Below are 69,074 nucleotides of genomic sequence, written 5' to 3' on the forward strand. Positions count from 1 at the left end.
AATGGATTAAGAGCTGGGGACACTTGCTGTGATGCAGGGAGGAGACAGCCCGTGATCCTGCTGACCTCTGCCCTTCTGTGCAGTCTGTTAGAGCACATTCCAACATGTTTGCTTGATGATGGTTTATATATGACTTTCTGTTCTGGGCTCCCCAGTTTAAAAGGGACGTTGAGATGCTTGAGCATGTCCAGAGAAGGGCAACGAGGCTGGGGAGAGGCCTTGAGCACAGCCCTACGAGGAGAGGCTGAGGGAGCTGGAATTGTTTAGCCTGGAGAAGAGGAGGCTCAGGGGTGACCTTATTGCTGTCTACAACTACCTGAGGGGTGGTTGTGGCCAGGGGGAGGTTGCTGTCTTCTCTCAGGTGGCCAGCGCCAGAACAAGAGGACACAGCCTCAGGCTGCGCCAGGGGAGATTTAGGCTGGAGGTGAGGAGAAAGTTCTTCACTGAGAGAGTCATTGGACACTGGAATGGGCTGCCCGGGGAGGTGGTGGAGTCGCCGTCCCTGGGGCTGTTCAAGGCAGGATTGGACGTGGCACTTGGTGCCATGGTCTAGCCTTGAGCTCTGTGGTAAAGGGTTGGACTCGATGATCTGTGAGGTCTCTTCCAACCCTGATGATACTGTGATACTGTGATATGATACTAATGCTGTATGCTCAGTCACTATGCGTGCTCCATCCCTCTGGTTTTGGAAATATACGGACCTGATCAAACAAGCCAGGTAGATCCCTGAGGAATTTTATATCAGCTCACCTGTCCTTATTGTTGCCTGTGCCTAAAAGGAGGCAAAGGGTATGCAGAGCTCTGCCCAGGGTCAATGGGTCTCTTGTCATGTGACACAGGCAGAGGGGTATTGAGACCTCCATGTGTTAGTGGAGAGCAGCATCAAGGCCAGGAAGAGAGTCTGAGCCATATTTGGATAAGTCCAAGATAGACAAACCTGGGCAGTGGAGATGATGAAGGCTATGGAGAAATAACAGTCCTGTCTTGGGCTGCTGTGGTGGGTTCTTGGGAGTTTTCTGCCAAGGGACTCCCCCACCCCAGGGCAGAAAACAGCATATTCATGTGAGCTTTTGAAGAGCAAGGGACGGCCCTGACTCCATCCTGGGCAAAGGGACCTCCTGTGGGGCTGGGAATGGGAGGAGACTCTGTGGGGCAGTGGAAACCTCAGATTTGCAGAAAGTGATGGTGCCTCCAGCATCATGCATTGGCTTCACAAAGACCCAAACCTGGGGCACTGAGGAGTCATAGAATTTTATGTTCAACTAAATCCCATCTGCTCTGTGTTGTCACCAGATTTTTCAGCTTCTGAAGAGCTTCTTTGTTTCTCTCCTAGCCATGAACTGAGACCTGGCTTGCATGAGACAAATTCTCTCTAGGCCAGTTCAGACTCCCAGTGTAAAATTTCTGTTTGATCATCAATAAAGCTCAAGAAACCTTATTCATCAAAAAAGAAACTCTGTTCTAGCTATTGAGGCTCCTGCAGACTGGAGCAACTTTAAAGCCCCTTTGCAGCTGGGATAGGTGAGTGATGATCCCTTGATGGAGTAAATCTGGTGATGACACAACCTGTTATACACTTCAGCATGTACTTACAATAGTGTCTAGTGAACGCAAGGGACATACACAGAATTATCTGTAGACTGACTGTGCTGACTGTGTGAGCTTTGGACACCTCCTGGCCTCTGTCAAACACGATGAACTGAGTGCAGAAGCTGTCAGCCTGCTGTGTGTCCCAGCTCTCCACGGTAGAGCATCACCTTGTATTAAGGTGTCTGTCTGCTGATCAAACGCTCAGCCTCTGCAATAGCATCTCCAGACAAACAGCCACTAACATCACACCTGAGGCTGCAGCAGCTACTCTCTGGCCGTGTCTCTTATCTTCAGGTGCTGGGTAAAGGTTTATATTTGATGTCACAAATAAGGACAAAGGTTTTTAGTAAGATCTTAGTCATCATTACATACTTTTCATGAATGAATGTACCCACTATTGCTTTCCTGAAGTGTGGTTTATTCCTTTGTGCACTGCTTCTTTCTGAAAGCCAAGAACGTGAAGGGACTTACAGAGGACAAAGGCATGAGGCCAGAGACTAAGACTGATTTTAGCCTTCACAGGAACAATTCTGCTGTCAAGCAATGTAAACGTTTGTTTTAAATTGAGCTTTTTCCTTGAGTGGAGTCTAACTGAGGGAGTTTACAAAGTGCTGGATTGATTCAAGATAAATTGCTACTGAAACTTGGTGGATTTGTTGTCTGCCCTGTGTGTACCCTGCTGAGGTGCATTTCTGCAAATGCTTTCCCCTCGATAGTGAGTTTTGCAAAGGCCAAACTGTTTTCCTCCCTTAGCAACCCTCTCGTTTGCTAGCTCTCCCTGCCGCATCAGCAGACAGCCTGGGGGGTGTGGATGAAGGGAAGATGAGTATTTGCCTCTACCAACAGTTGGATTTTCCCACTTCTCAGATGCCATCTGTGTGACAGGGTTTGGTTTGCACTACATACTGCCTGTGGGCTGAGCTGAGAAAACAGACTGCTACATCACTAAGTTAAATAATCACCACTGAAGTCTGGTTCATTGGAGAGTTCTAGGCTGCCATGGTGGGGGGTTGAGGGATGGGCTGGGTGGAGATGAAGCTCATTTCTATATCAGGATGCTGAAATCAGATTTTGATGTCAATTTTTATGATGTGTTGATGGCACAGTCACCTGGGACCCACAGGACTTCTCACCTGAAGTTTGCAGGCAGGGCTGGGAGACACCAGTGCTGTCTTCCTGCTGCTTCTGGATGAGTTAGTGCAGAAAATGGTTCTCACTGCCTGTCCTTTTCTGTCTTTCCCCAAGCTCTCAATGCTGTGAGCAGTTTCAAACCCACACTGAGTAAATACTCAAAGTTCAGCAATGTTTTACTTTTCAAGCTAGCAGACACAGCCTTGTGTCTCTGAAGCATCCACATGCACCACACAGAAGGGCCCCTTTAGTCCTTGTGCCCTAAAGGAAGAAAGGCAAAGCTCCAGAGCTGGAGTGAGCACATGGAGATCTGTGCCCTTTGGGTATTACAGATAAAGCACACAGGTCTTTTGGCAGCTCTTTAGGTTCATGGCCAGTACTGTAAGTACAGTAATATGCTTGTAGCTGATTTAGTTTTTTACATACAATGAGAAGAATAATCTGAAGGCTTAATTTACCTTCTTCCCAAAATATTTGAATATTAACCAAATATTTGGGTTCTTTTTCCCACTAAGTATTGCACTTGCTGTGAGGATATGTACACCACTCTTCTACCAAGTGCACTGGCACCTGCACAAGGCGTGAGAGGACTTGGCAGGCTCATGAGCTCGTGTGGCGGCCCCTTCTTGTCCTCCTCTTCCTTGAAAACTTCGATTTCAGCCAACTGAAGAAGCCACCTTTTGGTTTTAACTCAAACTCCACTGGGAAGTGGTCACTTACTCCCAGGGCCTGCAAGACAAGAGCACAGAGGGGTTGGGAGCCTGCCACCCACGCTCTTACTAAACCCTGCCCCAAGGGGTTTCACTGCTGCAGTGGGGAGGTGCAATGTGAGCATTGCATCACTTTGGGAGGCTGTGATGGTTTTATGGCTAAGAACTTGTTCAAAACTGCCTGGATACCACTGGCTTCGTGCCCCTGTGTTGGCCTTTACCCCACTGCTAGAAATCATGCTGTGCCTACCTGCTCCTCAGTCATCCGAAACTCCTTCTGGAAATCAAAGACGTTGACAGAGTGTGGCACAATGGCATGTATGAGCTTCTCCCCACTGACCACAATCCTGCAAGGAGCAAGGGAGCGAGATGCTGTTAAGGAGTGTTGAACACCAGCAGCCGTTCTGCACTAAGCTGGTGGCCAGAGAGGTAGCCTTGATGGAATCACAGCTGTGTGTGGTTTGTCCTTGCCAATAGGTTGTCTATTCAGAGGTGCTAACGTTTGCTTTCTGCTGAACCTGGCTGTTTGCTTCCCTCATCAGTGAGACACCTAAATACCAAGCCTTGGTAGCCAGCATCAAATGACTTGTATCTAAATCCACCCCAACAGTGCTGCGAAGTTCAGAGCCATAGTTTGGGTGCAAAAATCATAGGACACCAATCATTTCTACAGCTACCTAAAAGGAGGTTGTAATGTGGTGGATGTTGGTTTCTTCTCCCTAGTATCAAGTGATAGGACTAGAGGAAATGGCCTCAAGTTGCAGCAGGGGGAGTTTAGATTGGATATTAGGAAAAATTTTCTTTATGGAAGGAGTGGTCAGGCACTGGAACAGACTGCCCAGGGAGGTTGTGGAGTCACCATTGCTGGAGGTGTTGAAAAACTGTCAAGACATGGCACTTTGGGACATGGTTTAATGGCCATGACAGTTGGACTTGATGAACTTGGAGGTCTTTTCCAACAAAACCAATTCTGTGATTCTATGACTTGAGGCTCAGTGGAGTCCTGCTTTGATCCAGAAACTTGTTCTGCAGGAAGTTCAAGTTTTGACTTATTCTGGGCTCCAATAAACTGAGGTATTTATTGTCCCTGCTGAGGCAGCTGCAGGTGTCTGCAGGACTCACCACGTGCCAAGGAAGGTGAGGTGTCCTAGCTCCTAAGCAGAACCAGCCTCTGCACTGGTTAAGCCAAATTACAGATGCAAGAGTGAAAAACAGCAGGGAGGAGGGAGGGAGGCAGCAGCGCCTGGATGTCTGCAGGGCCCTTTGCAGATGAGAAGTGCTGCGTAATTGCCTGTCATTCATCTCCACCTAAGCCACTGCAACAGCTGGCTCTTGCATGGAACCTTGCTCTTTCTCCTCAACCATTTTCCCACCAGCCTGCAAAGTGATTCGTGCTCCTGAATAGGAGTCTTCAGACCTCACGTCTCCTCCTTTTACCTTTGAGGGTCTCATGCACATCTGCTGGAGGTGTCAGTAACACCTTTTGCTTCTGTCAGAGTCAAGCCCAGCGAATACTTTGGCAGTGACCTCGTTACCTGTCATATGGGCAGCTTGTGCTTCTCTTCACCGTCGTGTCGGTTTTGTCACCTATCAGCCAGATGAAATTAGGGAAAGTCCTCATCCGGATGTTCTTCCACTGCTTTTGGGGAACATAGCTACATCCAGCATTAAAATCCCCCATGAAGATGAAGTTCTGGAAGGCAGGCAGATTTTAAGAAGTAACCACAAGGTCAGCTCTTCAGAAGAAAACTGGCAAGGACTTTTAGGGTCAACAGATGCTGCAAATAGCCATTAGAGCTCAAACAGCAAGTGCCCATTGAGTGCAGCAGGGCTGCTTCTTTGTGCTGGGCACATACTGATTAAACAGCTCTATTGAGGGATCAAGTTTACTGATTAAAATGTGGATAACTCAAAGAAAATACATCAAAGGGATATTAAAAGTCCAGGGCTCGTTGTCAATGCTTTTAAAGTTGTCAGTCTGCGGGTAGGGAACAGTGTGACTCAGTACTGAGATTGCTGTCAGTAACGTAGATGTAGCAACTAACCTCCGTTTTCCAGCGCTGTTTTACGTCTAAATACACATCATAGAGCTCATCAATCTCCCGTACTGCTGTCTCTGGTGTGGTGTGCAGAGGGATTATAGCAAACTCTTTGACAGCTTAAAAACAAGGCAAAAGAGCAGGGAGGGATGTGATTGTTAAGCACACGCGGAATCACGAAGTAACAGAGGCTGGCTTGGAAGGAAGAAGGTTCTTCTGGAGAAGAAACAGCTTCTGTTTTGGCTGTGGATCAGAGGTGACTGCTATGCCACTGCACATTGCCAAGGCTGTGACATGGTGTGGTGCTGTGTGAGGGCACAGTGAGCCCTGCTCTGACATGCTTGGCAACAGCTGCCTCTGCAGTCATGCCAGGGCATCTGCCAAACCACCACCCGTGGCAGCAGCAGACGTTTCCCTGGGACTGAAGCATGCGCTGAGCTGCAGCCATGCCAGGGGCAGCAGCCTCAAAAGCATGTACTGCTCTTGTGAGGAAATGCAGCACGGGGTCAGGATGCAGCTCTTTCTGCTGCTACATGCTTGAATCCAGCTAGCATCATCTCGATCTGTGAGCCTTGCCAGTGGGAGAACAACTTCTGAAACATCTCACCAGTTTTTGGAGACTGGAACCAGACAGTGAAGGGCTCTCTGGAGAAAGCATCCTCATCCCCAGGCTGGGTGTCATGGTACTGGTAGGTTTGTTTCACTGATACTATATGTTGCCTGCAGCAGAATAAACAGAATGGAGGACATCATGCTTAGGGCTTGCTAGGATCTATCTAATGCTAACTCAGTCCTTTGACCTGGACCCCAGGCTATGTTCCAGAACAGATAGAACCAGGCTTGTGGCTGCTCCTGGTGTGATCCCCACATCCAGGCACAGCCCATCCTGCCCACTCAGTTTGCGCCTCTTGAAGCAAAGCCATCACCATGTGCAGCACATCTCTATGGGGCTGCAGTACAGGAGGGCAGGGCTAAGGGCTCAGGGACAAGGGGAGCTCACTTACTTGTAGATGAAGGCGTACTGCTCCTTGTAGCTCTTCCTTCCCAGCCTCTCACTGACCACACATCTGTATTCTTCCTTGGCCCCCTTCAGCTGACTGGAAGGAAATCAGTGTTCCTGATTTTAGTTCTGCATTTGCAAGGGGCTGAGAAGGAGATAATTTCACCTGTGTCAAAGGATGAGACACTGCCTGCCTGATGTCAGAAGCAGATGGTAAAGACAGTAGTCCCAACTCAAGAGCTATAGTCTGGACCTGTGCCCCATTGCTGGGCATTCCATTCTACCTTCTCCCAGCTTACTGCAGCTTCTGTCCCTCCATCAGCTGCATCTCTCTCAGCCAGGACTACACTGCTCTTTCCTCTGGACCATTGGTCCAGGCAAGCAGTGCCCAGTCTAAAGCAATTCCCAACCCTGCAGAAAAGCAGCTGCACTGCTGCAGTGCACTGCCAGGCAAAGGCCTGTGGTACAACCATAGAATCCTTTAGGCTGGAAAAGACCTTGAAGCTCATCATATCCATCTGTTAACCTAATAAGTCTGTTGCTAAACCATGGCCCTAAGCACCACACCTACACTTCTTTTAAATACCTCCAGGGATGATGATTCAGTCACTTTCCTGGGCAACCTGTTCCAGGGCTTTGCAAGCCTTTCAGTGAAGAAATTTATCCTAATCATAGTCTTGTTTGGCTTGGAAGAGATCTCAAAGATCTTAACATTCAACCTAAACCTCCCGTGGCATGATCCGGCCACGGGATCTGGCATAATCTGGTTTTCTTTAACAAACTTAATCTAACTCAGTTGTTTTGATATAAGGCCTGGCTTTGCTCCTGGCCTTCAGCAAAGCTGCCAGGGCCTTGTCCTTCCTTGAAGGATGGGACAGAATTTGGAGCTTTTGCCATGGTGAGGCAGTGCTGAGCAGAGCACAGGCTCTGGACAAGCATCTTCCACTATATTTGCCCACTTGCCTGTGGTCACCCTACCTGGTGAGCTGCTGCACCAGGAGAGGACAAACACGGTTCTTGCTCTCTTTTATTTCCATCAGCAACACAATGTCACAGCGAGAAATGATCTGCAAGAGGAAGGAGCAGAAGCAGGTTTTCATGTGAATTGGGACTCACAAGAATTAGGAAAAGGTTAGGAAAAAAGTGGTTACTAGTGCAAGGGAAGTCTTCTGTGGAAGAAACAGCACCCAGTCTGGAGCCATGGGAGGTGGGGAAGCAGCTGGAGCAAAGCCCTTTCACTTTCAGAACTGCCTCACCACCTTCAGGGAACTGGGAAAGGGAACTCAGAGCAGAGTAGTTTTGAGTATATTAAAACCTGTTCCTGCCCCTGAGGAGGAAGCATGAAAGGGAAGGGGAGCAGGAGCTGCTACTGTGAGCTTACTCTCCCCCCACCACTTTGGAGTGCTGTCTCCCAGGCCCCCCACCCCACGCTCAGTCACACTTCTGTCTCCCCCTTGCCGCTTAAGTTTTCTTCTCTGCTTCAGATCAGTGCTGCAAACAAGCATCTCTACTCACTTGGTGCCCGGATGGATTTGGGAAGCATCAAGAGCAGACAGTCAGGGTCTGTTACCATAGAATCATAGAATGAGCCAGGGTTGGAAGGGACCATGGAGATCATCTAGTTCCAACCCTCCTGCCATGGGCAGGGACACCCTACCCTAGATCAGGCTGCCCACAGCCTCATCCAGTCTGGCCCTAAACACCTCCAGGGATGGGACCTCAACCACCTCCCTGAGCAGCTCATTCCAAGCTCTCACCACTCTCATGGTGAAGAACTTCCTTCTCAACCCTCTGCAATTGTTTTCCTCTTTCTTTCCTGGGGCCCTATAGCTATGCCCTATCTTCCACAGGCTGCATGTGCTGTCAGCATTTGCCTGTCCCAGTCCTTTGTGATGGACCCCTCTGAAACAGCCTGGGGAGCTCAAAGTGACTCAGTTTGTAAATGGAGCCCTGGCACTCCAGGGCTGAAGCACCACTGAGAAGGTGCTGGAGGGAGGGGGGAGGTTGCTCCAGCCTGAGTCAGGCTGCCCCTGCTGGCAGTGGGATTCCCCAAGGGAAAGCCCAGCTCACCCTGCAGCCTGGCAGTGGCTTCCTTCTGCCCCCAGTTTTGCTTTTCTTCAAAATTTGGGGGTGATATTCTTAGGGCCCCTTTTTGCCCCCTGAGACTTGTAAACATTCTTATTTTGCCTACAAAGTATATATTGCTGACAAGAGGGGAGGAATAGTTCAGAAGTGCAAAGCCTGGCAAGTCCCTCTTCTCCAGCTGTTTGCAGGGAAAAGATTCAAGACCAACTAAACGGTGGCATTCCTCTCTGCTGCTGTTTGGCACAGGCAGCCATCCTGCTAACACCGAGCACTGGGTCCTCTCCTACTGTGGCACCTCGGAGGGGACTCACAACAGCCTGATGGCCAAAACATCATTCTTCCAAAAAGCTGAGTTCTTTGGAGTTGCAGCAGAGGAAGGCTGATGGTGAGGGTTTGCTTACATAAACCACTCACCAGGCTGTTTGGTTTCCTCCTACCCTCGGATGTGATATTCTGCTGCCCTGAGAATACATCTAATCAGGCAAGCATATTTCAGAACAATTACCACATAGGCCAGGTAAATAATTTATGGCAAAACCAAGCTGTGTGGATTCCAAGTGAAAACTCTTCTGACAGTGCACAGAGGGTTTCCTCTTTTCCTAACTCCATTTCCAAGGGACGCAACAAACATTGCCTCAGTTACATTCCCACGCAGGCTAAAATAACACCAGACATCCTCCTTAACCACAGGCTGACTTTAAGAGGATAAAATCATTTAAAATGTTAACTCTTTTTTTTCCTTTTTTTTTTTTTTTTTCCCATTTGCAATTCAACTGTGGAAAAATCAGTAAAGTGCAAGACAAAGCATCTAAGAAATCCTCAGACAGCTCAGTCTCTGATCTAGGCAAGCGAACATACCTTAACCACGGCATCGATGACTTCAGGTCTGGCTATTTTGGTTTCTCCAAAAGACCTCACATTGAAGGAGCAGATTTTTAGGCTCAGAGATGGGCTGAAACTGAACAGTGAAAGCAAGATGAAAAGCAGCATCTTCAGAGACTTGGATAAAATGAGTTGCTCTGAGCGTGCCTATAAATATGCATGCGTGCGTGTGTGTGTTTGTGCATCCGTCCCTCTGCGGCCGGTCGGGAGGCCAGACTGAGCAGTCAGCTGTGTCAATCACAAACATGAACAGGAATCTCCATTTCCTCCTTAACTTCCAGCTCCCAGTGCAAAGCATTGTGGAGACTTCAAACTTCTCTGCCTTGGGGGAAAACCAGCTCCTTGCACCAACTTCCCCATGCTGGGGAAACAGCTTCTCCACCAGACTCCAGTGTTCCTCCTCACAGAGAGACACTCACTGTGGGATATCTGCCATATTGGGCACCAGGCAAGATCTCTCCAGGCAGTGCCAGGCCAGGAACAAGCTGCCTTGGCAACCCCAGGCGAGAGGCCAAATCTAGGAGATGGATGGTGAAAGGATCTGGGGAGAAGCAGTGGGGAGAGAGGGTTTTCTGGAGGGTACTGGTGGGCAGCAGAAGCTACAGTGGTGGATCACTCTGGAAACAGAGGGTTTGAGTACATCCATGTTTTGTTCTGCTTTTACTGTGGTTGGAATGTCATGCCATGAGAAGACAATGAACCATCCATCCTCACAGGCCATGTGCTCTTACCTGCTCCTCCCTTTGCCCAGAGCTGTGGGACAGCCCACAGCTGGCAGGGCCTGGTAGCTCAGCCACCCCAGTGCAGCCAAGGGAATGTATGAGATGATTTCAGCGTTACTGCCAAGACTTCCAGACAGGTGTCCCCATCCTTGCAGTCTCAGGCTGGTGACCCAAGGTGCATGCACATGGGTTTGGCCTGTGCCATGCGGCAGAAGGGAACACAGGACTTTGGTCAAGAAGGACAAGAGAGGATGCTGCAGCTGGGGTGGCTTGTGCAGAGAAACCATGCCACTGCCCTCTCTTCATCATGTGCCAGCCCTTTTCTGGAGATGCATTGGTCAGCCCTCTGATGGAGTCCAGTGGCAGGAGCTGTAACAAGAACTCAGGCTAAATGGGTCATCAAGTGCCTTGGAATTTTCTCCCAATGCTTGCAAGGTGCTTTAACATTCACTCTTCTAGTCCTGAGAACAGCCACACAGCCTGCTTGCACCTTGCTGTCCTGCCTACGTGGCCACCTCTGCATCTCCAGAGGCAGAAGCACCAATGCATGACTGCTGACCTTGTCTAAATCATTTAAACAGGGTCAGACGACGCTGGCACAAAGTGCAGTGCATGAGGGGGGCTCCCAAAAATGCAGCACGACTGCTGTGAGATCCCAGTCTTGTTGAGGAAGCTGCTGTGGCTCTCCAAGGTGGGTGCTGCAAATGTGGGGACAGGCACCACAAATCCAATTTGGCTAAACAGGAATTTGGAGCAGATGGTGTTAGTGAGGGATGTGCTGTTATGTGGGCCTGGTCCTTGCTAATACAGGCAGCGACTTGGGGAGCAAGTGTGAGACCCTCCACAAGAACAGGGGTTCTACTGAGCTCGCTTTGCTGACTCTAGTAAGCCAGCCTTGGCAGGACAGGCTGTGGAGAAGACTGACAGAGGGTGGGAAAGTGACAGCTGCAGGGTCACTCCTTCATGGCCTTGCTAAAAGTGCAGTGTGAGCCAAGGGCTTCTGATAGCAGCTGCAGCCTTGAGGTCAGAGTCACCAAAACCCTTGAAAGCCATGCTCACTTAGGCTTCCCTGGCGTCAAAAAGCAAATGTTTGTGTGGTGCTGGGAGGGCTTTAACCCTGAACTGCAGAGACCTCCGTGCCGTGTTTGTCCCCAGGACTGCTTGCTTATCAGCTTCCCCTTTCCCCTCCAACCCAGGTGTTATCAGCAGGACCAGCAGAGCCACCCTGCACAGGGACAGGCAGCAGGGAGGTGACCTGCGGGGTGGGGACACAGAGAGCTCAAGCTCCTGTCTGCACCGTTTATCTTTTTGTTTACAGCACTTTCTGTGCAGATACTCTTTGCTCCTTAGCAGGCCATGAAAGCCACTCAGTGCAGGTTCACAAACTCTGCTGGTTCAAGGCTGTCTTGGTCTTCAACAAGAAAAGTGAAGCTGGGGGTAAAGCCACCCTGAGTTGGGGTTTTACCCCTGCACTGAGAGATGCTGAGTGAGAGACACCACCCTGCAGCTAATCACCATCTGCAGGGCATTAGCTAATAAAGCTCCTCCTCAGCCTCTCTCTGCTTCTGGGAGAAAACAGGCAGAGGATGAGGCTGCTGGAACCGACTTGGGCAAGAGCTCAGAGCAGGGAACGGGTGCTGCCAGGCCCTGCCTGCTCCTCCTGATGGATCCTCAGCCCATCTTTGCTGACAGCCTGAGCTAGGCTGTGCCCGGTATTTTGCCACCTCTGGAGCAGCCTTCCATCAACTTTCCACTCTCTGAAAGGTACTGGGGGTTGAATGAAGTGACTCCATATCATATGCCTGCTAAGGATCCCTGTGGGACAGTGAGGGTGTGAGAGTCTGGCAGTAGCATGGGGATTCCTCCTCTCCACTCAGGCACAGCCACTTCCAGCTGCGTGTGATTGCCTCATGAGGCACCCACAGCTTTGTTTTTGCTGGCAGAGATGGACTGAGAGGATCTCTGATACTTCCTCAGCCTCTCTGGGAGGGCTGCAGGGAGAGACCAAAGGCAAGACCACATCCCCTTCTGCTCTGGCAGAGGAAGCCTGTTCGGGGATGGAAGTACCCAAAGGGAAGCACATGGCTCTGGGGAAGCACTGGCAGTGTGGGCAGAGGGTGGTGTTGGGGTGCTAGTGGGTGGTGCAGGGATCAGCACCTCCAGGATGGCACTCCCCAGGTGCTATCACAGCTCTGTTTACTGGACAAGGGGCCCATGTACTCCTCTTCCCATGTACCAGGCTTTAACCTGTTGGGCATTCCTTAATTTTTACCCAAACAACAGCTCTGTCACCCTCCTCTGATGAGGGCAGATTTGTGGGAGAAGCCAGAAGAGCACCAAGGTTACAGTAAAAGCAGATTCCTTTGGGCAAATAAAATGACCTTTGGGCTCTTAGTGACCTTATCACAACTATCAGGCAGAGTATTTTATCAGTCTCCTGGAATTTCAAGTTAATAAATAGCAAAGCACTGGGGTCATTCTGTATCACTGAAGTGCAGACCTAATATGGTCATTTGGGAAGTAGCTTTGGTGTCAAACAAATGACAAACACCCTGGCATGACCCGCTGGAAATTTGGTATAACTGAGGCTGGCATGCAAGTTACATGAGATGCTTTGAATCAATAGAGTCTTCTTTGGTGCTTCATCATTATACTTCTGGAAGGCACGAGGTCTACTTAATAAGTTCCTGTCAGGACGTAATTTCTTTGCTGGTACAGGACTCTGATAGGGTTTGCTTTTGCCTTACAGCAGTGTTGTCCAAGCAGTGGTTTAGAGAGTGAAAGCCTGCCTGCTGAAGCAGTCCAAGGAAAAATGCTTGATTGTGTTTTCAGTCTTGAACAAGGCCACCTAGCTGAGATGCAGGAGAGGACATGATGATCTGAAATGAAGGGTTTGACGCAGGATGATTAGACAAGACTTTGGAATTACTCCCCATAAAGACACTGCAGCCACCAAATAAGGAGAGGTTTGTGACAATAAGTGCACCCTTATTGCTGGCAGTTAAAGATGTGATTCAAAGGTGTGTGATAATTGTATTAACTTTGAGCAGGGTTAAGAAAGTATTATTTAAAGCTGTTAACAGGCAATCAGGGTTTGCTTTGCAATGTTTTAAATGTCAGGAGCGTTTGTTGTTGCATTTGTCCTAAGTTGTGCAATGGAGCCACAAGTGGCAGGCTCCTGCCCAGAGCAGTTCCCAAAGGCATTATTTATCCCTGAGCTCACTGGGAGCTGATGTCAGCAAACTGGGGTGAGCCAAGCTCTTATCCCCACCCTGGGGGGTGACTTTTGTCTGCAGTATGTCATTAAAGTTGCCCTTTGCTCAGGGCAAGGCAAGATGTTCCTCCATGATAGGCCACATAGGTGGGCTGTGGTGCCACACTAGGTTCCTGGGGCACCTGACTGTCCTGCTGCTCTTCCATGCCCATGGCCCCCTGGGGATTAGTCACAGCATTGTTCCACAGGGCTGGCACTGTGTAAGTGGAAACAGATGGTACAAGTCACCCTGGGAAGATGATTCAGTTTGCCAAAGCACTCTGCTGTCACTTGTTATGGCTGCAAACAACCTTGCTGTGCTCCCTGGGGACTCCTTACCCAGCAGCAGAAAATAACATGGAAGCCTTTAATCTGGTGGAGCAATGCTGTTCATCAGCTGAAGGAGGCAGAAACTCTCTCACCTGAATCTAGTCAATGCTTCCACCTTCCTATGGAAAACAGTGTTCATGTCAAAGTCTTGTTGCCTCTTCTCTGAGGTCATAGGACAGCTAACTCTGGTTACTTTTGTTTTTCTTTTACTGTGACTTGGGGGTGACTGTCCTTGCTAAATGCCACAGTTGTGTGACAAGTTGTGTCTGTGGGATGAGAGAATTGAGACACAAGGGGCAAGTCAGTGCAGGTACTGGCCTTTATTTGAGCTTGCCACATTGAAACCACCCCCAAAATGGCTTTGCAATGTCCTGAAGGAGGTATAGGTAGGAACTGATGGAGCTTCCCCTCTAGCCTCAGGCTCATCTGCTTTCTGTGAGGACAGGGAACCTGGCTGTGCTCTGTGTTCCCCCATGGTCCCCTGTGCGACTCAGAGAGCCCAAAGTTTCGTCTGCAGCAATGGGATCAAGGAGCAGCCTTGGTCCCTGCCCAGCAAAGTCATTATTGTGCCACCAACCACCTCAATGGGACTGTGAGCTGTTGAAACTGTGGCCTCATTCCAGCGGTGGCTGGCTTAGAAGAGCTCTGAAGATCACTCCTTCCCCACCAAAAGAACCACTTGATGACTCTTCCCTGTGGCCGCTTGCTGAGATTGCGAGAGCGAGTTCCCCACTTAGCTCATGCCATGTTTTGACACAAAGCCACCACAAGTCCCTGCTTCAGCCTCTCTATTTTAAGAGCTATCATTTGCTATGACTATGTCCAGAGGTGTTCTCACCAAGTGGCCTGAAATAACTACCCAGTGGGTGATCCATCCCTGGTGTGAGTCAGCACTGCCCTGCACATGTCCCGTGGGAGCCTGAGGCCACGCACGAGAAAGTTGAACAAACAAGCTTGACTGCAAACAACATTGAAAGGCTTGTGCAATACCTCCCGTGTCTGCTGAGGTCACCAGAGTGGAAGCTCCTCTTTGCTTATCCTTGCTTGACTGGGAAGCTCTTCAAACAAAACCTAAAAAAAACCATGCACAAAGCTGTGCCTTGCCTGCAACAGGCCACCTAGAAACCTCAATTTCACTTTGAAATCTCTTCTAACAGCTCCTGTTATCAAAGGAGTTTGGTTCTTGTAGTAAACTCTGACATGGAATGCCCTTTACACTAGTTCTCCCAGCCTGTCAGACCGAAAGGACATCCTTTATCAATGCACAGGTGTGGTGAGGATTTGACCCAGTTTGCTTGCATTTACTCAGGAAATGATCTCATTTCTGATCTAATTAAGTTTTCTCATATTTTGGGTCTTATCTCGAAAGTACATACCAAGCTGAAATGTGACCCCGGGGGAATGGAAGTAAATTTGCTTAGAGCAAAACAATTTGGGTGGCAGCTTGAAGAAAATTATGGGTAGGTTTTAAATGCAGGTTGAAATGCAGCTCCTGAGAGCAAACAATGTCATCTGTTAGGGAGATAGGGATAACAGGCTTGTAACCTAAATGGCAAGAGGCAGAAAATCTATTTCAGGTGTAAAAGCATCAGTGGAATGCTCTGATTTCATCCTTTGTGCCTTTGCCGTGGGAAATGTAGCGGAGCCCTGTGATCTCTGACCACAGGAACCTGGGAAGGGGACAGACATCCCCCATGCCCAAGCTTGCTCCTGGGCCTGGTGTGAAAGGTCTCTGAGATCTGTGTGGGGTGCGGAGCTCTGTTCCCGTTTGTAGTGCTATAGCAGTTGCATCACATCCTCTTTACATCCTTGTAACTTATCGCTCTTGTATCCCCCACTGTATCTCCTTGCTGTGATCCTGTAGCAGCCTTATCACATTCTGTTTTTTATCCCTCTTGTATGCCCATGGCAATCTCATTGTACAACTTCTATAGCCTTATTGCATCTCCCTTATATCCTTGCTGTGTCTCCTCTGCACGGCCCATTGCATCCCTGTTGTAGCTGCATTGCATTCCCACTGTACCCCTCTGCACTCCTGTCATGTCTCCCCTTGCACTCTGTTGTATTCCCACACACACTTCCTATTGCGTTGCCTCTTGAACTGCTGCATTGCATCTCGCATTCATCTTGCACTGCCCCTTGCAGCCTCAGTTGGAGTGATACTGCATTCCCACTGTATCACTATGATTGCCTTGCACTCCTCTTGCACCTCTACTGTACCCTCCTTGTACCTGTGTTGCAGCCTCATTGCAGCCCACTCTCACCCTATTGTGTACACCTCACACTCTCTTTGTGTCCCTCTGCACCCTTGTTGTAACCCTGTCTTGTCGGCATGGCAGTCTCTTTGCATCTCCCCTATTGTAGTGTCGCCGTGCCTACCTTTCAACTCACGGGCACCCTGTTACGTCCCGCAGCTACACCCTTGTTACCTGCCCTTGGCACCCCACTGCAGCTCTATTGCATCCTTCCCTTGCACCCACTGAAGTACCATGACATTCCCCTGTTGATGCTTCGCTGTATACCCTGCTTGCAACTCAGTGTACCCCTCTTGTACCCACCTCCATGAAAGCCTTATTACATTCCTCCTCGGCATTCCTGTTACACTCCCTTTGTACCTGCCTTACGCGCCCCCACTGCAGCCCTATGGCGTCCCCCACCTTGCACCCCGTTGCATGTCCCTTCTTTCCCCCATTGCATCCCCCTTTCACGCCAGTTGTATCCCCTCCACCTCCCTCCAACCCCCGCACGGCCCCGCCGCATCCCCGCCTCGCCGCTGCGCTCCGCTGCGCCCCCGCGGAGCTGCAACCGGCACCGGCGCGGAGGGAGGAAGGGAGGGCGGGCGCCACGGAGCCGCCGCGTTCCGCCGCTCAGCGCTGCCATTGCGGCCCGGCCCGCTTCGGATCGGCACGGTGAGAGGCGGAGGGAGGGATGCGGGGCTGATGGTAGAAATGTCAGGACCGGGGGGAACCGGTGGGGCAGTCCCGGACGCTGTTCTGGCGTCTGCCTCCCCCTACTCCATCCATCCCGGTCCTAACGCTGGCATCGCTGGGGTGGGGGGGAGGGAACAGTGGGCAGGAGACAAGGAGCAAAGTCAAAATGCAAGAAATATTTTATATATATATATATGTTCATTAAAATGTAGTTAATTTGCCTTAGAATCCGCCCCGACCCCCCCCCCCGCCAAAATAATTAAACAATCAGGAAACAGAGCACAAAGGGTTTGAGAGTGGCACTGCACCTCGGCTGCTGCTCTTTGGAGGACATCATTTTGCTGGAGGACAATTCTCGCGTGGGGGATGTGTGCTGGGAGAAGGGATCTGGACATGCCCCTTGCACCCCTGCCCCATCCCTCCCCTCCTCTTTCCTATCCCTCTCCAGGAGAGGGCTGAGCCCGGGCGCACTCGTGACTTCAGATGTGCCGTGCGTCCTCCGCTGCGTGCGTGTGCGGCACCATGGGGATGGCGACGGGGTCCGGAAGGAGGACGGGCACCTTATGAATCGATAAACCAGCCGCTGGCGGGCAGCACAGCTGCTCCGATCCTGCTTGTCACACACCTTGTCCCCAGGCTGGCTGGCAGGCAGAGGCACTGACAGCTCATCCCTGTGTGCTCCCAAGCCCCAAGTGCAGCAGCGGGGTCGGGGTCAGCCCTGACTCTCCGGCTCACGTTTGTGAGCTGTGTTGCACAGATACAAATGGATCAGAGATGCACGTTTTGTGGAAGGACGCCGATGAAATAATGATCTCATTTCTGCCTCTATAAATAAATGAAGGTGAAAGGGCACATTTCCTACTCCCGGCCCTCAGGAGGCTGGATTAAGACAGCCAGCTGGCTGGCTGGTGGACAGAGACCTTTAATAGATCTTAAATTATAACTTCTTTGTGACTGGTCGTGCTGTAAAATATACCATTGAGGATTTGTGACACTAGTTACGTTGTGGTTTATGTTCAGCACTGTTTTTCTGGCCATTGTGGATGCCAAGGGTCGTGTCTTACTTGCATGTTTTGGGTTTTTTTCCTACATAGTGGTGTGTGTTGGGGTTTTGGGGGGCTCCATATTATCTGCTGAGGCCTATCAAAGCCCCCTGTTTCTGCAGTGGGACCTTAATATTAGTCAATGTTTCCTCTTCAGCTCCTCCAAACAAATTACAACATGCCTAAATGTGCTGCTTAGCTTTCAGCTGCTCGGAGCTTTTAGATCTGTTGTTGGCCACACATGGGCTGCTTTGGGCACAGGGTAACCGAAACACTGAGCACAGGCAGCAGCCCTGGTTTTGTATCCCAGCCTGGATGAGCACAGCCTGATACAACCCTTGTGCTTGAATTTTGGCACCTCTGGTCAGTGAGTGCACAAGGATGGTTTCTGCACTGTGCAAAGCCTCCCTGGCCTTGTACCCGGCTATCCAGCGTTTTAGCTGCTGCTCTCCCCTTCCCAACCAATCCACTCTGCCCTCTGGAAGCTTTTGTGCCACAGCCTCTCACATGCCTCTCTGAGCACCCCCTGGCAGCTTTCAGCCTGTCAGAGAGTGGCTCTGCAAGAGACGCTGATCCTGGCCAAGAGCCTCCTGTCTCCCTGGGTAACAAGCTGAGCTGCTTTCACAATGGTGGAATTGGGTTTTTTTTGTGGGTTTGGTTTGCCTTTTTTTTCTTTTTAGCTAAATGCAGATTTTTGATCCCACACACTGGGGTGTGCTGCTGCTGCATCGTACATGGGGCCTGGGAAAAATTGATAGATACACCTGAGTTGCACCACTGGATCTTCTCCAGCCTCTCTGGTATGATCCACAGAGCTTGAAAGAGAAAAAGTACTGCTGCAGATTCAACTCTTGCTCACAGTAACCTGTTTTCCTTTTGGCTGGTGGCCCTGAGGACTGTCATCAATGTGTTTGTCCTCTGTAGCAACACACAGCCTCCTCCTGCCCCCTGGCCTCTCTGCTGGCAGGTGGTGATGCCCTGCTTGTATTTGACACAGGAAAGGAAGAAGGAGACAAGTGGAGACATGAAGCTTCCCCTTAGCATCTATTTGAGGTCTATCCCATTACCTGGAGTGGCTTGTTTGAGTGGGGATCCTCTCAGACAGGATGCAGGACCTGTGGTGGTTAGTGCCTGCAGCTGGGCTGCCCACGTGGGGGTCAGTGCTTCTGGTTTGGTATCCCATACCCTGCTGTGTGTACAGCCTGCCCCTATCACTGCTGTGATCAGTTGGCATTTATCAGACTTGCCTAACTGATGTTTGTGAGTTAATTTATGAGGTACTTGGAGATCTTTCCAAGAAGCAGTAGCAATGCTTGAGGTGTTTGCTGTGACTGTCACAGAGTACCTCAAAGTGATGGATGAGCTGTGTCCTGAAGTCTTACAGCTGTTACCAGGGAGCTTGCTTTTATTTCTAAGACCATGATGTTTCTCTAGCTAGTAGCAAAAGACCGTACCAGGGCCTGGGGCAACGCTGCCCTCTCCCATCCCTGGTACGGGTGCTGCACAGAGGGTGATCCTCCCCTGGGCAAAGCACCATTGCAGAGGGTTGGCACTGCACGTGCTCCTGTGTGGCTGTGGGGAGACAGTGTCCCCCACATGCTGCGGGGGGCAGGGGTGACTTTACAGTGCTGAGGACTGGGGTGATGGTCTCAGCCTCCAACTCTGCTGAGCTGGGCCTGCCATAGTTTTCCTTACCGTTGCCTCCATCGAGGGTTGCCATGGCAACACGAGGCGACGTTCTGCCCGTGCAGAAGGAAGCTCGACATCTGCGGGGCTCCCTGAGCATCCTTCCCCCAGGCACCGACGGCTGACAGGGGCCCCGAGCGGGGCTTGCCGGGTGCGCAGGGCCAGCATTGGGTGCCGGGGCTCACGTGGTGAGCAGCAGCTGCCATGGCCCTGCCGAGGCGCTCCCCGGGTGCCCCTGCCCCTGCAGCCGCAGCAAAGGGCATCTCTCACGGGTTTTCTGTCTTGAAGCGGCCCCCGGTGCTTATGCAGGGGGCTTTGGTGCTCCAACTGTGTCTCCAGCTTGAATTTCCACTGCCAAAAGCTGCCGGTGAGTTCAGACCAGCGTTTTCCTGCCTCTCCAGTTATTTCCTGTGACTGTGCTGCACTTCAGCCAGACTTGCATAAGGAAGGCTTGGGGCTCGCTGAGAGCGCCTGGAAAATTACATTTAAGACAAAGAGGAAGGGGATGTGAAGCAGCTTAGCTGGCTTTGTTCTAATAGCTGTAATCACCTGAAGGACAGCCATGAGCGCAGTTTCACTGGGTGCCACACAGCCCTGCTGCAGCAGAGGTTGCTGTCATCAACTCTTCGCTGCTTTTGCTTCCTGTCTGATGGCAGCTTGCACTTTGTTCCTGCTTGGAATCAGTGCCCTCTTCGGCTTTACTGTACAAAAGACTGTATTTACATAAAGGGGTGAAAGGTTGCTTGAGAAGTGAAGATCAGGGCTCTCAAGGGAAGCCGGTGGCTTAAATACCCCAAACTCGCAATCTCGCCTGGCTACCGGAGTCCGAAAGGAAGAGAGAAAGCGATAGTGAGATTTTAACTTTTTCCCCCCCTTTCTTCCCCCTTCTGACAGTGTTTTCTGCTGCCGCTGCTACCCACAGCGAGCAGGACCTGTGCCCGAGAGGAGGAGGGGATCTCTGCAAAGTAAGCTGGGCTTTTAAAAGGCTTTCCCCTTCTTGTTTGGCTTTCCAAGAGCGGCGGGGGCGGTGACCCCGTGCTGAGGAGCTCAGCGGCTCCCACTGCCCGGCGCTTTTCCTGGCCGTTCTTCCAGCTGCAACCTTCTCTCGTTACGGGTCGCCGGTGGGAATGATGGCAATTTTCTGTGCTTAATTTCTCCCCTGTTTTAGTGGCGTAACGAAAGGCAGCGAGTGCTTTCGGGTGGGCTTCTCTGCAGACGCGCTTTCACGTAGGAGGTTTTTCTGTTGCGAAGTGTTTATCTAAGAACAAGCCGTGCAGGCATCAAAGGTTTCTACAAAATGTTAATTAAACGAATAACGGCGTGATGTTGAGGCTTGAAGAGGGTAAGCGAGGTTTAGCAGTGTTAAGGAGATGCCTGGTGAAAATATTTACAGTATTGCTCACATTTCAGTGTTCCTGCTTCCCGTGGGGGAGGATGGAGAAACCTGGCTGTGGCTTCACAAGTGCTGTAAACGTTTTTTTTTCTTGGTCATGCATAAGGTGGGGGGGGGTTTGATGTGATCCAGTGTGACAGCGTCAGGGAGCGAGAGGCTGTGACTGCAGCAGCTCTGTTCTTGCTTCATGGCACAACAGAAAACATACCACATACCGCCTTGAGTCTTGCGAGAGGCAGAAATGAATCTGCCTTCCCTGTCATGGAGAAACGCGGTGGTGGTGATGGGGCAGGATGGCTGGTGGGAGAGCAGGCGTTGAGGATGTTTCGTTTCATAAATGTGTGACAAAAGGGAGAGTGCGGAGGAAAGGGCGAGACGTAAGTTGGTTAGCAGGCAGACTTGGAGGAGATGTGTGTGCGACAGGGCTTAACCTCTTAATGAGAAAAATATATCCCAGCTGCCTGTGGTGGGATGAGTCCAGGGATGAACGTGCCGTTGTGTGGGAGCTCGCCTTTGCACCCTGTGTCCTCCACCTGCCACCCCTGAGATTTGTGTGAAGGGAGTCGGGATGGGGACCTGTGATTGAGAGCAAGTGCAAAACGGCCGTGGGACAGGAGTAAGGGTGCGAGGGAGGAGATGAATTCGCCTCAGATAAGGGCTAGTCCTCAAAGATCTCCCTGCCAGGTTGTTCTCGTCAGTTCCCAAGCCCATTAATAGGCTCTGCTCCCTTGATTAGTTGGTGCCTGTGCGGAGCAGTAATGAGAGCCGAGCTCAAGCCATCAATTCTAGGTCAGTGATTGTGTACTGGGGATTTGGGATCGGGCAGGGGGAGGGGAGCCGGAGCTGGACCTGCCTCCAAAAAGCAACGTGAAGCCTGCCTTAAGGCAGCCCTGCCTGCACCCATCTCGGCTGAGATGGAAGCAGGGTTGTGCCTCCCTCCTGTTCTAAAGTGCCTCAGGGGCCAGTCGCACCCATCCACCCTGGTCATGGTCTGTGCCTGTCAAGGAGGCTCGTTGCCCGTTTGAGATATGCTCGTCTGAGAGGATAACAGTGCAATTAACAGATCCATTAAGGAGCTAGAAGAAAAAAAAAAAAGTAGTTTTAAAACTGAAAGACACTTTGCTACTGAGCATATTCCTTCCCTGTCACAGATCCATGCTCCCTGGCAGCAGAGATCTTATTTAGCGTCAACTACACCATTGGGTTTTGGTGTTTAACCTCTGATTGTTCCCTAAATGTGCACAGGTGAGGCTGGGTGGTGAAGAGCAGCATGGATCTGGATGTACTGAACATGTTTGTCATTGCCGGTGGCACCCTGGCCATCCCCATCCTGGCCTTTGTGGCATCCTTCCTCCTCTGGCCCTCAGCACTCATCCGCATCTACTACTGGTGAGTCTATTGGTCTGGCTACTCTCATATCAGTGCAAGGTGGAATTATTGCTGGTCCTCATCAGGGTGCTGCACCCTGGCACACATGGAGGTGTGTAAGCTGCCAACAGGCAGCAAGAACAGAGGTGGGTGTTCCTGTCTAGTATGGCAACAGGAGCAGGTGAGGTGGGGTTTCCCATGGGCATGCTGGCTGTGTGTAGCTTTAAGCATCCCTGAGAGAAGAAAATGGCATTTTCTTACAACCTTTCTGCTGCTGAGACTTAGATCTTGTGGGGCAGCCTCATCTGGGCTGCAGAATGTCTCTCTGTGTTTCTGGGTTGTTTCCCTGAAAGATGGGGCTGTGGCTGGGGAAAGCATTGCCATTGCTGCCCATCTCTCAGCCTGTCAGGCTGGTGACCTGCTTCGTCAGTGCAGCCATCGGGATGGGTTGTCCTTGGCTCTGCCGCAGCTCTCCTGACTTCCCTCCTGGTTAACAGCCTGCTCAGCAGGCAGGAACTTTTATCTTGCTAGTAATGATGGATGAGGATTTTCTCATTCTCCCCCTCTCTTCTGGGCTGGGGCATCAGAGAAGATGTGGAGATGCTTTTCCTTACCGTTTGTACTCATCCTTTCCAATACCGGGGGGTAGTCCTCCTCTGTCCCTGAAAGTAGTGCTAAGCACTTCCTGTGGGGGTTTGTTGCAGGAGAGAGCTAGAATAACACCCTCCGCAGAAGCCAGGGCAGGTCCCATCAGCAGCAGGCAGCACGGCAGCCTGCCCTTACACGCTGCTGACAGATGGTGGATCCTGCAGTCTTGCTCACGGGATGTTTCCAAATCAAAGTGATCTCCTGTGAGAGCAAAACATTAGCCCTTCCGGCACTCAGATGCACCACCACGACAAATCCTGTTTCTAATGGCACATTTATTAGTAACCTTTTCATCACAGCATCTGAGAGCTGAGTGAGGAGAGAGGATGGGATGAAATCCCAGTGGCTTGGATCAACGCATGGGAGAATTTCATCTCCTTCTGCATTGGTGGGCAGCTGTGAGGCCAGACATTGCTTTGCAAAGGAGAGTGGGCAATAGACAGCCTCCTACTCCAGGGAAGTCTTGGCTGCTGCCTGGGGCAGGTCCAGCCAGTACCACATTTGTCAGTCAAAGGGTTTTTTTCCTTTGGACATACAAGTGGCTGGTGGAACCCAGGGAGGACTCTGACGGGTTCAGGTTCAGAGGATCGCTAAAGAAATGCTCACCATACTAGAACAGAGCAAGTATGGTCAGGGTGAAGTCTTCAGGCAGGGGTGCCCCAGAGGCAGAAGTGGTAAAACAGGTGCTGATGCTGGGAGCTTTGAGGAGCCAGGTTGAGAGGGAGATAGAGAAGACCTTGCTCCTTTGTCCTATAGAGTTGTAAGTTAGGGGCTGATTGAAAATGCACTGTGGGTAGGTCTGGCTTTGTTCAGCTGAGGGAGGGAGCATGTGAGCAGAAATCAGCAGGGCTGTTTCTTTTGCAAGGTAATTGTTCTCATCTATGAACTTACGAGGTCTCTCTCTTCCAGCATTTGTGGCAGCATTGGCATCTTTCAGGAGTAACTCTTTGTTCCATAAGCACCTCTTCTCTTAGGGACAGTGGGCAAGAAGAGTGGTTTTGTCCTTTACTCTTCCTTTCTTATTTGCTTCTTTCGGAGCTGGCTCTTATGGGGTCAGAGTTGTTGTGTTTCCCCATAAGCAGAGGCAGGAGAGGGAGCAGGCAGTGCGCTGTGCTGCCCACCCCTTTTCAGCCCATGAAGCTCCAGTGTCATGGTACTGCTCTAGGGAGCTCCCTGAGAAATCCCTGAGGGCCCTTCTCCTTTCTCCCACCACTCACTGTCCCTCTCCTCTTCCACACTTACTGGTCTGTGTGTCCTCAGCCACTGCTGCCAAGGGTCATGCTGGGCTCCTGTGGCCCCGCTCCCTTCCCTGCCACTAATGCTCTCACTGCCACATGTGACATCCAGGGCTGCCCTGCTGACCCCAGCCCCAGAGCCTGCCTGCTCTTCCTGCCCTGCTGCTCTGCTGCCAGGGGTTAATCAGTTTAGCCACTGCCACTAAGCGTGTTAACACCTTGCAAGGGATCAGTTCAGCTTTGCACAGATTATTTTGCCTTCTGCTGAATTGATCCATCAGGATCAGTTGCTAAAAATGTTATCAACTTGCCCCATTGGTAGTTTACACCGGTGCCTTTGAGGCGAGGACTCTTAAGACACTTATTCAGGGAGAAATTCACCTCTCCTTGTAGGACCAGCACAGAGCTGAGATGCCGCTTAAGTCCCACTAACTCCCTCTAAAAAGGGATTATGCTAAAAGAGGATTGCACTATGCATAAGCTTGAGTGGGCAGAGAGCTAGGACAGCCTAGCAGTGCAAGTGACCTTGCTCTTGTGTCTCAAATAAATTCTGATATGGTGTATAGAAGTATTTGCCATTACCTTGGCCATCAGGAGTAGCTCAGGAGTTTTCCAAACAAGAGAAACTTGAGCATAGGGGAAATGCAGAGAAAGCACGCTTGCTCCTCAGGCTTGGACTGCACGTACACATCATGTGTCCAAAGTGTCACCGATAATCTCTGCCCAGGTCCCCTCTGGCCAGCAGTTTCACTGCATCCTCCTCGAGCAGGCTGCAGGCGTGTGCTGCAGGACCTGTCTGCCTCTGTAGTCAGAGGAGCTGCCCAGGTTCCCCTGGGATTATCTCAGTATCTTCTGGGGTGTTTTGACTCCCCTGTGTCAGGATGGTCCACTCTGCTGCTTTGTATGTATAATTTTTTTAAGATCATCTAGTTTGTACATGAGGAATGGATTCTGTGGTGCTCTCAGAAGATGTGGTTGTTTTGCTTGGGACCCACCTGCAGGAGACCACTTGTAAGCATAGAGCCTGCTCCGGGGCCCAGATGTTTAGAGTTAGTTGCAGTTAGGGCCATGACAGCACTGCTGTGCTGCAGCAAACTAACAAGTCTGTGGTTGAGTTTGGACTTGACACCTGGTCTATACTGCTGCTGGGCCCTGGCCTTGCCTCACTCTCTGGTGTGGTTTCCATCTTGCTTGCAGGTACTGGCGCCGAGCCTTGGGTATGCAGGTCAGATACGCGAACTACGATGACTATCAGTTCTGTTATTCCTATCGAGGGAGGCCTGGGTACCGCCCGTCCGTCCTGATGTTACACGGGTTCTCAGCCCACAAAGACATGTGGCTGGCTATAGTCAAGGTGGGAATCTGTTTCTGTCATGTTATTAGTGAGAGCTGCCAACCCTAGGCCTGAGAGCAGTGTGGGGACCTAGCGGTTGCACACATGGGATGTAATCGCTCTAACATGCTAGAAGTGTCCTTCTGTGCTTACTGCTCGTTGGATCCCTTTCATACCTGTGTCATGCAGAGCAGCAGGGAAAGAGCAGTATGTAGCTGCCTCCTCCATGGGAAATTAATCTTGCCCAGCATTTCTCATCATGTCATCCCTCAAACATGAGCTGTCTTGTTCTGATGCAAGAGTAACCAGGGGCTGCTAGGAGAGTAAGCCTTGTGCTTACAGCCACAGCCACCAGTTTCCATCCCTGGGATTCACAGCAGTTTCTCAGTGCTATAACCAACTCTGATTTGTTTCTGCAGTTCCTGCCAAAGAACCTGCACTTGGTGTGTGTTGACATGCCTGGGCATGAGGGTACAACCCGCTCAGCCTTGGATGATTACTCCATTAATGGGCAGGCTAAGAGGATACATCAGGTAAAGCTCCAGTCTTGCATCGCTGATGCAGGGGGATGCAGGGATGTGAGTGATGTAGGAACATGATGGATACTAAGCACATGAGCCCTGCACTGGGTGGCCCTGCTCCCTCCCTTCCCAGGCAGTCAGAGCCACTGACCTCAAGCTTTTGACTTGAATTTCTCTAATGACTCCACAACATTGCTTCCTCTCCTCTAACAACGCTCCTTCTGCTCCCCTGCCAGTTTGTGGAGTGCATCAAGCTGAACAGAAGGCCCTTTCATCTGGTTGGCACTTCCATGGGGGGAAATGTTGCTGGCGTCTATGCTGCTCAGTACCCAGAAGACATTTGTAGCCTGACCCTTATCTGTCCTGCAGGTAGGCAATGCAGGGGAGAAGAGATGGGGAGTGGGCAAATAGGAGCTGGTGCTAAAGCCCAGAGCAATGCCGCAGGCCAAAGAGGCTTCTAGTGCAAGGCATTTTGAGCTAGCAGCACAGGTGTGCAGGGCATGGTGGAAATCACAATCTTGTCCTGACTGCTCTTCTCCAGGCTTTCGAGTTTGCTTGTCGTGCTATGGTTAGAGCTGGGACTAGTCTGATTCTGGAGAAAAATGGGGGTGGCACCTCTTTTACATGGCATGCCATAGCCTCTCAGTCTGGAAGGGAAATCCAGGCAGCAATGGAAAAAGTCTCCCCAGTCTGGCTGCTCAAGGGGCCGAGCATGCTGGAGGGCTGGGGCTCTGGGAGCAGTGAGCTTGCTTCTCCCATGCTTGGGTGCTCCAAGTGGGAAGAATATTTTAAAGCCAAATGCAAGTCAGTGAGATGGCTGTGGCCATACAACACCCGTGCATCCTCATTGTCCCGTTGGCCAGTGGGCTTGGGGAAGCCTAGGCGTGACACACTGCAGGAGGAACAGGGAGCTTGGCAGAGAGCTTCTCTGTTGGGAAGGGCTTTGCCGCATCATAGTTCTAGCAGCTCCTTCATCCTCCCACACAAAGGAAGGCAGCTCCCAGATAAGCAATAAGTAATGAAGCAAAGCATGAGGTTACCTAGCTACCAGGCTCTGGGGGTGGCAGGATGCCCCTCCTCTACGGAAGAGGGATTAGCCAACTCTCTGGGTGTTTCTGGATGTGAAACCTCTGTGTGGGACTGCAGAGATGTTTGGAGTTGAACTGCTGGGGGATTTTTCCAGCATGGGACTTCTGAAATTTTCTGTCTGGTACTCTGTGGCAGGAGGCTGGGCACAGGCATTAACACGTCCACCATCCACCTAAAAATGAACACCAGAGTTTTTACCGAAGCGTTCATGCCTGCCTGCAGGGAATACACCTCCTGTTGTGCCAACCCATAGAGCTTGGTAGTATCGAGCTCTGTAACAGGGAGGAGGCTGCAACACATCTGGGCACGTATTAGGGTTGCTGTATGTATAGATTTTATTCTTCCCCTCTTTTTAAATGATTGAGCCAGTGAAAGGCCAGAAGCAGGCATGATGGAGGTCAGGACAGTGATGCTCTGTTGCTGAAGGCTTTAGGGGTCTCATCTGAGTTTCAATTTGTGCCACCCTCCTTGTTTGACCCAGGCCTGCCGAGTACCACTGACAGCAAGTTTATTAAGCAGCTCCGGGAGCTGCAAGAGTCTGAAGGCATTGACAAGATCCCCTTAATTCCCTCCACGCCTGAAGAGATGGCAGATATGCTGAAGCTTTGCTCCTATGTTCGCTTCAAGGTGCCACAGCAGGTGAGGAGCCTGGGCTGGCTGCAGCAGTCAGAAGAGGGGGGCTTGAGGCGGGAGGAGCAAGGCAGGTTTGCTTCTCCTCAAGTCTGCATGGCAGCATCTGTGAGGTGATGCTGGGAGCAGAACTGGTGCTGCCATTCCGCCATGACCCGGGCAGGTCCTTTAAGTCACACTTTTTCCACTGCCCTCCAACAGCCCCACAGAAATTCCTCCTCTCTTGAGGTCTTTGTCAGTGGGCTGGGATGTCAAAGGGCTTTTTAGAAAGTCTGGCTGGCAGGAAGCATTAACTAACTAAGGCAGCTCTTGTCCTGCAGGGAGGGGGATTGTTTGTTGCTTTTGAAGCAAAAGCCACGGAAATGTTAATTGTCTCATTGTTAGGGCAGAGAAACTTGGCCAGAGGCTGGCCATTAAGTGGTTTTTCCTTAGGAAGTCTGGGACCAGTAGATTGGAGAGTTAAAAAAAAAGACAAAACAAAAACCCAAACCACCACTTTTTTTTCTTTCTTTTTTTGGCAAAGGAATAAAAGAAGGAATAAAAGCATAGCCATGACTAAGGCAGCCTGCTAGCCATGGGTAGCTGGCCTGAGGCAAAATTTGGGGTTGCATCATAAAAGACAGAAATGCCTATTGACAAACACACCTCACTTAAGCACAATTGCGACAGCAGACATGCTTAGGAAGGACCTTCTGCTGGGGCAAATCTGTGCGGGGCACATCTGGGTGGCAGGGACAGCAGTGCCAGCTCCCTGTCATGCCTGCGGGCATTCCCGGGTGTGCTAACCGTGTGCAGAGTGCAGGTGCCCTCCAGCAGCTCTCCTCTGCTCTCTCTGCAGATCCTCCAGGGTCTGGTCGATGTTCGCATCCCACACAATGATTTTTACCGGAAATGTAAGTGTGCAGCTACTCCCCTCTCTCCAGGCTTTCCAGCTGGACCCCTGTGGGCATGGGGACAGACTGACCCTGGGCCCTTGTTGCCATCTGTCCCCTGCACCCTCCTGCTACCTTGCTGAGGGTAGGAATGGGCCCCATCACTAACAATTTGGGGATGCTCTGGGGTCACTGTTAGCAACCTGTTGCTACCCTCATGGGATTGGGGTTGCTGCTTTGCTTTCATCCTCCCAGCTGAGTTAATTAGTATTAATGTCTGTGAATAGAGGGGCTTGGTGGCAATGCAGGACTCAGCCTTTGCAAGGGTAGCCTGCCAGGACTCTGCCTGTCACCCCTGCCTGGGTTTCCCAGCAAGGGGACACTAACAAGGCTGGCCCACAGAGATTCCTGCAAGGAGGGAAGATGAGGCATCCTGCCTGTGGGACTGACTGTTTTCTTGGCCCCACTAGTGTTTTTAGAAATTGTGGATGAAAAGTCCAGGCACTCTCTGCATGAGAACATGAGCAAGATCAAAGCACCGACACAGGTCATCTGGGGAAAGCAGGACCAGGTAGGTGACCCGCTCCACCTCCCCTGTGGGACCATGTCTCCATCTCTGCCCATGTCCACCCACCGGGGCATATCATGGGCTGTGCTTCTGAGATGTGTGCTGCTCTGAGGGGAGCTGGCACACATGTGTCCTTGGCCCTGGTGGGTTTGGATATGGGGGTTCAATGGGGTAATGGGCAGCAAGGTGCTAGCCAGAGGGAGAAGAGAGCAGAGCTGGCACTGAGGAGGGTGAGGGGGCAGATGCCAGCACCATGGCAGGTGGCATGGGAAGAGGAATAAAGTGCCAGCAAAGGGAGTTGTCCTGGCAACTGGCTGCTCGTGGGCAGGCAGTTAGGGACTTGTTACAGAGGGAGGGGAAGGAGGCAAGCTGCAGGTGTGCAAAGGGCATTGTAAATGTAAAGCTGCAAGCGTTTGTTTGCAGTGACCTCTTTGTACTGTGCTGGCAGCCAAAATGCATCCAAGAGAGTTCCCTGTTGCATGCTGAGGCCAGCAGCCTCGCTGTCCCCAAGCACAGGTACCATGAAGTGGGGCTGACATCACAAGGACTATATCTACATTCCCGCTCAGCATCTCAACTAGACTTGCAAAAGCAACTCCAATGGGGCCACCAAAACCTTGCCATTCCCGTGGGAGTGACTGTTTCTTCTGCTGCCACCCAGGTCCTGGATGTCTCTGGTGCCAGTGTTTTAGCAAGCGCTATCCCAGACTGCCACGTGTACATCCTGGAGAACTGTGGGCACTCCGTGGTGGTGGAGCGGCCTCGCAAGACAGCCAATCTCATCCTAGAGTTCTTTGCACTGCTTCACAGCATGGACAACAACAAGAAGCAGGCGTGAGTGTAGCGAGGAGCTGAGCACCCACGCCAAGTCTTTTCAATTGTAAAGTACTGCAGCTTTGATACGTTCTCAGGGATCTTGTATGAATCGGGGTGAATGTGCCAAAGTCCCTGAGGAAGGCAGAATCACTGATACCTAAACCTATAGCACCACTGGCACAGCGACCTAGGGGTCATTGAGCAACCTCCATAGATAGAGGAATGGAAGCAGAATCTCTCCCTTTTCTACTTAGAGATAAAGTGCAAACGAGCTGAAATCACCCAGCGCTAGCCATGCCGTGCCCTGAAGCTCCTTATGCAGCCGCCCATCGTACCCGAGTTACCGGCATGTAATTGTTAATGACATTTACCTAAGCTATATAAGAGGTGTAGGAAGGAGGAAGAATCCTGGACTGACTTAGAATATTTCTACTACTTAGAGTCCACCGCGTTGCATGCTGCCGTGCTGTAAGAGACCCCCAGTGCTCCAGGTGTCTGCTCCAGTGCTCTTTGTGTAGCTCCTTAACTCGTGATGTATGCAGAAAACTGCGGAAATCTTCATGCGTGGAAGTCAATGACTGTGCGTGCAAAAATGTTTACACTTTGAGTGGGTTGTTTTAATCCCCAAACAGCTCCTGTGTATGTGTATTGCCTTAATGTTGCCCAGGGCAGGCAGGGCATGTGTGGCACAGCCCGCCTTGCCTGGGGGATGGCTCCCCCTGAGGTTGAACGTAGCAAGTGAGAACTGCGGGTGCAGACAGCAGCGTCGACATTGTTCTGTCATCCAGAGGGAAGGAAACTGCCCAGAGAGATCCAGAGGGACGGAAACTGCCCGGAGAGATTCGGTTCCTGAGCCCAAGTCAGCAATAAGCCTGTGGGCAGGGTCGGAGTCAGCAAACTCGGGTGAACTCTTCTACCACGTACACTGCTGAACACACTGATGGAGATGATACTGAATTCTGTGAATTCTGCAAACGCCGACACCACTGAAACCAGGCATGAAGTGGGGAGCAGGCTGTGTATGTTACCAGGGCGGGGGGCCAGGGCTCCTGGGCTGGCTGGGCAGTCAGGAAGGGGACAGCTCACCCGCAAGGTGCTGGGCGGTGGCATGGAAAGGTACAGTGTGCTTGTGTGTGCTCTCAATGGTTGTAACTCCCGACCAAATGAAATTATCGCTGGAAACAGGCAATGCAGATGAGCTACGCTTTGCAGCCTGCAGGGCGATGGATGGGGATGGGTCCTGCACCTCCCCAGATGCAGGCCCCTGCCACAGGTCCCAGGGGCAGAGAGCTGGTCCTGTCTCTACAGGACCGTGGCTGCTGGAGGGCAAGGTGATATGTAGTCCCCTCGGAGGCAGAGCAGCAGGCAGCTGTCACCCCTTGGTCACCCCCAGCTCTCCTCAGGGGCTCACGCCAGGTGCTGCTAGGGCCCACCCGCAGACTGGGTGTGCACGCTCGCGGTGCTGCCAACTGTCTTCTCGCCATCTCTTTGAGGAACCCCAATCTGTACAGCTATCTGAAACTTCCCATCAGCTTCTCTGCTCTTTTTAAGAGAAGAAACATTGTTCTTTTAGAAAATTAGAACTTCGCTGTTAATTGCTCTGTTATTGTTTCTACTACAGGAGTTGATTTAAGAAGGAAAAAAAAGAGGTGATAGTTTTATGTGGTCAAAGCCAGAATTTCTTGTTGGGTATCTGTATGGTTCCTCATATGCCACTGATTGCTGTACACAACGGATTTATATGGCTATTAAAAGATAGTGATTTAAGGAGTCCACTGTGCAGTATTTTTTCTTTGAGGAAGAAGGGCTACTGCTACGCTTTCAGCTGCTGCTCCCTTGGCATTGAGCCTCCAGCCACTTCCCAGCCTCCCTGGGCTGTACACAGCATTTGACAACAGGCAGAGAGTCCTACTTTTCCTGGTGGGTTTGGGCATCCTTTGGGCAGAGCTGAGAGAACCACAAGTGGAACCATCAGCGGATTCTGGTCACAGCAAACTAGGCACTGGGAACCTGCACGCAGCCAGAGCATCCTGGCATGGCAGGAGGGAGGGACCTCATTGGATTCCAAATATTTTTGTTACAACCCAGGACACTTTCCCACAGAACAGCTAAGGAATTTGACCCAGAGTTCTTTGCAGACCTGTAACTTCTGACCCAGTTTTCTGTTCCACGGCCTCAGCAACAATAAATATTTTTACAAGCAAGAATATTGCTTAATGCTTGTAATGTAAGAATGATGGGCTCAATCAGCCAAAATTAGGGTTCAGCCTTAGGTACAGTGAGCCTTGAAATGACTCTGTGTTCAACTGTTAATCTGCACTACATTTCTTGCACACTGGGCTCTGGATTCAGCTCACTTTGGGTCAGTGAGATTATTTTCTGTATCCTCCCTGGATTGTGTTATAGATTAATCATTAATCTGTTTGTGATACAACCTTGCAAATAGAAAATGTATTTGTAAATATTTAGCTGAGTGTACACCCATTCCAATATTGCAGACCTCTTTGAGAAAGACTGGAAAAGTCAGTTTATTGTGAACAGGTATGCAAACAGCAGTTGTGCAAATACTCTGATGAAACAAAGTTTGTGTCACAAATTACTCATTCAAGTCACTGTCTTCTGTTCCTACAGGAAGGCTCATGGAGGTAGAGGCTCATAGAAAAGCTAGGTAAGGATTTGACCCCTGGTTATTGCAGGTCTTGCCAAGGTCGATTCATTGTGTCCTGGAAGCAGGCTCTGGAAAACAACAGGCTGGCTTGCTAATTGCTAATGATACCTCCAAGCAAGTTGTTTTGCTGCTCAGCATCTAGGCCTGTGCTGGTGCCTGTCACCTTCTCCTGGGATGTCTGCAGGAGTAGAAAGGACAGAGTTGGTGGGAGCAGCTCCTGGGCACTCAATATGTGCCCAGCTGCTGTTGCAGGGGAAAATGTTGTGTCCTTGAAATATAGGCATCCAGGGAAATCTTGGCTGGGTCCTGCTCCACACAACTGCAGCCAGATGTCTGTCTGCAGTGGAGAAATATCTTTCTCCTATTTTTCAAGAAAAGGAGAATAACAGCATCTGCAGCCTTGAGGAGGGATGTTCACCAGCACATCCTCTGTCAGAATGATGTCTAGGGGGGTCTGGCACTGTGGTTCAGGTGCTGCCATGGGTGCCGCTCACCCCAGGAGAACCTTCTTGCCCAGCTGAACCTTCTCCTGACTCAATGTGTTTCACAATCCTCTTAGACACAAGCTGGTTTTCCCACAGAAACCTGGATGGGAACACCTTGGGGCACAGCCCCTCTCGTTCGGTGTGAGAGGAGGCATCACAGTCCCCTACCCATGTCTCTGCATCTCAGGACACGATGGAGGCACACACTCCTACAGCCTGTGGCTTTCCGATGCTGTGACAAGGGTCTTGGGCTTGGATCCTTTGGCTGAGACCTGTGGCAAACACAGTGAAAACAGAGAGAATCTGGTGAGTGTTTGGGTTTTGGTTGGTTTTCCCTCTGGGAGGCCCTTTTCCAAGCGCCAGCCTCCTGGGGGCAGTTTGGGATCATTCACTGAACTAGCACTGGTGGCTTTTCCCTGCCATTCCCTGCCCAACAGCGCTGCCTGTCTGCTGCGCCTCACCCGCAGGCTGAGACATTCCTTTCGTACAGAAAACCTTTGTCTTCAGCCTTTTAAAACTGCTTCTTTCACCTGTCCAGCAATGGGCTGTGCCTGGGGTGCTCTGAGAAGGGCTCCGGCTGCTGCCCGAAGGCAGGTGCCCGGCAGAGACAGTGGCAGCTCACCGCTTGCTTTTTTTTAACCCCACTCTCTCCCAGAAACTTGTTTTGCTGAGCAGAGCGGAGCCCACGCACAGCCCTGGTGTGCTGCTCTGTTGGTTTTATTTGTTTTGCTGCGTTCCGGGAAAAGCTGGACAGGTGCACTGGGTGAGCTGGCAGGTTTCTGGTAACAGCACAGGGATTTTTGCTTCCCTGCAAAGGGATGTGCAGGTCATTCCCCCAGCCCAGGATCTGCACCGCTTCAGTGCAGCTCACCTGCATTCCTTGGATAGGTAAAACGAAGTCCTTGCAAGGCATAAGGCAAGCACAGGTGCAGATGAGGCTTCACACAAGCTCTCAGTGGCCTCTGCCTTTGCTACCCAAGGGCTGGGGAAGCCCAGGAGAGCTCAGGTGCCCAGGCAGAGTCTGTCTGTGCCCTGAAAGAGCTGCTTGTGCTGCTCTGCAGTCTTTTCATGGGATGGCAGTAATGTAGGACTGGGAGAAACCTTGAGAGGTCATCCAGGCCATCCCTTCTGCATCAGCCCCAAATCATCCCATCAGTCTTGGGCATCCCACTCCAGCTACCTGGGAGGTACCAGGCTCATAGGGTGTCCTAACGAGTATCCTGAATGTCTGTTGAAATTTAAGCTTACTACTTCTACCATTCTCATTGAACACATGTTCATAACTCCTGCAGTGCCCTCTTGCATGTTTGCAGACTTGCTGTGTCCAGAATAAAACCCTGAAGGCTCTGCCATGTGCTGCTCCTCTATCTGGAGGGGTAATGCAGGCAGCTGGGCAAACTGTGGGCTCAGACTTTGGCTTCAAACAGCAAGTATCTTGCTTCATGAGTGTGTTAAGGGCAAACATCCTGTCAGTTTGGGTTTAAAATAAATAGATTGTAACAATAACAACCACCCCTCCAACCACCCTAACTGACATTGTGCAGCCTGTGAGTCACCTTGTCCTGCAGTCTTGCTCTCTAGTCTACCTTTGCACACTGATTATTTGTGCCTGAGAGCAGAATCCTGTGTTGTTGGTCTTTCTAGAATTGCATCCTCCTTTCTCCCCTCCTGCTTCTTTTTGTCCGTTTGTCAAGATCATCTGGATCCTACCCCAGCTCTCCAGTGTACCCCTTGGGACAGGCTCAGCTGTGTATTCATTAAGCACCCTGTCCTTCAGCTCAATTAGTGAGCTGTGAGCCAGTGATGGAGCTGTGGAGAACAGCGTGTCTTCTTCCACTTCCACAGGGAGCCATTGGTAACAAGTGAGAAAAAATTTGCTGCATGTTTTGCAGCCAGCTTGCAGGTTCAGTTGGTCTTGAGTTTCCTTATTTTTCCAGTAAGAGTTACAAAGTCTTGCTTGACAAAAGCCCTGCTAAAGGAATAGAATCCCTGCTGCTCTCTCTTTGCCTTGGGGGTCTATTGATCTGGAGTGATGTGAGTCATACTTCTTATCTAACACCTTGCTGGTTTCTAGGTGCTTGTGCTTTATCCCCGATTCCAGCCTGTTCTGGAACGCTATGGGGACCACCTCCAGGTTTGATGGCTGGAACAGCCTTAGGGGAAATAACCCTCAGTGATGCCTGAGAGGTTAGGAAATATTTGAAATCCCGGCTTTGACCCCGCAGGCAGGAGAGAGGTCGCTGGCCTGTTTGGAGAACCAGGTGAAGGTTGCCCTCTGGAGAAGTGGGGCTGGTTGGGAGGGACCACTGGTGTCAAGGATGGGGACATCATCTGCTTTATGCCCATGAGGTCCCCATCCTCGACACGTATGTCATCACCAGTTTCAACATCCCAGATCCCCAGCACTGTGGTGAAGTGGCACCAGGTGGCAGCAAGTGACTAACATGGAGAGACTGCAGCACCCCAGGGGGAGCAGAGGGAAGTCCTCATGCTGCACCCCTCCAGTTCCAAACCGCATCCAGCGCAGCCTAGCACCTCGCCGGCGTCCTGCTCCTTGTTTTGGGCTGATGCCTGGGCAAGGTCTGGCTGCTTCTCCTATGGGAGCGGAGTGCTCCATGCATCCCTAACCTGTGTGTCACCAGTTCAGGGGCAAAGCCCAGCATTCCTGTCTTGTGTTTGGAGAATGGTGCTCTCAGGGTCAAACTGTCTCACTCCATAAGATGTCCAGACGTTGAAGTTTAAGGGCAGGTCACCCTTGAAAGGAGTTAAATCATTAACTTGTTTTTCAAGAGCCTGATTTGCCCCTCCATGCTCCTGGAAAACAGATCGGGAAAGCTGTTAGTGTTGGCTCAGGGTGGGGGAGCTGCCCAGGGAGCAGCTTGAGCCACCAACGCTGGATGTGTTCAGGGGTCGTTTGGATGTGGTGCTTAGGGATACGGTTCTTGTACAGTAGGGTTATAGGTTGGGCTTGGTGATCCTGAGGGTCTTTTCCAACCTGGATGTTTCTGTGATTCTGTGATAATGCAGGGGATGTAAAGCGAAAAAAGCAGGGGGCGCTGGGCAGGGACATTGCCAGGAGTAATGGCAGTGCATGCAGCCCCTTGCACAGGGAGGCTGGAGGAGAAGGGGGCAATGTGTGCGAGATCAAGCCCCCTGTACCCCTGGGGAAGTGATGCCAGGTCTCCCGTGCCACACAGCTCAGCAGAGCCTGTGCTGCACCTTCCTCCTGGCGTCTGTAGTCCGTGCTCCCCTGCCAGCATTTCCCATCTACCCAACCAGAGTGGCACGGTCAGGAAGGCTCCAGCAAACATCCCTGCAGTGCTTGATCGCTGAATTCGAGGTGCACCTGGCCACGGGTTACCTGGAAACCTTGCCTGTCCGACTGGCCTGCCGCTGTGTTCAGCTGCGTTTGAGCCGGCGCCGGAGCCCGCAGCCCCGGGCGGAGGCTTGCGCAGTGCCGGCGCAGAGCGAGTGGGACCAACAGCCTCTTCCCGTTGTGCAACCACCGTGCTGCCCACGGGAATTTTCGGGAGATTTGTCAGGGCTTTTGTGTTTCCAGATAACATTTATTTGCTTGGTTTGGGTCTTGCTTTCACAAGACAGAGATTTAAATAGCACAGGCTGAGAGGGAGTACAAACTTTGCCTGGTCTATCCCGAATGCTGTATCCTGCCCTGGGGGCTCCTGTGCCTACACCACTGCCTTCACCTGCCTGGGCCTGGCTTCCCCCAAGCATGGCTCCCCTGTCCTGCTGGCTCTGGAGTTAGTGTTCTGGCACAAACACTATTTATGGTCTCACCTGGCAGCCCACATGTGTTCCTGCCTTTATGTAACAGTTCTGCCCTGGGTATAAGCCAGCCCATCCATGCCCTGCCTGTGTAGGGGCCCTGGGCTTTGGCTACCAAGGCTCCCACCCCAGACCAACTTGTGCTGGGGGTAGGGGATGGCTGAACTCCTCCCACTTGTGAGCCCCAGGTGAGCTCAGCCCGTGGGGCTTTAGGCTCCTCCATGGGCAGGGCTGAGATGCGATCTCCTTGTTGCTCCAGATCAGTCCCTTTGCTACTCTTCTGTTCCCCAGTTTCAGCTCGGTCCTCTCCTGGGTGACTCTAGGGTGCAGCTGGGGCCAGCAATAAGGCACAGAACTGCGTACTCTAACCAGTCTCTCCTAGCAAGACCCATATTTAATTATTAATTGATTTCATGTTTTTTGGCAGTGCATACCCTTGACCTTGCTGTGTTTCTACTTGTAGTTCCTGGAGCAGGTTTGGGGGGGTGCAGGGGCCACAGTGTGTGCCTGAGCATGCAAGGGGACAGGAAAGTTGGTGGCCCTGAGCATTAAGCATCCCTGGGTGCAGCTGCCCAGAATATGTGGTGGGAAAAGGCAGTGTAAAGGTGCAAAGACCAGGGTGGAGACCTGAGTGTGAGGCGTGTGGTGTACATGCTGGGTTTCAGCAGGACAGAGGCAGTGTATAGAAAAAAATCTGGAAAGGTTCCTGACAGCAGCTTTGTCCCCACTGGCATCCCAGCTCTTGCAGGATGAAGCACTGCTGCTCATGGTGCTGTTGACGCATGTACGGTCCCCAGACTTGGGTACTCTTATAGCACTGGGGTGCAAATCAGCCCACTCCTCATCTCCTTTTGCTGGGGCACTGAGAGCTGGTGGCATAAAGGCCAGCTGCAGGGAGCAGCTGTGCATGGTTGGTGATGAAGGTCTGTGGGATAGGCCTGATGGTTCTCATGGCCTCTTGCTTTTGGGTGGGTGCTGTGGAGGAGGAATGCTCTCCTCCCACTCCCATGCCACACCAGTGGTCCACCAGCAAAAGGCAGTCCACTCACGAGAAGTATTCAGGGTGGGGATGGGAGCAGAGAGTCATGTGAGACAAGCAGCAGCCACCTGCAAATATCTCTCTGCTTTTTCAAACTACTTTCTCTCATCCCCATGGCCCCCAGGAGCTCAGTCACCATGGCCCCCAGGAGCTCAGTCACCATGCCCTCACGCTGGAAATGCTTAGAAACCAAGCACTTTATCACTTGACTGTGCCACAGCCCTGGGACACTGCTCTGGGTGGGTTTGCCTTTAATTGAGTGAGTGAAATCCCTGCCAAAAGAGCAGCTCAGGGTCGGCTCCAGCTTTCCTAGTGCTATCCTGTGCCAGGCACAGGAGGAGAGAGGCCAACATCTTGCCCTGTTGACCGAGGGAGACTGGTGCTCAAAAGGCCACCAAGGGCTGTCAGGCACTGTGCCCAGGCAAGGCTGTGTGTTTAAAACTGTGTGTGTCAGCAGCAGAGCTGTGGGTCACTCCTGTCACTGAAAAGGTCGTTGGCTGCTTTCCCCCCCATCACAAACAGCACAGAAAGCTTCCTTGATAAGAGCTGCTATAAATCAAAAGCTGAGCCACATCCATCAGCTCTCCTGGGATGTGCCCTCATATCCCAAACATGAGGGACACAATGTGACCTCTGCATGCCTCCACGGCATGGTTGTGACCGAAACTTGCTCTTATCACGCTCACACCTCTCCCCACGCTGGGGCCACGGCTGTTGTTCTGGCCCCCAACGCCTGGAGGGACAAAGGTGGGTGGGAGCAAGGCCTCCCAGTTCCCTTCCCAGACACAAAGAGCAAAGAGGTTTGTCTAAGATTTAGTCACTGGGGATAGATGCTACTCTCCTAGGAACATTACTGTGATTGGAGTGATCCCTGCTGCTCTGTTGCCAGCAGGAGCCAGCTCCCGATTTCCAGGATCTGTGCCACCTCCCACCCTTAAGGATCCCCATATCCCCCAGTAATCTGCCCCAAGGTAATTCCAGGGTCTGTGCTGGTCTACCCACAGCCATGCCAGAGACATGGACACCCAAGAGCTGGCACCGGATGCCCACCCCTGCTGCAGCCCTGCCAGTGCTGCCTTCAGCATAGTCAAATTGTGGTCATTAAAACCTGTCCAAGCACTTGTGAAGAGATGTGTCTGCCACAGGCTGGACTGACCAGCACAGCTTAACGTAAAGATTGCCCAGAAATTCCCTCTTGAAAACTTCACTCACAGCTGCTCACTGCTTTACTCTCTCTTGGCTGTGGGGCTGGCAGCTTACAGGATAAGTCACTTGCCCAAGGCAGCTGCTGCTGAAATCCCCTTAGGGATTTCCTTAGATGTGGCCAAACCCAGCCACATCATCATCTCTGTATAACCAGAAATTAAATAAAACCTAACAGAAAACAGTGGCTATTAGTGCAGTGCAGGTGCTAGGGCCATGTGAGATGAGTTTGGGCATACCTGGCCTGACCTGGGGCATCTTCACACCTCTACCAGATCCTGTCCTACCAGGATCCCATGCCTCCAGAGTTCATGCATGGAGCTGAAGTGAAGGGGAAACGCAGCCATGAGGTAAATGATCTTCCTCTCAAAAGCCATGGATTAATTTGACTGTTTTGGAGGAGTGAATGGCAGTTCCACATGTTTTCCCAATGGGAAAAGCCTCTCAGCTTCACTGGTTTGTTTTCTGTGGTAGCTCCCCCTGCCAAACATCTCATTACAGGGTGAGTTAGTGTGTTTGATATTTTTAGATGCTGCTCATCACAGCAAACACAAACACTCACAACATAATCATTAAAGCAACTCTTTTGGCAGTTGGATGTTGCCAAGCTGGAGCTTTTGATTTGAAACCTCCTTCCCGCGATGCAAGATGCACTGATGCCCAGTGAGGGCACAACTGTGTTGGGAGGAACAGGGTGCCACAGGTACCCACCCACCCTTCCATAGGACAGAGGAGCTCAGGGGATGGGGTCAGGATGGGCTCTGAGACCTGTGAATCTGGAGCTGTGAGCTCCCTGTGCCACCACTCCCCCAAGCAGTGGGCACAGGAGTGGACGCTCTGGTCAGGCAGGATGGCACAATGGCAGCTGGCATGTCAGGGCTTGTCCTGCTGCATCTGCTGTGCTCTCAGTGCATGTGAGGTGCATCCCTCCACCATCTCCATCATGGGAGTCACTTGTTCCAGAACCTGGCTGTGCACTGACAGGTTGAACAGAGCCTGCCTGAGCCAGCAAAGCCTATTTTCCTCCACAGGCTGAGAGGTAAGTGTAAACATATCCTTGTTATCTTCCACTTGATCCAAATCAACATCAGCCTCAGCTATAAATAGCTCTCTGTGTGTCTAGGTGGATCAATGGTGGAAAGGGCTATCAGTGGGGGCTGGAGGATTGCGTTGCAGGGAGTGGGGGCTCAGTGGGGTCATTGCCCCCCAAGGCACCTGGCCCTGCTGCAGGGGCTCTCTGTGCCAGCCTGCAAAGTTACTGCTTTGCCCCCATTGCAGGGCTGAGGGGCTTGCTGTGCTGGGAAGGGCTGCACCCCCAAGGTAACCACGTGCAGATAGGCAAGGAGCTTCTGTTCCATTGCAAAACAAGTGCTAAAAATAGTCTGGGGTGAGCACTGAGTCAACACTGCCTTCATGCACCCTTGCTGACATGAAGCCTTGTACAACTCATCACCCGAAAATCCCCTGGCACCGTTTGGGCTGCAGGACCCTGGCCTGAGGTGCTGCTGCAGGCCTTTTGCCTGGTTTCAGTCTGCATGGACCCTCACCTGGTGCTGGTGTGCCATGCTGTGCTGCAGCCTCTGTGGTGCCACTCAATAGCCAAGGGCAGACTGCCAGTACCCCCTAACTCCACCCCAGGTTTGGCTGCTCCCCTGTACCCACCCCCTACCCCAGGAGGTGTTTCTCCTCCCAGCTGCAAATGCAGAGGAAGCTTTGGGACAGAGGCAGTGAAAGAAACCCTCCTTCTGAGGTAAGAGTGGCACTGAGTGGGTGAAGAAGGGGGCTGGGCAGTGGGAATGGGAACCTGCACTGCTCCAGCAGGTTAAGGAGGAATTGCTGCACCTATTAATCCCTTGGCTCAGCTGCTGGGAACAGCAGCACTGGGACAAATCCTTGCTTTCACAACTCCGCCCATGTGCTGGGAATGGGCTGCTGCCCCCTCACAGCATAACCACCTGCCCTCATCCTTATCACCATGGAGCAATGCCAAGCTGGTGCATTTTCTCTGGCCTGGCTGGAGGATGCCTGGTAGCAGTGGCAGCTGCATGCCCGCCCGCCTGTGTTCAGCCCAGCTGCTCCAGACTGGGAAACCTTGCCAGTGGCATGCTGGGTGGAGGAAAATGATGCCAAGACCTGCAGCGTGCCAGGGGGAGGCCTGGCCCTTGTTCTAGTATCAACAGACACAGGCAGCAGGAGGGAAGGAGTGACAGAACAGCCTGGTACCACAGCATCCACTGTGCCACCTACTACCAGGTTTGGAAACCAGTGCTCTGGGTGCTGCTGTGAGAGCGAGCCCCCAGCCTGGGACTGTTTCAGGGCTCAGGAACATAAGCAGCCCATTGCAGCAGGGCTGGGCCTGTGCTGGCTTTGCAGCAGTGGCAAGGCAGGGAGCCCAGGGTGTTTCCAGTGCCTCGCTGGGCACTGGCCAGAGACCTCACACTCGCTTCTCTGAACACTGAAATTAGCCACCATCAAAAACGAGCTGGGGAAAAAAAAGCCAAGTAGAGGCTTGGTTTACTTGAATCAAAAATAATTCATGGCAATGCATCTTCTTCCAAGGCAAACAGAACAGGAGCCTGTTTGTGCTAATTTGGGAAGCTGAAAGGGAGTTGAATGAAAACATGAGCCTCTGACAGGGAGACAACTGATCTCTCGAGCTAAAATAGAGCCAGCAACGCCGGGCAGCTTGACCTGGAGGAGCTGGGAAGGGCAGGGAAGGTGAGGTGAAGTCCGGGGCAGCGGGAGGAGGCACACCCACTGTGCTTAAGCTCTGGCAATAAATGATAACATTACCCTGTGCTGAGCCCTGTGCCAGCAGCCAAGGCCAGCCTGTGTCCACAGGTGTGCAGGGCAGGACTGGGGTGCTCGTGTGGGTGAGGTCTACTTCTGCAATGGCCCATTCGCTCTCCCAGACTGCATCTCAAGCAGAGTGGGCAGATACACACACAAACAGGCCATTTCATGAGACATGAAGCCCCCCAGGAGTTCATGTGTATGGCCAGGATTGCAGGAGGTGAAGTGTTACTTCCCACCACGCCATCTTTCATGAGACCCTAAGTGGCTGCTAGTGTCCCAGCATGGAAACAGGCTTCAGCATCCTTGTTAGTGGTGGTGCAGCCTGGGGACCACCTTGCAAAATCTTCAGGAGAGTGTGAGGTGGTGGTACCCCTGATGTGTCAGTGAGGCACCATGGGGAGAGGTCCAGGCACTGCTGCTGCAGGATGTTCTCTTTGTCTGTGTTCCCACTGCAGCTCCTCTGTGTGCCCCAGGCAGCCAGTGCAAGAAGCACCAAGCTGGGAAATGCCATTCTGTGATGCAGAGCAGGGAGCTGAGCTGAAGCAGAGATGGCTGCAGCTCACCACACTGTCAGGTGAGGTGGCAGAAATCATCACCTCCGTTTGAAGCTGAGTGTCACTGTGTGTCTACTGAAAGGCCTCACTGTGCTGCTGGCACCTGCTGTGTGGGGAGGTCTGACTGCAGGGAGCTAGGTAAGAAACCCAACTGCTTTTATGAGTGTGGTGATGTGTTTAGGCAGCAGGTAGCAGGGGGTTCATGTGTGTGACATTCATACCTGCCATGGGACCAGCACAGGCTCTCCTAGGCTGAAAGTCAACCTATTACAGCAGGTGTCCATATGCTCTGGGGATGGGACACCTGGAAAACACCCTCAGTATCAACCCCCCTAAGAGCTGAGGGCCTCCTCAATGCTGCAAAACACTGAATGAAAGCTTCTGCACTGTGTTGGAGAGGATGTGACCCCTGAATTCTGCACTTCTGCTAATGACAGGACAGGCTGGCTCCCAGGACAGCTGGCACTCCAAAGAAACCTTGTGTGCATCTGTCCATGCCAGCTTCTTAAAATAACCAGATAGCAAATGTGTTTAGTGCAAAGAGACTAAACCAAGAGCAGATTCCCTTTGGTGTGATCCTAAAAGGGAGGGCTCCAGGAGAGCTGTGCAGGTGGTGCCAGTTGAGGTGCAGCATCACCTCACCCATCTCACCATGGAGCAAGACATTTTGCAAGGCTGAACCAAACAGGCTGCTCTGAAAGTTGTCAGTGCCACCCTGACTTCTTCACCAGGGTTGAATGTAGGCTGATGTCATCTCTAATTGCACCCTAAGGGTATTTCTTTAAAAACTGAGCTGAGGAGAGACCTTCCAACAAGTGCAGTTAATTGCTAACAGGAGCAGAGAGTTGTGGGATGCCAGCTGTGATGCAGTGAGAGAGAGAGAAGGAGCCAGAGTAATGCAGCATTCCCTTCCCACCCAGGTAAATTGGCAGTACTTCTTGAAAAACAAACCCAACCCCCCCATGAACAAGAATACCCCAGTGAGGAAGCTGGCTGTGCTCTTGGAGAGACCTTTGAAAGCTGTGTCGTGGTGTAACTGCAGCTGGAGGCAGCTACCAGGTAAGGGATAGGGGATGGTGAGGGGATGTGGCAGAGGGGGCTGCTGGGCTGGCAAGGTGGCCAGGGGGCTACACGAATTGCTGTGCTATTGTGTCTTCAAGCAGGGCACTTACCTGCAGCAAGTGCTGCCTGCCAGGCACTCCTTCCTGCCCTGCCAGTAGTGGGGCTGTGCTGGAGAGCCTGCAGCCACCCCCAGGGATCCCATCAGCACTTTGGTGATGATCTCTGGCTGGGCCCTAGCCTTGGGAGCAGCTCACCATCAGAGCAGAGTGCTTCCTTGGATTGTTCCACATCCCCATTTGCCAATAATGTATACTCATGGGTCATGTTCCCCACCTGATGCTACTGAGATTGTCCCCAGATCCCTTCCACTGACAAGTTCTATCTAAATCACCAGCACTAAACCTATATTCCTCCTGTGAAAGTGACAGCACCTCACATGGGGGCTTCCCTGCTGCCCCCGCCCTGCATGACAGGCTGCAGGTGGGCAGAGGGGACCCATGGTGACATGCAGCTGTGACAGACATTTGACCACATGGACTGGTTTTGCAGGGTATGGGCTCTGCTGCTCCCCATTGGGTGTGCAGCCCCCAGGAGCTCCTGAGATGGCATGGAACTGGACCATGGTGCAGCTCCTTGCTGTGGCAGGAGGCCTGATAAATGTAGCTGCTGTTTCAGACACAGCCTTGGCAAGTCCTTTTACATGCCAGTGTCATGGTGCAGAGGTGGACAGCACAGACCCCTAGGGGATGACAAAGCTGTGAGCATCCCTGAGAGGATACATTGCATCTCCTGGGTGGTCACAGCAGTTGGCCATGCCTGGGCTTGTACTAGAAGCCACAGCTTCACAGGATTGTAGAATTGTTTTGGTTGGAAAAGACCTTTAAGATCATTGAGCCCAGCTGATGACCTGACACCACTATGGCCATTAAACCACGTCCCAAGGTGCCATGTCTGCACGATTTTGGACACCTCCAGGGATGGCAGCTTCACAGCCTCCCTGGGCAGCCTGTTCCAGTGCCTCACTGCTCTTTCAGCAAAGAACTTTTTCCTAATATCCATGGCTGGCAAAGAGCTGGTGGCAGCAGCTGGGGAAATGATTGCTCCTAGAGACTCTGAGGAAAGCCCCTCAGTGTGGGGCATGGGGGAGCACAGCCCGGGCCAGGGCTGCTTGGCAGGCTAGAGGAACAGTGATGCATCCTGCGGGGTGGGCTGTGGCTGCCACTGGAGCAAGAGCTGGCGTAATCCAGAGTTGCTGCCAGGGTGGTGTGGCTCAGCCCTGCCCGGGACAGAGGACCGTGGGGCTCCAGCGTCAGATGGCTGTGCTTTTCCAGGCTTTTTCCTGGAAAATCGTTAGGCGTTTGACTCAAGCCATTTCTTGGGGAAAGAGCACAGCCTGATCCCCGCTGAGCTGCCCAGCAGGGAGCTGATGGCACACCCGCTGAGGTCACCTTCTCCGTGCAGGACACTGCTGCCTTCCATGGCATCAGCGCATGGGGAAGCCTCGTAAACCACGGTTAGGTGGTCCCTGCAGCCTGCTCAGTTCCCAACACGTGTGGTTGTGGGGGAAGAGGCTTTGGGTTTTGCTCCGTGCGTCACCATCCCAAGGAGCTGACTTCTCTGTGGCTTCTCCCCAGCATACTGGCAGCTGAGGGCCGGTTTTGTTTGTCCCCTCAGCTGTGCCCCAAGAGATGGGCAGTGGTGGCCCCCATGCAAGCCCAGGCAGGGGAAAAGTGCTGCTCTGTGCCTTGCTCCTCTCTGAACCCCGAGGGGTTTCTGCAGAGGACTGAAGGCTTTGAATCACTGATAGCAGCACAGTGGAACCCAGCCCAGCAGGGCAGGAGCAGGTTCTGTGTGCACAAGTGAATCCTAGCGTGGGCACAAGGGCTGTTGCCTCCTCCCCTCTGCAAGAGTCCTCACTGCTGGGCTGGGAAAGGTTCATTTCCTCGGGCATATTATAATCTATTAATTAGGTAACAGACACCATTTACTGAGGTTTGAGTTTCACCTGGCAGTGATGTCAAATGGAGGTCAGCCTCCTTGCTGTCCTGCCCTGCCTGCCCTCATTTAAAGGCTGTGCTCCATGAAGCCATTATGAGGGCAGTGGGGACTCCTTTGCTGCCCGCTCCACTCTTGGCATGGGTTGGTATAGCTCTCTGTGCTGCAGAAGCTTCTCCTTGGGGTCTCAGGGGTGGGGAAGGAGCATAGAGGGTCTCCAGCACATCTTCCATCATTCTGGTTTAAGGTGAGGGCATTGTATGAAGGTTGGGGTGACCTTTGCATCACCCCATGCTCAGGGTGCAGTCTTGCCAGGCAAGAGAAGGAGTGTGTGCTGCTGGCTGGCACAGCAGTGGGATGGAAGTACTGGCCACAGCCCATGCCTGTTCCCAGCACGTCCATGGCAAATTTTGCAACTTAGAAACATTGCACTCTCAATGCTAGGGGTTAACAAACGTACTGGGATGGATCAGATTAACGACAGCAGCTTCTTTATGGCCTGGAAAGGAGCTGAGAGCCAAGGGCTGGTGCTAGGGAGTTTTGGGGACACTATTGAGGGTGTCCCACAGCCTCATTAGCTATTGGGGACCCAGAGCCTGTACCCTGGGAGTGACAGGATGCAGTGAAAGCCTGATGTAGGTGGCTGGGGAAGGCCCAGCCCAGATGGAGAAGAGCCAGCTGCCTTGTGAGGGCTCATCACCCATGTGTCTGCTCACCACTGCAGCTCTCCTCTCTTATTTCAGTTTGCTTTTCTGGTTTGCTGCATTGTTGTTTTGTTCTGAAAGAGCTTTAGGAGGTTGCTTGTGCCCAACCTACTGAGAGGCAGTGAGGCCACCCCTCTGCTCTCCCTGGTCCCTGGCATTAGGAAGGTTTTCTTTTCTCTCTTTAGTTTAGTGCTTTGATGTCCTTACAATTTATTTTTGCAGCAGAGTTGCTTTCATGATAAAATGGAAATGTTTCCTGTGGGTTGCTTTGGAATGAAAGGCTGAATAAGAAGGCTAAAAATAGCCCCTCATGAACCACTGGCTGCATGAGCCACTGGGTAGGGGCTACCTGCTTGCAGAGCTGGCCAGAGGGACCTGGTGGTCCCCAGGACTGTGGCTGTGGAGACTCTCACTGATGGTTAACCCTCCCTGCACAAGAGCACATGGGCTGGTTTACAGGCTGAGATCTGGGCTGCTTTTCTCTGATTATGCTGTGTTTGGGGCAGAGATGAACCTTCAGGCATTATGAGCCCTTGTTGGCTGAGCAAGGACATGGAGAATCCCCATAGGACCATTGCTAACGTCATGGAGTGTGCAAGGGAAAAAGAAAGCCCAGAGCTGATGAGCAGGATGAAGCTAAAGGGCCATAACTCAGCAGCTGAGTCTGCCTAGCCCTTGCATGGCTGGCAGCCCCAGACTCTCTCTCCAGGGGTGCACCAAAGGCTGCCTTCACAAGAGGTGGATGTGTCCTGCCTAGGACATGGCTGTCAGCCTATACCTACTGGAAGTAATGCTGCTGGGAGGAGCTCCCCTGGTAATGTGTCTCTTTACATGAACCAACTGCCCTGCTAGCGGGAAATTTCAGCACTGTTTGCCCTGTTGACTCATCTTCTTCCCTTTCATCTTCTCTCAGATGTAGCTTATTATATGGGACTATAAATAGAGCCTGCTCCTGGTTGCTTGTGCCCAGCTGTGACGGTTCTCAGCCAGGCGTGACGTGAGCAGATAGCCTTCCGGCAGGGATGCGTAACACTTTGGCATGGCTGGGGGGGCTGGGCTGGGACTACCTCCTCCTTTTATTTGGATGGCAATAGCTCTGTGGGTGCTTCTGGCTGAATCTCACCACAGTATCCCCTTCTGCTGCTCACCTGCTCCAAGCACTGACCCCAAAATCCTGCTGCCATGTGCCAGGCCCCTGCTGACCAGCTCCTGCTGTCCTGGGGCTGCAGAGTAGAAATGTCCAGGTTCTGAACTTGCTCTGCAGCAGCTGTGAGTGGCTGGGTAGGGTAGCAGGTCCCTGTCCTTGGAGACAGAGATGATGCAGCCATTTGGCATCCTGTGCTTCATATGCATCTCAGCAGGATCCAACATGTTTCCTGAGTGTGGCCTGTGACAAAGATGGCAGGAAGACCATCACAGAGCTTTATTCCCAGTGTAAGTGCTCTCAGGGTGTGACTGAGTCACCCTGTAGCCATCTCTGACAAGAAGGTGCCGGGCAGGGCAGCCTGGCACAGCAACACTGCCGAGAGGTGGTGGCACATTGCTCAAAGGCATTTGATATAAATAGGTGGGAGCATGAAACTGAAAGCTGTAATCATGTGCGTGCCAGCACAAGAGGAGAATGGGTAAACACAGGTGGTGGCTGCTGTGTCTGCCACATGAGTCTCTCCTGAAATGCAGCTCGGCGACACAACCAGTGTCCCAGTGACAGAAATATCCCCAGCATGGCTGTGAGGTGGGGAACAGGATGAAGGCACTAGCAGTACCCACCGCCCTGTGTGGATGCCAGTCAGTCAGCAGGGCTGATGGGGACCTTCAGCTTCCTCCACCAGAATCCAGTTCTGGGAAGTTATGGACATTGACAATCCTGGGAGAGACTGAGATGGCCCTGACCACGAGCTCTGCAGTGCCAGAGGTGTTTGCTGGGTCAGCAGCCTCTGCAGAATTAGACATTCAGGGGCTGGTGATGCAGCTCCTATCCCTAAGGTGCAGTGATGTCAGTGATGTACTTGGAAATTACTCCCAGCTGAAGGCAGGTAAGGTAAATTGCAAATGAAAGTCAAATATTTACAGCATTCAAAGCACTGTGTTGATCTGCTGGGCTGGGAAATCTTGTGCACTGATTGATTGCTACGTTGCACAGAAACGTTTGCAAGCCGGCGGCTTTGCCACACCCTGCGTGGACCCAGCTGGCCTTGCTTCCCAATGCTGCCCTTGAGGGATACCAGTTTTCGGCGTGTTTCTGGTGCCAGTCCACAGTGGGTGAAGGTGCCGGGGTGCACTGCCAGGTTTTTAAGGCCAGGAAGAACAATGAGCTCCATTAAATGTATCCACTACATAATAGGGACTATTGCAACTCTCACATTCCTCAGTCACCATTTGGGTGGTTTAATTACTCTTGCTCTTAAGTAAACAGATAACTGTGCCTTATTGAAGGGTGGTTGTTGGAAGAGATAAGAGATGGGGTATGGGCTGGCAGACACATGGCTGAAGCCAAATCTCTTGCACGAGGCTGCATCTGCAGCTCACTGGTCACTGCCGCACTCAGCCTTCTCTGGCACTTTAGGGAGTCTGTCTCCATGGATCTGGAGTGGAGTTTTCTGATGAATTTGCATGACTCAGTGAATAGAGAATTGGTCACTTGCCAGCAAGACTGGCATCACAAGCCAGTCCAAGGGAAATATGACAAGCACAACCAGTGTTTATTAAGAAGCTGGCACTGAATGGGGAGCACCCTGGTGAGAGCCCTGGGGAGGAGGCTGGGACTGGAGAGGCTGTGTTTTGTGGTAGATTTAGGCAGCAGGATCTGGGAAACCTTAAGCTGGTGGATGCAGAAAAACCTCATTTTCCTAACTACCATCATGCTGTGTTCTCTAGTTTTATTTTGCATTGAAGGTCAGAGACTTAATGGTTTCAATATAAGAGCTGAGACTCCTTCAGCAGTAAGGAGCCTGTCAGGGCAGGGATGTGTAAGCTCACACTGTGATGCCCTCAGTTCTCCATTTCCAAAGCTCTTGGAAACAAGAAAGGAAAGAAAAATGGAAGAGCCACAACTTGCTCCTTGAAGAGCTTCTTCATTCAACTAAAATAAAGGGGGAAAAGAGCCCAAAACAGTGAGGCCATCCTGAAGGTGTACAAGTAGAGAAGCAGGATTGAGGACTCTGTAAGTGAGTAAGGAAAACTCTTCTGGACTGAGTACCTGCACACCGTCTGAAAGCAGTTTAGCTCTGCTTGCAAGGGCAGTCAGATGTGGCTCTCCTGCACTGGCCATAGCAGAGTGACATGAGCTCTGTCCTGAAGGCAACAGACAGGGTGAGCAGGGCTGGAGCTGCTCTGAGGAGGCTGCTGCTCTCACTGAGCAGCACAAGGCATGTGCCCACAGGGTGACAGCGGTAGCAGATAACTACAACCCCTGACAGCTGTCAACAGAGGTGCTCTGAGGGACTCACAAGCAAGCACGAAGTGTGCCTGTTGAAACGCCTGTGAGGATGGGAAGCCCAGCGTGAGCCCTGGTCAGCTCTTCGCGGTCCACGCACGTGTACTCAGCGCTGGCCTCATGCCCCCGCTTCAGCACGGTGCCAAGCTGCCTCTGATGAGGGAACCAAAATGCTGTGGCCAGGAGGATTTTGCAGGCTCTTTCATTAACCTTGGCCCAGATACGGTTGGATTTAATAATCCCTGCACAGATTGCCCAGATCAGGGCACTGTTTGCCTCATCTCTGAGATGAATGACAATGCTCAGGAATGTTTTTTTCAGATAGCTTCACCAGCTCTGATCCTGCTGACAGGTTTGGCTTAGCAAGGGGGGACAGAAGCCTTCACTCTGTGCCAGACAGAGCTCACATTTCTCCCCTCTCTAGCACGGCTGCTGCGCCCACTCTGCTTTCGAGCCTGCCCTACTTTGGATCAGCTCACAACATCTTTGAGGTCAGTGACAGCTGCTGGCAGGCCTAGCCTCACCCCGTGTTTACTTTCTAAGCATCTCGATGCAAACAAAACAGACAGCTTCCTTGGGCTGCTTTAACTGTTTCATTATTCCTCCTGGAGAACCGAGAATGAATTAGGATGGGGCTCATGGTCTCCACACAGCTGCAGCTGTTTGCACCAGATGAGGCTTTGGTCCTGCTGCTTAATCCTGGGTTTGGTTATTGAGCCCTCACAAATAATCGCTTTGCACTGGGCTATGTATAATCTGCAGCACAACTCTGTTACTGCTTTTCCCTTGGAGGATGGAGGGCAACTTTGCAGCTCTCCAGTGACCTTTCGCACCCTCTCCCCTCCAGGGGATGCAGGGCTTTTTTGGCGAGGTGTTTGCCCTGTGCCTCCAGCGGTGTCCCCCCCGCCAGCCCTTCCCCAGGCAGAGGCATGAGGAATACACTGCACAGTCCTCCATCGGCCAAACTCTCCCACTGCCGGGCGGGGAGAGCAGGCAGCCGAGGAGTGGCAGGAGGCCAGCAAGACGTCATGGCTGTGCTGGGAGCACAGGCTGTTCCCTTCTGCAAATGACTTGGGAGGAAGGAATTTAACTCAGAATTTCCTCCTTAGAGCTCCGGCTCTTGTTCTCTGCAGAGTCTTTTGGGAGAGGGATTTTGGCTGGGATTCAGGGGAAGGATAGAGGGTTCAAGCTGTGGGGGCTGAAGTGCCACAGGCTGATGGTGCTCAGCTAGCTTACATCACCTATTGCCTCATTTCTGCTGATGGCTCCTCACAGATTTCTGTAGCCCCTCTACCAGAGAGGCTCAGAGATAGTGAAGTGGGAAAGAGAGAGGTTAAAACTTCACAGTGACAGTGTCATTGAGCCTAGTGAGGCACATGGAGCATTTGCAGCCTCACAGGTATGCCAGGCATGCCGAGAGCTCCCTTCAGAGATGGACTGCCTCTCCTTGCTGCCCTGGGGCTGCACAGCTGGACTTGTGCTAGCTGCCTGAAGCTCTCTACGCAGGGGCTGCCAGAACCATGTGTCCGACGCACAGCATCTTTGGAAAGAGATGCAGCAAGAAGAACCTTCCTCTTTGCCACGGGGCAGTTCACAGCCTGAGCCAGCCTTCCACGTGGACCATCAGCACGTGAGCTGCCCTTGCCCAAAAGGAAGATCCAGAACTTGTGACCTCCCAGCAGGAACAGCAGTCTCTGACTTGCTCCAGAGCTGTGATGTTCTGCTTTGGCTTACTGCTGTTTCAGCTCTGCACGTGGTCTGGGGCCTGAGAACAGCCAGCATAATTAGTGTTTTTGGTGTCACTTGCTCTTCATGGACATCGAAGCCCTTTGCAAATTTCTGTGTAAGAAGTAGGTCAGCATAAAGCCTGCCATTGGAAAGAGGAGGAGCACAAAGGACTAATTAACTTGCTTGGTGTTGCACAGCCAGGCAATGGTAGCGCTGCTGGAAAGCATCCCCAGTCATGGGGGAAGTGTGGGGCTCTCGTGGCTGGGCCCACTCCTCCCTGTCAGGCAACAGTAAAATCAAGGTGCTCCTTGTTTGCTCTCCCAAACGAAGCTGCAGCTGGCAGGTGCAGCCTGATTGTTTGCTGGCCAAGTGATAAAGATCCTGTCCTTACAGCCCTGCAGCTCACAGTTGCTGATGACTGGGTGTTTGCAGCCAGTGCCTGTTTCAAAGCAGCAGAAGCTGGCAGTGATGTAATCTGGAACTAAAAATAGCCCAAGGAAGAGTTCCTGAAGCAGCATGAGAAACTGCAGGAAAGGGATAGATGGGAAGGCTGAGTTCACAAAAAACAACACTCCAAGTCAATGCTGATTCAGTCTATCACTTAGTACTGCCCTCAGCATTGGTGCTCCAAGGGCAATAGGCCAGACTCATTTGCCACTGCTGGCTCCCTAGACCTGGAGACCTGATGGAGCAGGTTCATCACAGCTGAGAGAGAGCATTGCTTCCTGACTCGTGTGAGTCTTCTTGTTCGCACCCTTAGCCATGGAGAGCTGGTGAGGAAAACTACAGTCAGGTGGTGGGCAGGATGGTGCAAGTCCCTGCCACGGATGCACAAGTGACAGCATTTTCTGGTGTTTTGTCTGCTACTGAGTGGAACAATCTGCTCAGGAAGGCCTCCAAGAAATACCTACAAAACCTGCAAAGGCTGGGCCTGTTCTTTCTTGTCTCTCATCACAGGAGGCTGAGCTTCCCTGCACGGCCATAGCCCCAGGGGACCATCTGCAGCACAAGCCGGTGGCTGTTCGGTCGCTGCAGGCGGGGGGGCAGAGTGCCGCTGAGTCTGTGCTGTCGCAAGCTGGAGACGTTCCGTGAGGAAGCAGGGAGCGCAGCGCCTGGCCATCTGCAGCGAGATAGACGATGGTGAATGAAGCATCACAAGCCCTTTCCTTCCTGCACAAGAGGCACCCTATGATGTGTGAAAGGCAGTCCCCTTCCAGTTGCTATTTTTGCCAGCATTTGACTTACTGCTGCAAATTCTTGCAAGCATTAAGTTTCAACAAACGAGAAGTTTACTATAACCAGTCCTTCACCCAGGAGGCCCTGATGAAGGATGTCTGCAGCTGCCAAGCCAAAGTTTCTGACCTTTCACCAACAAATGCCTCCTAAAGGCTATGTTGGGACTGGCCCTGAGCCCACAGAAATGCAGCAGGAGCAGGGTTTGTGGTGTGTATCTGGACAGGACCAGGCTGGGCAAAGCAGCCGCAAAAGGGAAAATGGAAATCGAAGTCTGGGGGTGGCAGGTTGAACGCAGCTGAAGGACAAGCTGACTTACTTTGATTGGTATTTTTATCTGAACTGGCTTTTCCCTGCCCTAAATACTCCCTGCTGCACTGAGCAGTACCAGAGACGTTTTGGCAGTGCCAGGCAGGTGGGTGTGGCAGGGCGTGTGCCCGTGGGATGCCAGCCAAACCCCAGTATCACCCGGCTTGAGGAGCTCCCAGAAGGTTCTGCAGAGGAGTTTCAGCTCCGAGTCGTGCTCCTCTTTGCATGCTGGAGAGTTGGGGCTGTTTTCCTGAAGGCAAAGCCACAAAACTCTGGCTGTATGGAGGGCAGAGCATTGCCCTGGGGTAGGCAGAGAAGCTGCTTCATTATGAGGTCTGGGTGAACCAACAAGGATTGAGGGTCTTGGGGCAAAGCCTGGAGTGGAAAGTGCCACCCCAGACATGGCAGCCTGGCCCTAAGCACCACCATGACAAACATAATTATTCCAGCCTGCTAGAATGGCTCTTGTGCCACTGTGCAGCCCTGCGGGGTGGGAAAAGGAGCAAGGGAATTTATTCACCAACGAGTGCCTGAAGGAGGCTCAGAAGTAGGAGAAACAGACTGTGAAGCTGCAAGAGGGCAGATGCTGGGCAACTGAGGTGCCACAGCCTAAGAGCATAAGAGGAAACTGAACCTGCCAGTTCTTCCCAGCTTCAGCTGCGGGGAGATGTTTGCCCACAGAGCATGGCAGAACTGCCATGTGGATTTGGATGTTCACTCTGGCTGCAAAGTCTGCAGCAGGGCTGAGAGCTGCCCCAAATACACACCCCACCAAGAGATTCCCAGCACACTCTCCCAGAACACCTGGAAAAGTATGTGTGAGTGATGCCACCGTGCCAAGGCAGCCATGGTTGTGTACTACTAGGATTGTTGGTGCTCACCGGGAGGTGAGGTCCTGCCTGTATATTTAAAGGCTTTGCCTTACCCCTCAGGAAAACTTAGAAAAGATTGTAAGGAAAAAAATCCTCTGTCTCTCCTAACCTTTGGCACTTGCTATCTATCTATTGTTATTTTCATGTGGTTTTTGGCAAGTGTTTGTTGTACCCTGCAGTAACGCACAAATTCTGCTATGGCAGCAGCTCACTAGGAAAGAGAGCCCTGCACAAGAGTTACAGCCTTAGCAGACAGGACTAATGAAGGCAGGAATGTGAAGGGACACAGCAGTAACTGGTGTTCTGTTATTGGGAGGCCAAGCAGGATCTCTCCTAGCAGCCCATGGACACGGGCTCCAGGCTCAGTATAGCCAAGTGGGCAAATGAGGCTTTCTAGGGTTGGGGAAGCTCACTTGGGACCCGCAGGACTGGGTATGGTAAGAGTCCTCGCTCTTTTCAGAGGCTGAAGATCACCCCAGGGTGAACCAGAGAATCATTTGAATGTGTTGCTGGCTTGGAGGCAGATCTTTGTTGCTGCCCTCTTTCTAAACTGCCGTCTTTCATTTTCCCTGGGCAACAGAGCTGACTGCAGCAAGACGTGAGCACACGCAGACGATTCAGGGCTTTTGCAGAAACCCAGCAAATGTGGCCAGGCTGGCCAAGGCATTCAGCCCTTTCCCAGCAGGTAAGCAGCCTGCCTGGCTGGGCACTGCCACCATCTCCATTGTCAGCACACTGTGGATCATGTGTGCTCTCCCCACTTGCCTGAAGCACAGGTAACAAATTAAATCTTAAACCTCAAGTTTCAGACTGGACGTGAGGAGGAAATTCTTCACCATGAGAGTGGTGAGAGCCTGGAGTGGGTTGCCCAGGGAGGTAGTTGAGGGCCCATCCCTGGAGGTGTTTAAGGCCAGGCTGGATGAGGCTCTGGCCAGCCTGATCTAGGGTAGCATGTCCCTGCTCATGGCAGGGGGGTTGGAACTAGATGATCCTTGTGGTCCCTTCCAACCCTGACCGATGCTATGATTCTAAGTTACAGGTGTCATTGCTCGTGATTCCCAGGTCTGGTCAGATCGGTTAAAAGGAACTTTGGGTGCAGAAAAATCTTTCTATTATTAAGCCTTTCACATGAAAGCACAGATCCTTCACCTGTGATCCTTGTGCCCTGGCTTGCCAAGTAGCAACTGTCAGCTCTCCATCTCTGCAGCTCTTGAGAAATGCCAGAGCTAAGCTTCCATCCCAGTAAACAAAGTCCGGTTGTGTTTTATTTCTCTGACTCATCCATCAATTCATAATTGCTCAGGAGTAGTATAAAGTGCCTGGCAGGGGACAGGCCTGCCCAGTGGGTGGCTGAACTGTGGGGCTCAGGCAGCTGGCTTTGCTGCTGCCCTACACAAAACAACCCATCATTATCCTTCTTCTTCCAGCTCTGTTCTCATAATTATTGTTTTTGACTCTGAGAGGATTGAGGATACAGCATGGAATCTATTTCCATGCAAGACATCTTTAAAGCATGACATTTCCCTCTTACTTCATTAAATTAAGTGCTGTCCTCCTTTAGTGGCCTGGCATTTTGAGTCCTGAATCAGAGACATTGTCTGATGAAATGTTTTGCAAGTAAATAATAACTAGAACCATGTGCATTAATTTGAACTACCACAGGCATGGGGAAAATGGCACAGACCACAGCGTGCAGACAGAGCACAGGATTAAGATTATGGCTGGGAATTACGCAGTTAGAAAACTCTGTGGGGTTGATTTGGTAGGAAGTGGCTGGATTTTGGGGGTTACATTTTTTTTTCTTGACTCAGGGCCTCAGTTTTCATTTAAATGAATTTTTTGCCACCCTCGTCACAGCAAGAATAATACTGAATAAGGCACTTCCATAAATGTTCTCTGCTCCCTGTAAAAAGAACAGTTCTTAGATTCTGAACAGGGGAGATACAAAAACGAATATCCATGAACTTGACCATCTTAAGGGTGTTTAATTTCCTCTGGATCGTGGGTTTGACATAGCCCAAGACAAAGAAGTTTGCTCTGCTGCTCTCCTGTAGTGCAGCAGTTCTGTAAATAGTGGGAAGTGCTCGTTCCTTTAAGCTGTCAGGCTGGCACTTGAAAGATGTGAGTGTGTAGACACCCCCCCCACCCCCCCCACCCTATAACGTGGCTATGCAATGCACACAAGGAAGGGTGTTTCTGAAAGCGGATGTTAACTGCCTATTTGTTTTGTGAATACTTTTGGCAGTGGGAAAACCAGGCACCTTTCTGACTGCCTACGTGAGCAGATCCTCATCAGCCTGAATGCTCCATCTCCTTTGTCTTGTGAGGAGGAGGAGGAGGGTTCAGGAGCTTTGCTATTGTAGTGACTCCTGGAACTAAGCGTCTTATATTCAGCAGCCTCAGGCCACTGCTCAGGGTCAAATGTCCTCAGGAAGTAGTGCAGGGTCAGCTGGAGTGCCAGGCAGCCGAAAGATTAGCCTTGCTTGCATGTCTGGGAGCGTGGCTAGCTGGAGGCTCCTCCTAAAGTCGGTGCAAATTGGGGCTGGAAGTCAACGTGACCATAAGCCATGTGAGGGCAAGGGCAGTGAGGGAATGAAAGGCTTGCCAAGCCTAGCACAATGCTGATGTCTCATTACAGATATGAACTGCACCAGAGAAATTGATCTTGGAGGAGGTAGAAGATGGCTGAGTGACTCCTGTAGCCTGGAATTGCTCCCTCAATAATTAAGAGGGATGAAAAGAACAGCAAGGAAAAAGGTTTGAGGAAATGAAATGCTGCTGTGAACCTGTGGGATTATTCCCAGCCTCTGGAGGGATTGTGCAGCCACCCACTGGGGAAGGGTCCCATGGGGTGGTGGTACCTCAGTTCCCTGCTCTCTGTGGCTGGGGAACATAAATCAGGCATGAGCCCCGGACCAGCTCTGGGATTGCAAACGGAGTTCAAAACTAGTACCCTGTGTGGGTAATACCCAGCTATAACCATCAAGTCTCTTGAGTAAATTACAGACCTGCTCTCTCTCATGACCAGTTTCAGCCCAAAGAGGCACAGATTTAAATTTGAAAGATCTTTAAATATCCAAGGGAAGTCACCAGTTTTAAATGGTGAGAAACACACACAAAACCAGATTTTGAAATTAAGATAATCATGACGGCGCCAGACAGATAAATGTCTCTCAACAGGCAGCCCTGCTTGGCTTCAACAATCAGCCTGATGGACAAGAGAGGCACATTTTAAGCAGTGAAAACCAGGGGATATAATTGCTTCTTACACAAGACTGTATGTGTGTTTGTACTTTAGAACAAGGAGAAATCGGAGATCTCTCGCTCTCCAAGTCTCTTTGGTGAACTGATGCTCACCTCTCCAAGCCAAGGAGCCATCCCTGAGCCTAGTAAGCCCTGGGCCCACGCAGGGGTGTGCAGTCATGGAGCAGAGGTGGGAGGTTTGAGGGAGATGCTCTGTGTACTCAGCACTGCCTCAGCAGCCCATGGCCAGAGGGGCTGAGTCCCTTCTGGAAACAAAAAATGCCTTTTGCTGGGTGTGTTGTGCAGCGGAATTGTGGTGGCTTGTGTGGCTTTTAGCTCTCTGACCTTTATTTAAATGAAATGCAGAGTAATCTGTATCTAAGTGGAGTTTTGTCTCATTAGTGTGATTAAATAGATTGCAGAGCATTATTAAGTTCATTGCCAGAGAGACTGTTGCTTAGTAATTTAAACTGCATTAATCTCATTATTCAGTCTTTCTCCTTAGAATGATGGTGGCTCTGTTGTTACTGGCACATCTGTGGGCTTGCATGCAAACCATGACAATTGCAATGGCATTTAAATCACCAGCCCACAGGCCCTGGGAAGTCATTCAGGGTAAAGCTGGGCAGGGGGAGCTGCCAGGACTTTGGGCCGTGTATGCCTCGATGAGATATTTGGTGGTAGCGAAATGCAGAACTAATAGGTGAACTCAAGCATGTGGCCCTCCGGGAGCCTCCCGTGCTTCAAAGACGAGACAGATGCTCTTCGTGTACCTCTTTGGCAGGGCACACGGCCAAAGGGGCCCTGGAGTGGCAGTCACATGGAAACCAAGGGCACAGACTGTACAGAAACAGAGATAAGCTGTTTTCGAGCAGGCACGGAGGAGCGTTAAAGTGTGGTTGCTGCAGCCTGGCAAGTCAAAGAGGTGTAACTCGAAACGCTGCTCAGGTCACAGGAAGGAAGAACCCAACCTGCCGTGCATCGGGCTGAGGGTGCTTAGGTTGCAGTTTGAAGCTTGAGGACACGCGTGGCAGGGTCCACTCTGCTCGGGCAAACACATGCACCTCACAAAGGCAAAGACCATGCCCTTTGTGTGCCTCACAAAGCAGAAGCCCATGTCTTCTGTGTGCCTTTTATATCCTAGGCAGGTTTAGTGCCTAGACTGGGAGCCACAGAGTGTATGCTTCTCCCCGCAGTCCTGTTTCCCAAGCACAGTCTATGGAGCAAGCTGGCCACCCCCCGGACCTCCTCGAGGCTCCCGTGGAAGGGGTGAGCAGCCAAGCCGAGCTGCACACCAGAACGCGGAGGCTATACGAGGCCAAGCGCGGCACAGGTCTGCAGCACCTTGGTTCGCCTCCGCTCACCCTAGCAACAGCGGCGCTGGCGGCCGCCCAATCAGCGCGCCGAGGTGCAGAGCGAGCCAATGGGCAGGCGGGCGGGGGGCGGAGCATGCCGGGGTGGGGGAGGACCGGCTCCGCGCCGCCATTTTGACTTCTGAGGAACAAAAGAAGCCAAGCTGCAGACCGGCGCTGCGCTGATAGCAGGTAACGGGCTCGTTCCGCAGCTGTCCCGGGCCTGCCGGCCGGCTCGCTGGGCACCGCGGGCTCTCTGCGAACCGACAGCCACCACCTCCCCACGCCGGGGAGGTCGGTTCTGAAGGGGGCGGGGGGGGGTCTCCTGATCGGGGGCTGCCGCTTGCGTTTTAAGCACGGCGGGGCCGTGCTTCTGCAGGTCCTAGCTCCACCCGCCGTGAGAGGCCGGTGCCTGGCCAGGCAGAGGGGAGCCGCTGCCCAGCTTTCCGCTGAGGATGCTCGGTGGCAGCCTCCGACGTAGGGCGGCGGCAGAGGGAGGGGCATTGCCCAGGCTTCCTCTCGGGAAAGAGGAAGCCAGGCTCTGGCCAAGCATCGGTCCTGGGGGATGTGGGTTTGGCCCGGGATGGGGCGGGGAGCAGGGACGGCAGCGTTCCCGAGGCATCCTCATTCGCACGCTGCGTTCCGCTTTCTGCCAAGCTTTGCCCTCTCCGTGGAGCTGTGCAGGGCGGCGGTGGGGCTTACCGGGGCGGGGGACTTCTCGGCAGCTTTGTCCCTGGCTCAGCGCGGGGGGTCCGCGGCTGTGCCGTGTTACGTAGCTAAGTGACCCCGGAGCAGGTTGTCGCTCCGTGGCGTTACTCAGCAGTTCTCGTCTGCTTGAGTCATAAGGCGCTGGTTTTTCGTTTTGCTTGCGCGATGGACTTGCTGCAGGTTTGACGGCTATTGCTTGGGGATGTGTTGCATAACTGGACGTGCTGCTCACGACTGCTCTTTCTCACTGTGAAACGGAGATATTGGGTGATGTCTCGTTACAGGCTGGTTTAAGCATCACAGGTCTTGTAACGTGGCTTGAGGCCCTCAGGCTCAACAAAAGCACGGTCGAGGCTCTGGAAACCGTCATTCAACTTACGAAAATGATAATCATTGTTGATAGAATAGCAACTAGTTACACCCTCAGATGCCCTTGGCCTTAATTGCACTGTGGAAAGCACGCGTGCTTAACACTGACATCTCTCCCGATATGTGCTGAAATTGAATTGCCTCTGCTTCTAGCCTTTTTTTTTCTTGACCCAGTGCCTCATGCGTCCTGTATACTCGGGTATTTCATAAATGCATCCGGTGCCCATGGGGTTTTTTTTGGATTTGAGCCTATAAAGGGACAGTTCTGCATCAAATGCTGTAATGAGAGTTTTGTTTTGATATTTAGTTCTGGAACATTAAAACTGATGTTTGTTTTTTTCAGTCTGATGGGATGTTACCGGTCATCATTTAGCATGCTAACAGTGAAAAAAGAGTAGAACAGTTCAGATTGGACACTTGAGAATAACAAGGTCAGAATTCTTTTGGCTTTTAAATGTATTAAGAATTTTCATCTTTGCTTGTAACTACACTTACATGAGGTAGTATGTGTAAAATGGGAAATCGTCTTTAAGTTGAAATTAATGTCAATAATTTCAGTGTTTAACATTAAGGACCAGAAGCTGAGTTTATAGACACATGTGTCCACATACAAATAGGTCTATTTTTATAATGGATTGATTGACTTGTTTACATTTGGCCTGTTGAGCATCTTCCAGCTTAATTTTTTTTTGTCATCAAAATGTATTACTAAATGAGGAAGAACCTGACGATTTAACTGCCAGAATTCAGGAAAATTTCTTCAGAAAGGAGTCATCAGAAGTGCTCAGAAGTGTCTCCTAGTTAAAGGAAGGATCTCAGGAAAGGTTTACTGCCCTTTATATGTACTTGTTTTTCAAAACTCAGATTTTAAACTTCGTCAGGTAGCTTTTCTTAAATGTATGTTAATTCATTTAATTGAAAAGTTGTTTTCCTACCTTTTCTGCCTCTGCTGTTTATACACTTCTGAAGTTAATAGCCTGTTGTTGTCCTGCCTGTAGTACTTTGGTCATACAAGTAATGTAATCCTTAGGTTGCTGTTTCTTTTTGAGAAAAGGTGGGTTAGAAGTGTCATAGCCATGAGTTATGGTATCTTGGGAAGGAGCTGGAAGAATGGGTAGTGGCCAGTCATATGAATGCTGGTCTTTGTGCTCTTTGAAATTCTTTCCCTACCAGGTGTTTGCAAGGAAGACCTCAGACTTGTCAGGCATGTGATTTTGGAGAACAAAACAAAAACCCCAACACTACAATCACACACACACCTGTGCTAGATTGAAGCTAGCTAGAATATTTTGGTGAGAAGAACTAGATTACAGGTTGTGAAAGGAAAACAATGGTGATGTCTACTTCCCTCGTAGCCCTGCTGAGATGTATAGGAACAAGAAATAAAATCATAGATAACCACTCTCACTGGGGCTGCTGGCTGAGCTGCATCTTACTCTCTAACCTCACCCTCCACTTTGCTTCCTAACCCCTTGGCTGAACCTCTATTCTTCCTTGGGACTGGGTTAAGGTTGAGATGGGTGAGGGGAAGGTGAAGGGGCAGTAGCCAAAGACAGCTGAGTCTAGTCTAGGTGATTTTTAAAATGTGGGGGGGCGGGGAACACCCAAACCATCACAACACCCCCCAAAACAACAAAAAAATGCATACATTTCCAGCTAAGTCATTGGTATGGTGGCACTTTAATCAATCTCTGATCAGCTGAGGACTACAGGAGGATACTTTGGTTTGGTTGTTGTTTTTAAGGGTGTGGGATGGGTGTTATCCTTGCCTTAAGGATATCTCAGTCTCAGCTGTGGTGCTAGTGAAACAAGTGTTTGCCCTTTTGATTTAGGAATAGATGTAGGCAGGGAAGTGTATGCTATCACATTGATGGTGGAAGACCTGCTTGGCTGGTGACATAAATTCCACAAGGGTCTTTTATCTAAAGGGATGAATTAAATGGAACTCACTTTAAAACGTTTGCTTCTTTACTATCTGAATACTTCCACTGAACTGAATTAGATAAGGTCTGGAGAAATTCTGAAGTCACAAGGATTAAATGTCATTTACTTTTCATGATTCTTTTCTGAAGGTGTTTGGAAATTGGAAGACACATGAGGTGTTTCTCTGAGAAGTCAGGTCCAGCAGCCAAGTTGGTGTCAGCCTGGCATTGAGAGCAGTTCCAGGTCTGAAATAGGCAAAACAAGTCTCTCCTTAGTAATGTTTCTGGTGTTGTCTTGCTGGCTTCAGGTAGGAAGGGGCAGAGGCAGGTTTTTGAGATGAAGAATGATTTAATGTGATTTTTAATCCTAAAATGAGCTGTAGCCTCTTCCTTTTTGATGTAGTTCATTGGCTTCCTTAATATTTCTGCGCCAGTGCTTAAAAACAGAACCTGTTTAATGGGTAGGAACATACTCCAAAAATTTAAATATTTCATCAAATGAAATTGAGTTGGCACTAAACATCTTGACTGAAACACAGTCTACTGCTGAAAGTATGGAGGTAAAAGCTAAGTGCAGTAGAGTCTGAAGCTTAATTAGGCTGAGGTTTTACACTAAAAATAACTTGTGTGTCTAGTGAGCATGGGCTCAGAACCATTATCTGAAAGCTATCCGTTTTTTTTCACACTGGTGTGTGGAAAAAACTTGCTGCCTTTAATTCAGTTCATCCATTTATCAGTTGTTGAATTTGCTGATGCTTAGCTCGTCCCTGTTGGCAAGAAGCTGCAGCTGGTCTCCAGGCAACGCAGGTCCGGCTGAGCATCTCTCTGCCTTGCTTGAAGAGATGAAAATTTTCCATTGCAGGGAAAGGATTTTTCCTCTCTCTAATTCTTTCTGTCTGGATTTCTGTCTTGCCCAAGGTTATTATATCTTTAAAACAATGTAGGGATAGTTTTCAAATATTAAGAGAGTGCATTTTATAGTTTTAAGGTATAACAGCAGGTGTGCATTTCTATAGCTTTTGTTAGAAATATATCAAAGTGTTATTTTGGGGGCTTTGATAATGACTGTTTTCTTTCAAAACAATTCTTCTTTCCCTCTTGCTAAAAATCTGACATAATATCATGTGTTGTAAGTAGAGATTTCTTCTTCTGCAAAGTCTGGAAGATTGGAAGAAAGATCATTTGTTGAAACGAAGTTCTAACATGGATTGTGTTTAGAAGGTGACATCATCTGCATCTTCTTTGTTTGTGTAGCACTACGTCTTTGAAGTACTGACTGTCTCAAAGATGGGCTATGTAATGATAGTCTTTGTTGTAGTACAGAAGGTGCTCATTGCTGATTATCAGATATTAGGCTGTGATGCTTCTGTCTGGATTGCTGGTTCATGTGGAGGGTTGTCTGTTGGAGGTAACAGGAAGCAGTTAGTGCCCGGTTTTGCATTGTTTTACTGGAAAAATGAGGGCTTCCTCATAAAATGGTTTTGACTGCTGCTGAAGACAAACTGTGCTTCTGCCATGATGAATGGTTGGGCAAGAGAGAGCGTAAGCAGTGGCTGCTTTGGAGCTGTGTATGAGCTCGTCAGCCAGTTTGTAGCTCAAACAGAACATGTAAGTACCAAATTCTTACCATAACCTTTCAGCTGTACTGCCTCTTTATGGTTCCTGTCTTCTGTACTGCTCTTAACATCCAAAAAGTTAGCAGGAACTGGAAAAAATAATTTGATTACTTGCAGAAACTGATTGATGATGCTGCAGGTGGTTGAGATTTATAGTGAGCAAGCTTAAAGACAGAACATAGGATTATTTACTAATTTTTCCTCAGGAAATCACACTTAGAAGAAGCAGGGGTTTGGGAATTGGCTGGAATCTACTAGAATGACCACAGCAAAAAATACTGATTTTATTTTCTTGAAACACTGGGGACTTTGAGTGTACCCAAACTGCTGTGCAGTGCTGTAATGCAGAAATTTTCTACAGTGCTTGAAACTTCATCAGGAATTGAGTGCTGCCTAATTTCATACTTATTTAAGATGACCTTTTTTTCTTTAAATGTTTTGTTCTGTTCTTTTTTTCATCCCTCTCTTTTCTGGAAAGCAAAAAAAAAAACCCCAACATTTATTTGCCTTGTGTTTTGGATATGTGGGGCAATGTGATGACAATTGATTATTTAAAAAACAATAATTTTTTTTAATGATGTCATCAATTAGGTTAATGTAGTTCCTTGTTAACAAAGACCAGAAGTGAAACTGCTGATGTGATAGTCATCATCTTGATGTCGGTAAGGTGTTCTCTTTTACAAGAGTGAGTCAACTGGTGATAGGTTAATTGGTGGGTGAAACTGTTTCTACTGATATAACTAGCATTGTAACTAGGAATCTGTTCAAGGTAAACTAAAGTTGTCTCACTAACTTGATAGTAAAGCTAGCTAGTTTTTGCATCATTAAATGTGTTGCAGCCTGCCGAGGGATGAGAGCAGTGCAGGCATTCGTTTTGTAGACTGCTGAAATAGAGAATGTTTTTTCGTGTGGCTTTGTACTACTGTTTGAAGATGTAAACAGTATGAGATTATAAATTCATTCTTTGACAGTGATTATTACAGTGAGCCTGTAATTGGCTCCAGATAGTGTACAATGAGATCATTGGAAGATGAGCCATGAAATACGTGAATAATTTATTTTTAATAGAGTTTTTTTGAAGTACCATGCAAATGTACTTGTGCAGCCCATGGTAGGGAGAAACTGTGCTTGAAATGAGTTACATTTAACAAGGGAAACGTTTATGATGTCCCACATCAAACTCTATCTTGGAAGACTCCTCTCCTGTCCTTACTTCTCATGTCCAGTCTGCTGCAGTTCAGCAAGAAGCAAAGTAAAATTACTTTGTGTTTTTGGGATTTGAACTTCTATAACTGCCTGGGCATCCCAGGAGGAGCTGCACGGTCAAAGTCTAAGACCAAGTTATTTCATAATTCTTTCTAGGCAGAAAATTTGTAGAGATCATAATTTCTATGCAAGTATGGGTTGTTACTTGATTTGGGATATTTTCAGTAATTCATAATGTTTTTAAGCAAATACAGTTTTCAAAGAGATGTCAAATGTGTGTAATGAAATTGGAGGTCTTGCTCTAAAACAGCTCATCTGTCATGATAATCAGAAGTAAAATCTTGGCACCTACACTGCAAAAATTATAGTTAAAAATGTGGGTGGTCATTTCAGGTCTGACTGTATTCTGGGCTGCTTTATTCTGGTTTTGTAGAAAATGGTTAAAAACCTCATGTGATGTGTGCTTATGGCATAGATTAAAATACACATAAATGGGATGCATGAAATATGTAGCTCTGTGTTTTGGGCACCGTTCTTCTTGTAATGTTTTACTTAGAGATGATCTTTGCTTTATGTTTCTCTGGAAATTCTTGTTCAAGAAGCTAGGCTGGATAGTGAGATTTGAGCATCTGTGCTTAAATTTAACAGCCTTGTTGTGTGAGCCAATATTATTTACTTAGAAAAAGTATTACAGATTTCTGAAGGGAATACAGACAGAGAAAATCTTTGTGTAGTTAGCTGAGTGTGACCTTTGAACAGGACTTGACAGTTGTCTTCTTGAGCAGCTTAAGGCAAATGGGTCACACCTCAAGGGCCAGTCACAACAATACCATGTTGTTTTATTGGGTGGCTAGAAATACAGTTCTCAGACTGCTAAATTCGTGGTAATGGAAAGACATAACCTGGATTTCTGTGGCGGTTTTTTGTTTGTTTTTCATATCTTGAGTAACACTTTAATGTGCATTTCATCCACACAATTCGGCTCTTGCTGTCATTTTTTCAGAAGATTAAAGGCTGAATGCTACTTTGGTTTCTCCACGACAAAGGACAGTCTTGTCTTTTTATAGCAAGTAGTGGTTTGAGCCACTGGTGCCAGATAACTGTTTTAAGATGGATCAGTTTCTAAATAGGAAGTTTAAGTAGCTTAGGTTTTGTGGTTCAGGTTTCTTAAGTTTCCGTGGATTTTTTTAGTAGAAAAAAGAAGCAGGATCTTAAATTACACAATCCCTGGAAAATCTGCATGGGTCAGAACTGCATGCTCCTTTCTGGCTGAATATGCTTAGTAACCTGTAACTTGGTCTTATTTTTGTTCTAGGGATATAAAATAGCTTTACTTGAGAGGTACCTAAGTTCTGGCATTTCTCCAGAGTTTGGTAATTGTTAACCTCAACAGATTTCAAAGGGTGTAGAAAAAGCTGGAAGCTCTTGCTTTTGGGATATTGAAACAATAGTTCTACTGAGCATGCAAACTCCTTGTGAGGGTTTAAGAAGTTGTAGTTGCTGTGCATGCTTCTGTTAAGAAAGAGCTAGAAGCTCTTGGGGACTGCCTTGGTTATGTGCTTTGCTTTTCCAGACAAAAGGATTGGGAAACTGGGTTCCCCCTGGTAATGGTAGAGCTGGTTTTAGGAAGATAAGGATAATGCTTGTGCATGATGAACAATAACAGAACATTATGTAACTTCGGATAGTTTGCTCTCTTATTATGCTTAATATTCCATAATTCTTAATTTCTACAGTTGTATATCAAAACCTTTTTGGGGTTTGCTGCAAGAGGCAGTTTTGCAGCCATGATGTTAAATTTAAGATGTAAATGTGTCCTGACCTGTGTGGCAGAGTTAATTTCTGGTAGTAGCTGTTTGGGTTATATTTAAAGGAAGACAAAATTAGAAGTATGTTTAGAGAGTAAAAGGAGATAGCATAATCATGTTGCCCGGCAAAAAAAAAAATATTGTGCTGAAAGAGTGCATTTTTCCATACATTTTTTCAGTATCTCAGTGCAGTGTCTTTCTGTAGTCTAGACAACGTCCTTTGCAGATATGAAAGGTTTTTGCTACCAAGCTTAAAGTGTTGTGAAGTTCACAGCAGAACAGAGTCTTGCGTCTTTTGCCATTGTGGCCAGTGTTGGACTATCTTTCCTCCTTTCAGTAGAGAGGGGAAAGTCCAGAGGACTGGTACTTTGAGGTGTGAAATACCTGATGTGAGGTCCTCAGAAGAATGTAGGGCATTTCAGGAAGCTTTTCTGCAGTTCCAAATTGACTAAAATTTTTGTATTTCTTAAGTGTTTTTGAAGTTATGAATCAAATTGATGAAAGGATAGTTGTTTGTTTTGTTTTCTGGTTTTATCCAAAGGTTTTTCCTTTTTCCAATTTGGTGTTGCAGTCACCATCCCTTTAGTAAAAGGCAAAATTACATTGTGTCAGCAATTTTAACAAGCAGGTAGTTTCTTTTATTGGTTCACCTCTACATTCAGCAGGAAGAATTTGCTCTTCTTTGGCTTTTTGTGTTTGTAGGTGGTTATGATACTTGTAACTATAATGCCTGACTCCCATCACCTTCATTGAAGATTTACCAGTGAAGGTTATAGCAGAAGTATTTCTGGCTGGAGAGAAAATGCACACGTCATCTCAATATGTGGGTGCAGAGAAGTTGGTATTTTGTTCTTGGATTTGCCAGTGTTCCTGATGACTATTTTTATAAACCTCGTGCTTACTCATCTCTTGAGTGTAAGTCATATGGAGATAACTTTGTGATTGATAAATTGATTGATTTGCTTCAGAAGTGCCTGAGTAACCTTTACTTGCACAGAAATTGATAGCCCAGCATGTTGCTGCCTTCTCTCCTATTTTTTTACATTTAGGGAGAACAGAAAATGAAACAACTGAAGAGCAATATGCTTGCCTGTGTGACATCATCTTCATAAAGTGATCTCTGCTTGATGCTGTGGGCCAGCCCCTCTTCCCACTCTGATGCTGGAAGGTCTTATGTCTGCTGTATTAAATTTGCATTTCTTGTGTTTGGGGGACAACTTTTTGTTTACATTGGTGATGTTAATGTATCGGAGATAATTTTTTCCTTAAGATTAGTTACCATAATAAACATTTGCTCTCTGTAATCCTGCAAAACTTAAGGCTTTTCCCAGAATCATAGGACTCTTACAAGCATGCTGTCATGCAAGGCTTTGCATTGCTACCTTAATAAGATTAAAAAAAAAACAGCTAAAAGCTAGAAGCCATAGCTTTTATTACTTAAAATTACTTACAGTGTGATCTGAGATACAAAAGACTTCAAAAGCATTCTACTGTGGGACTTGTGTTTGGAGGTATAACACATCCTTGAAGCTAGGAATCTTGGCCTTAGGAACAGCCTTAAACTTCGCAGGATTACGCAGAGCAAATGTTTATTGTGGTAACTAATCTTAAAGAAAAACATTTATCTTCAGTACATTAACATCACTAATGTAAACAAAAAATTGTCCTCTGTGTGCCAAGTAACGCAAATAAAATGTAATGCAAATAGCTTGTGATAAATGAATGCAGAGGTATTCTTACTGGTAAGAATGAAGAACATCTGTTGTGCAGGGTTTGCTTGCAAATGTCTGTGCAGCTGATCTTTAAAATGTAATTTTGTGTTTCCAATACTGTTCTAAGGCAGCTAATTAGACACTAGAGGATTTGAGTATCTGTATGCTATGCTTAAGAACTTCTGGAGCAGAACACACCAGAGTAAATTTAATCCACGAGCTAAGCACAAGTGAAGTGAATGCTAGAAGGAATTCCTCACTAATGATAAACTGGATGAACTTGTGAATAAAATAGTCTTATATGTAGAGGAATGGCATTGGGCTTCATTAAAAAGAATCACAAATTGTGCAAGAACTCTGAGCCTGAGCAGGTTTAATGTATTTAATGTTTTTGATATTCTGATGTTGTATCTTCCATTTTGTACTTTGTCTTCTTAATTCAAGTAATATACTTTGCTATTTGTAAAGTATTAAGATGCTGGTAGTGGAAAGCATATTTATTCCACTTCAGTCATGAATGATTGTTCTTTTTGACAGAATGTAATGACTTCAGTTTTGTTCATGAAACAGGTGATGGACTCTTGCAACCATACCATATGCTTAACACATTGATACTTGCAATTCCTGTGTCCTTCCTCAGCTGATAATCATTTCCTCCTGAGCAATCTTCACACTGAAGCAGCTTTCTCTTTGGCATGTCTAATAGGTCACTGATAGCCTTTTAAAAATTTCTTCCTGTTGGCTGACTGTGCCATTCCTCCATTTCCTTGGAAGCTAAAGAAAGGGCTTAGCTCTGCATGGTTAGGTGGGCTTATAGTGTGCTGCAGTAGATGGACATTAGCTTTCTCTTTGAACTACCCAGTGAACTGAGGAAGGGTAGAAAGCTTTGCTGTCTGCTATTTCTGTCACTGTAAAGCTGACTTCTGGCTATTTGAAGGTTCAGGTACTGACCACACAAAGGAAAAAGCATGCACTTGAGACTCAAGTTTTAGCAGAATGGTTACAAAGGCAGCTCTCCATGAGTAATTCTGCTATTACAGAGTTTTGGGAAGAGCTGTTTCTAAAAATGGTTGTGAAGGAAAGAGGTGCTGCTTAATTGAGAGCTGTGCTCTCCAGAGAAGGTTAATGCAATTACATATGGGAAGTCAAGAATCTAATGGCATGAATTACATTCCAAAGAATGGCTTCACCTGAGATCAATATTAAAGGTCTGAAAAGATGAGCTCATTGTGATACCTTGCCAGGGGTCATTGCCACATATGAATGAGAATGAGATGTCTGTATATGTCACTTCTGTTTTTTTCAGATTTGGGTTTTAAACATCTTTTGCTGCTGACTGTAAGAATGACATTGCTCAAGTTATTGTTACTGTGTCTAGATGAGGTTTTATTTAC

The 69,074-nt window shown here is 50.0% G+C and overlaps 3 protein-coding genes across 12 annotated transcripts in view; 2 read left to right on the forward strand and 1 right to left on the reverse strand.

Moving 5' to 3' along the window:
- Window positions 1–2,879: 2,879 nt before the first annotated feature.
- Window positions 2,880–17,514, reverse strand: DNASE1L3 (deoxyribonuclease 1L3). 3 transcript variants are annotated; one of them, XM_064156763.1, is made up of 10 exons: window positions 16,981–17,512; window positions 14,733–14,813; window positions 9,414–9,513; window positions 7,449–7,537; window positions 6,475–6,567; window positions 6,078–6,190; window positions 5,477–5,589; window positions 4,967–5,124; window positions 3,682–3,778; window positions 2,880–3,450 (listed from the first exon to the last, which is right to left on the reverse strand). In XM_064156763.1, the coding sequence occupies exons 4-10, from the start codon at window positions 7,505–7,507 to the stop codon at window positions 3,322–3,324; spliced, it is 762 nt and encodes a 253-aa protein (XP_064012833.1). In that variant the 5' UTR covers window positions 7,508–7,537; window positions 9,414–9,513; window positions 14,733–14,813; window positions 16,981–17,512; the 3' UTR covers window positions 2,880–3,321. The 3 variants fall into 3 exon arrangements, with proteins under 3 accessions (XP_064012833.1, XP_064012832.1, XP_064012831.1); XM_064156762.1 differs by lacking the exon at window positions 14,733–14,813 and having other exon boundaries at window positions 16,981–17,514; XM_064156761.1 differs by lacking the exons at window positions 14,733–14,813; window positions 16,981–17,512 and having other exon boundaries at window positions 9,414–9,594.
- Window positions 11,713–31,644, forward strand: ABHD6 (abhydrolase domain containing 6, acylglycerol lipase). 6 transcript variants are annotated; one of them, XM_064156756.1, is made up of 10 exons: window positions 16,541–16,651; window positions 20,296–20,366; window positions 22,040–22,183; window positions 25,243–25,399; window positions 25,798–25,911; window positions 26,136–26,268; window positions 27,470–27,627; window positions 28,457–28,511; window positions 28,961–29,061; window positions 29,720–31,644. In XM_064156756.1, exons 3-10 carry the CDS (start codon window positions 22,065–22,067, stop codon window positions 29,894–29,896), a joined length of 1,014 nt encoding a protein of 337 aa, XP_064012826.1. In that variant the 5' UTR covers window positions 16,541–16,651; window positions 20,296–20,366; window positions 22,040–22,064; the 3' UTR covers window positions 29,897–31,644. The 6 variants fall into 6 exon arrangements, with proteins under 6 accessions (XP_064012825.1, XP_064012826.1, XP_064012824.1 ...); XM_064156757.1 differs by lacking the exon at window positions 16,541–16,651 and adding an exon at window positions 19,537–19,768; XM_064156755.1 differs by lacking the exons at window positions 16,541–16,651; window positions 20,296–20,366 and adding an exon at window positions 11,713–11,923.
- Window positions 31,645–43,320: 11,676 nt separating this feature from the next.
- IP6K2 (inositol hexakisphosphate kinase 2) overlaps window positions 43,321–69,074 on the forward strand; it is a 36,328-nt gene continuing 10,574 nt past the window's right edge. The window contains exons 1-2 of one of the 3 annotated variants that reach the window (XM_064156764.1): window positions 58,447–58,531; window positions 59,760–59,847. The gene's annotated coding sequence lies outside the window, so the exon portion shown is untranslated. Of the gene's footprint in view, window positions 43,465–58,446; window positions 58,532–59,759; window positions 59,848–69,074 lie in introns of those variants that run through there. The other 2 variants (XM_064156766.1, XM_064156765.1) reach the window with 2 other exon arrangements.

Source organism: Pogoniulus pusillus, chromosome 16 (genome assembly GCF_015220805.1).
Source record: "Pogoniulus pusillus isolate bPogPus1 chromosome 16, bPogPus1.pri, whole genome shotgun sequence".
Taxonomy (NCBI): Eukaryota; Metazoa; Chordata; class Aves; order Piciformes; family Lybiidae; genus Pogoniulus; species Pogoniulus pusillus.

Coding starts and splice junctions, on each gene's coding strand:
- ABHD6 (XM_064156755.1), top strand. CDS start 22,065: ATGGATCTGGATGTACTGAACATGTTTGTCATTGCCGGTGGCACCCTG. Junction 22,184..25,242: donor CTCATCCGCATCTACTACTG/GTGAGTCTATTG, acceptor TCTTGCTTGCAG/GTACTGGCGCCGAGCCTTGG. Junction 25,400..25,797: donor TGTGGCTGGCTATAGTCAAG/GTGGGAATCTGT, acceptor TTGTTTCTGCAG/TTCCTGCCAAAGAACCTGCA.
- DNASE1L3 (XM_064156761.1), bottom strand. CDS start 9,545: ATGCTGCTTTTCATCTTGCTTTCACTGTTCAGTTTCAGCCCATCTCTG. Junction 7,538..9,413: donor TCATCGATGCCGTGGTTAAG/GTATGTTCGCTT, acceptor TTCCTCTTGCAG/ATCATTTCTCGCTGTGACAT. Junction 5,125..5,476: donor AACAGCGCTGGAAAACGGAG/GTTAGTTGCTAC, acceptor CCTGCCTTCCAG/AACTTCATCTTCATGGGGGA.